We start from the raw sequence: 67,902 nt of genomic DNA, 5'->3' as shown, positions 1-67,902 counted from the left end.
GGAGAAAACGTCGTCAATGTAACGCTTCCATACTCTCGGCTTGATACTGCTTTGGTGAAACAGTTTGTTTCAATTTCTGCCATAAAGAGATTGGCGAAAGCAACCGCCATTCGTGTTCCCATGGCAGTTCCAAAACATTGGAGATAGTTTACTCCGTTGAACTGGAACGAATTTTCATTCAGTATAAGCCCGAGCATTTGTTTTAAGTAGTGGGACGGAATGGGAGGGCTGTTATTGTGGTATTTTTCGTATGCTTGGCATACTACTGTGATTCCCTCTTCTTGTGGGATGTTTGTGTACAAGCTTGTTACATCCATTGATACTAAAATAGTATCATTTGACACTTGCGTTTTCTCTATAAAGTTGATGAAATCAGTCGTATCTTTGAGACACGATTTTTGCTTTTGAGCAATAGGCTGTAATAAATGATCAGTTGGTCCTTCGCAGCCCGATATAATCGGTCTACCCACTGGCAAAGGTTTGTGGATTTTTGTTAAAGTGTAGAAAATCGGTAGTTTGAAAAATTGTAGTTTGTCATCGTAATAAATAATCTTTTCATCATAAGAGACTATTAGTGTCGTTTGTTTCACGATGTGGTCACTTCGAATGTGGATGGCGACGTTCGACTGCGTACTGTCTGTCTGCTTCAGGCCACGAGGTGCATTATGCTGTTGGAATATTCAATAAGGACGGAAGTTGTGTTATGCAGAACACACCCAAGTGCTCTTCCTTCAAAAAACGTGCGAAAGACGTTCCGGCCTAACGAGACAACCGAAAAAATGCTCGAGTGAATTGAAGAGTCACTGATGTGTAGAACAAAAAAAAACCTTATCTTTTAAGATTTTTGAATAAAGCTTTTTATTTATTACTGAATCGTTTTGAATCTAATCTTAACATTTAAATACATTTTCCGTGTTTTTCTTTGGTTTCAATAAACCAAAATGTAACCTCTGGCTTTAATGTGTTTATCTCCATTATCCGGTGCATGAGAAGCCTCGTTTCCACATGTGTTATTGTCATCAACGTGCCCTCCTGTACCAAACCCAATCCTGGAGTTGCAAGAGAGGCAGTTATCCTGATTGTTAGTAGCGATACCGATTCTCGCTTTGGAGTGATGAGGCTTGCCACACAGAACATTAAACCCTTCCTTGTTACAGTCAGACTGCAGGGAAGCCTCTGAGCCAATAAGTGTCTTCCACGAGTCACGACCCAACGAGGTGTTTCGGTATTTTCCGTCAGCGATCAATGAGTAAAGAGAGCTGGCCTTCGTATTGATTACAATGAATCTGATCTGTTCACCGATCTTCATACCGAGACAGATCTTGGAGAAGGACGTGTCCCAGTAAGTAGGCAACTTGGTCTCTTGTGAGTCGAATCCAGTCTCCCCTCCAGCAGTGTTGTATTCAGTTTTATTACTCCAGTAACCAGAATCATAGTGAAAGGTACTCTGGGAGAATAATTTATAATATGATATAAATTTATTACTGGTTTTCTAACTATCCACTGTACTATCCTGCTTGTTTTTAGACAATTTGAGACAATTCCTCCCTCCCAACCCATTTGACATATAGTATCTGTCCACTTAGTCAAAGAGATGTCAGCCGGAGACATTAAAAGAGAGCGGAAGTCGCCCTCGTTGTCAATAAGTCAGTCAACACCTGTGGAAAAATATCTTTCAAGTGGTCGATAATGGCACACAATCGATAAAAATCGATTCTGCATGGTACCTTGTTGCCGTTAATTTTCATGACTGGCGTCCATCCTCCATGTCCGCATCCAAAATCTCCCATGTGACATAGAACTGTAGTTAGCTGTGAGCCCAGATGAAGAGAAACCAATTTACTCACGTTTGATCTGTTAATATACAAGTGGAGTAGTTGCATAAGTATTTGACTCTCTTATGATGCTAATCTTTATCATTTGTACTTATTAAACTTCCTGACTGATGTGTCGCCGAACTCTGTTTTTAAGTTCCAACGTGGCTGTAGCAAACTGGCCAACTCTGCGTCTCCAGTGTCACAGAAGAAAAGATTTTTGAAAAGATCTGTTTAAAAGAGCAAGAAGTGAAAGCCTCTTACTTGTTTGCCTCATATATTTCCTTGCATGATTTTACAGCTGAAAGATAGAGTGTGATGTTAGAGCCGCATGTATTCTATTGTTGAAAAAGTACGGAAGAGGGAGTCAGTGGGATATTTCAAACATATTCGTGAATTACCTTTTTTTTCGCAAAATTCTCCAACGAAACTTTCTTTACAAAGACAGTCAATAGTGTTGGAGCTGAAATTCGGGATGCAGGTTCCTCCGTTTTGACACGGCGATGAAGAACATGGAGACTGAAAGAGAGGAAATGACCGTTGAGACCACCCAGTGAATGCTTGAACAGTACTTGCGATAGCTGTGAATATGCATACCTCGTCGAGAGCGAGTACTTTTGCATGTATTCACTTGTAAATGCCTTGCGTTAGAATTATAACACAATGGTTAAAGTGTTCTTACCCGCACAATGAAAAAATGATGCGAACTCGTGCTTTTGTGGTAGTTCCCAGAATTTCTGTTTTTATCAGAAGACAGTAATTCGCACCAAAGTTTTCCGTCTGTTCCATGAGAGGTGGCTATGTTTAAAGAGAGGCACAAATTATTTCGGAGGCACGCCAAGGCACAATGAAACATGTCGAATATCGCCAACTTTCTGATCTGAGTAACGTTCAGATAATGGAACTCCTCTTCAAGAAAATAACTTTGTTCGGCTGCTCGGTCAGAAGGGCCCCAATCTTGGTCAGCACTTTTTATTCCTGGATCGAGGAGAATAAAATGGATTTTAACCAAATTGCTATTACAATACTTAAACTGAGACAAGAACTCTCTGCATATCTCTCCCTGGTGGATTCCACATCCGAATCGAGACAAACGATTACTATTCTCTTTTGAAATTGTTATTTAACACGATGACAACCACTACCCATGTTATAATATAAAAGTGAAGATATGATCCGCTCAGGTGAGCTGCATGTGATGAAAGAAATTGCCAAAAAGGAGCTTGAGAAAAATTCGGGTTTCGACACCTTTTAAATGTTGACATATTTATATAATTGTGTGAATTCTCAAAGCTCGATTTGAAATTGGGCCAAAAGTTCTTCTGAAACATTTTACTTCCTAATATAAATGTATTTCCACAGCCCCAATAGATATTTGTATGTATAATTTTGTGAAAACTGGAACTCTAAGTTTGAATTAAGTTGGAGACAAATTCTTCTTCAAAGGCGATGATGAAATATCTCGAATCATCTCTATATTAAAAAAAAGGTAACAAAACAACAACAAAAAAACTTAAAGCTCATAATTATTACAACTTAAAGTTAATAAATTGGGTAAGTAGCCATTGTTTGTTTTTACAGGAAACTCTTTGAAGACTTTGAAAGGTTTTAAAAATGTGGTACGACAAAAACTTAGATAAATACAAAAAATCGACAGAACCTTTCTTATTTGACTTACAGCAATTTCAGGCACTTCGATTATGAAAAAAAGGGCTTTTAGTTTGTTTTGACTAAGTAGCAGATTTGTCACTTGTTTCCCTCGGAAAATACGGCTTGAAAGCACTTAGTTGGAACCATGATAATTGCTACAAGGAGTGCATGTGGCTAAAACCGGTTTTGTTTAGTTTCTAAATGTTGAGAGCTTGAGAAAGCGACTGTAAATAAGCTGAAAGGGAGAAGAGTTATTCTGAAATATCGTAGGTTTTGAATTATCGGCGAGGATTTAAAAAATCGGGGGTAAACTTTCAGCCATATTAGAAAAAAGCTTTAGTTTCATTTTCGCAACTTCAGCTGCCCGCACCAGTTCAGTAAAAAAAGGGATAGAAATTCTCGATAAGGTTGTTGAAATACTTTAGTTTATAATGACTGTAAATATATGGAAATCATGTATGTGCACTGCGGTAGAAAAACGAATATAAGTGATCTTCGTAGTTATGAACACTACTGAACTAGTATTTGAAATAAGGCCTAAAGGTTTATTTGGATCCAACAGAATGACCAGCTCCTAGTTGGCTTGTAAGCTCAGTTGGTAGAGCGCTGCACCGGTATCACAGAGGGCATGGGTTTAAATCCCGTGGGGGCCTGATTTTTTTTCAGGCCTTATTTCAACTACTAGTTTAGTAGTTAGTTTTAGCAAGAAAACAATAATATAAAAAATCATTAACTTCTTTGTCTAAGAAACAAGTTTACCCCCAGGACTTATGCCTCAATTTATAAAATATCTGGTATTCTTGGAAAAATTCTGAAGCTAATAACTCAGCAGGTTTAGCCACTATTGCTAAAAAAACTAGAATATTATATAGAGAATAAAGACAGTCTAACCTGAGAAAGATTTGGCAGCAAGAGATGTCAGGAAGAACAAATGGAAAATTACGGACATGATGGCTTCTGCGCGATCGAATGATCCGCGGTCATCTGCTAGGAGTGAGTCTGACACTGTAAAGTGAAGTGAGGTTTTAGTTCTGTTTGTGGCAAAGGATTTTTCCTGAGTGTCATACGTGGGGTAATTAATATGATGTTGGGCTGCTCGTGTCTTGATCCAATGGCTTGGTACACTTGGTAAGTGTCTCTAAACGATATTGTCCTAATTTCGAGGTTTTTTGTTTGTTTCAATAAAAAATCTGTCAGCAAGCAGAGTTAGATAAGTGCGACCTTTAATTTGCAAACTTAAGAAAGATTGCTTCATTAACTTGCTCGTGTGATCCGGGAGATCACAAATGTACATAAAATCGCCCTTAATTTTGGAGTCTCAGAGACAAATTGCATTAGAGCGAATTAACATATTATCCAATTTTTCGCAAGTCAAATATTGGCAATAATTTCGCGTTTTCCAAATTTTGGCCGCGGTCGCATCGAACTGAAATCCCTTGACCAAACGTCCACTGATTGATCCATATGTCAATCCCAAACCCATCTTGCTCTAGAAGATATTGAAAAAAGTCTCGCGCGAATTGCTACACAAGAACGGATCCTTTTTTCCTCCTGACCTTTAATTTATGCGTTGTGGTTAACGCTTGCGTTACTTTTGATGGCTTCCATACTTGCGATGGGAGGAGAATTTCTTGTTGAAGCTATTTGTTCTCCAAATTGCTGCCAGTATAACCGTCCTTAGAGTACAAACACAGACATTTGAGTAAAAGTGGAGTTCAAATTCGTTTCCCTCAAAAGAAAAAGGGTCAGATGAAAGAAGAAAATCCTGCCATCGCACGCCAAATGCAAGCGGACTAAAGTATTTTTTTCCTAAAGAAATTTTTATCCAGAGATATCTTGCATAACATTACAGCTTAGCGGTTAAAAAACAAGATTGTTTGTTTTGCTAAAATTTGGAAACCTATAAGGCAGGACGTCGGGTCCTTTGAAAATTTTGCAACCATGTTATACGGTCGTCAGAAGCCTCAATCGTCTGTGCTGCAGGCTGCATTTAAAAGTCTTGATCAGGGAAAAATTGCCAAAGACGAAATTTCACAAATACACGTTCTATAAAAATTGTGAAAAAAGTTAAGATAAAAATTAATTTCCCTGAGATTTTCCTTGACATCGGTGCCGTTGACAAGTTTTATTTTCTAATGTATCAGCGGACGATTTGAGTCTCCCTGTCTCGCAATATTCAGATATCAACCATTTTTTTTTTACAGGCACATTCAAAAGTGGTATCTGTTCAGCTACCACCGTTGTGGCACGGAAAGGGAATATTATTTTTAATTTACCGCAGAACTTTTAAATTTATAATGGGGAAAACTTTTCTTCATAATAAGGCCCGATAAGAAAGTTTTATGAAAGTTTCGAGTGCAATATGGTGTTGGTTAGCACGAGTAAAATTTTTTAAAGATAACATAATTGCATCAGCCTGTAGGGAGAGTGCAATTTGAGGTCTTTAAAAAAATTTACAAGTGCTTATGTACACCAAATTCCAGTAGAAATCATGTTATTAAATATTAATAATTTACACGTAAAAGCATCACAGAAGGTCAAAACAGATGGAATTTTGACAGTGCGCTCTATTAATAATTTGCACTCGTGTTACAAGTTTGCATTCGTATTACATGAAAAATGTATTAGTTTTTAGCCAACTAGAACCGCGTAATTATCTCATGTATACTAGAAATGGCATAATTACAGTGCGTGTTGTAAAAAGTCAAGTCAGTGTCACTAACCTAACAAGCCCCACCTGAATAGAAACGTACTGCGAGCTCTTATTTCTTGAAATTCCTCAGGAAATCTATATTTATGGGAAGACAGTTACTCACACACACTTCCCAGTTTACAGACCATCAGAAAGTGTCTTTCAAGCATGAATATACGCATTCTTAGTCGTCGAAAACCACGAACGTTCCACTTTTAGACGCAGCGAGATATTAATATTCATCTATTACTAAAATACTTTGTTTAAAAGTCTAGGATGAAAAGGTGAACTTGTTTTCCAAATCAGGCGCTTCTGCAAAGAAGCAAATATGCGTTATATTAAAAGAAATTAGACAAACATTTTTTTTAGTGTTGTCCAAATTTTCAGGGTCACCTGTCTTTCGACGTCGGCTTCAAAACAACATAAAGGTATAGTGATCTCAATATTGGCAACTCTTAAGGCTTCTTAAACTTTGATTTATGTCTCGGGTAATTATCGTTTAAACTGGCCATTTAAGATAATTTAGAACCGCGACACTTTTCTCTCGTTTGAAACTTTTAGGAAATTTGTCACTTTTTTATTTCATGATGTCAGTTGCAAAAGGCCATTCAAGGAAGTTTTAATGAGGATATCAAGAGATAACCGGAGATGAAAAATGGTGTGTAATTGCTTCCTTTCTGCTGACAACTAACCCGTAATTTTATTAAGGGACGGAAGTCGTGTCATGCAGATATCTTTACAAGACATACAAATGGTGAAGATTCATGATAGACATCTACATTATCGAATTTTTCCTCGAAATCGGTGCCGTTGTCAAGTTCTATTTTCAAATGTATCGGCGAACGATTTGAATCTTTGCTGACAAGTGCTCTTCCTTCAAGAAATGTGCGAAAGACGTTCCAGCCTTACGAGACAACCGAAAAAAGGCTCGAGTAAATTGAAGAGTCACTGATGTGTAGAACAAAAAAAACTCATCTTTTAAGATTTTTGAATAAGCCTTTTTATTTATTACTGAATCGTTCTGATTGTAATCTTAACAATTTAATGAACTTTCCGTGCTTTTCCTTTGGTTTCAGTAAACCAAAATGTAACCCATGGCTTTAATGTGTTTATCTCCATTATCCGGTTCACGAGTAGCCTCGTTTCCACAGGTGTTATAGCGATCATATAGTCCTCCTGTACCAAATCCAATCCTGGAGTCGCAAGAGAGGCAGTCATCCTGGTTGTTAGAAGCGATGCCGATTCTTGCTTTGGAGTTATAAGACCCACTACAGATCATATTGAACCCTTCCGTGTTACAGTAAACCTGCAACGAGGCCTCTGAGCCAATAAGCTTCTTCCACGTGTCGCGACCCAATGAGGTGCTTCGGTTTTTCCCGTCAGCGATCAGTGAGTAAAGAGAGTTAGCTGTCATGTTGATTACAATGAACCTGATCTGTCCGCCGATCTTCATGCTGAGACAGATCTTTGAGAAGGATGTGTCCCAGTAAGTAGGCAACTTGGTCTCTTGTGAGTCGAATCCAGTCTTCCCTCCAGCAATGTTGTATTCAATTTTATTACTCCAGTAACCAGAATCGTAGTGAAAGGTACTCTGGGAGAATAGTTTATAATATGATAAAAAGTTATTACTGGTTTTTTATTTTTTTCCTCGTATTATCCTTAAGACAGATTGTGACGATCATAAATTTAGCTGTTTGTCTTCGCTAGGATTTACTTGGCAATGAGGGGAAGCTAATGGTCATGAAATATGTATGACTTGGTGAAATGACGTGTGGCATTATTTCGTCATCAATATTCATGCAGAGTCAATTGGAGCCAATTTAGGTAACGGTCATTATTTATCTCTTGGGCTCTTTTGTGCTATAATAATCCTCTTTCATTGGCAGTCAAATTTATATGGTTCTCCCCTTTATACTCCGTTAGTGACAACTCATCCCCCAAAAATCATACGACCCAATCGTTCACGTCGTCGATGAATACCTCCTAGTGAAAGATCATGTTATTTAATCGATAGAAGATCGATTCCACATGGTACCTTGTTGCCGTTAATCTTCATAACTGGCGTCCATCCTCCATCTCCGCATCCAAAATCTCCCATGTGGCAAAGAACTGTCGTTGGCTGTGAGCCCAGATGAAGAGTAACCAGTTTACTCACGTTTGATCTGTTAATATACAAGAGGAGTAGATACATAAGTAATTGACTCTCTTATGATGCCAATCTTTATCATTTGTACTTATTAAACTTCCTGACTGATACGTCGCCGAACTTCGTTCTTAAGATCCAACGTGGTTTTAACCAGCTGGCCACCTCTGCGTCTCCAGTGTCACAGAAGATAGGATTTTAGAAAAGATCTGTTCAAATGAGCAAAGTAGTGAAAGCCTCTTACTTGTTTGCTTCATACACTTCCTTGCATGATTGTACAGCTGAAATATAGAGCCTGATGTTAGAGCCGGATGTTTTCTATTGTTAAAAAAGTACGGAGAGGATATATCAAACGTATTCACGAGTTACCTTTTTCGCAGAATTCTCCGACGAAACGTTCTTTACAAAGACAATCAAAAGTGTTGGAGCTGAAATTCGGGATGCAGGTTCCTCCGTTTTGACACGGCGATGAAGAACAGGGAGACTAAAAGAGAGGAAATGACTGTTTAGACTAGTGAACACTTGAACAGTACTTGCGATAGCTGTGAATAGGCAAACCTCGTCGAGAGCGAGTACGTTTACATGCTTTCCCTGGTAAATGCCTTGCATTAGAATTTTACCTCAATCATTAAAGTGTTCTTACCCGCAGAATGGAAAAATGATGCGAACTCGTATTTTTGTGGTAGTTCCCAGCATTTCTGTTCTTATCAGAAGACAACAATTCGCACCAAAGTTTTCCGTCTGTTCCATGAGAGGTGGCCATGTTTAAAGAGAGGCACAAATTATTTCTGAGGCACGCCAGGGCGCAATGAAACATGTCGAATATCGTCAACTTTCCGACCTGAGTAACGTCCAGATAATGGAACTCCTCTTTAAGAAAATAGCCTTGTTCAGCTGTTTGGTGAGAAGGGCCCCAATCTTGTTTAGCACTTTTCGTTCCTGGGTTGAGGAGAATAAAATGGATGTTAATAAGATTGCTATTACAATACTTAAACTGAGACAAGAACTCTCTGCATATCTCTCCCTGGTGGAGTAAGGCTTCTTGCAGCATTTGAAATTTGATAAATGTGTTCAATTGTAACGCTATGCCCTTTTCTGTCTCCGAGAACGGAGTCAGAAAAGGCAGCAATCTCCGGTGCAATCGTTTTTTGATTCTCAAATGAATAAAACTCCACATCCGAATCGAGGCAAACGATTACTATTCTCTTTTGAATTGTTATTTAAGACGATGACAGCCACAACCCATGTTATAATATAAAAGTGAAGATATGATCCGCTCAGGTGAGTTGCATGTGATGAAAGAAATTGCCAAAAAGGAGCCTGAGAAAAATCCGGGTTTCGACACCTTTCAAAAGTTGACATATTTATATAATTGTGTGAATTCTCAAAGCTCTCCGCTTGTTCCTCCCTGGTGGAATAAGGCCTCTTGCCGCATTTGACATTTGATAAATGTATTCGATTATAAAGCTATGCCCTTTTCTGACTCCGAGAGTCTGAGCCTAATCTTTGATACAATCGTCATCAAATTCTCAAAAATAAAGAAGAAGATCCACATCCGAATCGACCATGTCGTGAGACAAATAATTATAATTCTCTTTGAAAAGTGTTATTTACCACGATGACTAACCAAAACCTAGTTTACGATATAAAAGTGAATATGTGATCCTCCAAGGTGAGCTGTGATGAAAGAAATTGCCATCATCATCATTCATTCTGTTCTTTAATTTGACCTCTGAACGTTTTGGAAAGAAAGCGTGGATATCAATAATCAACGCTAAAAAATATCTATTCCGCCTTATTAACATAAATGTGAAAAAATAATTCCCAATTTCAATTTCCCATTCATTTTTCCATTCCGCATTCACCAATTCTGCTTTTAGTAACATTTCTTCGACGCCTTTCAAAATATAACGTCCTTCATATATTTGTGTCAGTTCTCAAAATTCGATTTGAAATTGGGTCAAAATTTCTTCTGAAACATCCTACGCCCTTAGATAAATGTATTTTCACAGCCCCAATATATATTTGTTGGTACAATTTTGTGAAAATTGGAACTCTGAGTTTGAATAACGTTGGAGAAAAATTCCTCTTCATAGGCGATGATGAAATATTTGCAGAAAAGGTAACAAAAAAATAAAATAGCTTAAATCCAATAACTGATACAACTTGGAGTTGACAAATTATCATTTATAGCTCATTCAGCCAAACCACATAACGGCCAATAAACCGTTATTTGTTTTAATCAGGTAACTCATCTCCCTTTGAAGACTTTGAAAGGTTTTACCAATGTGCTACGACAAAACTCAGACAAATACAACAAATCGATAGAACCTTTCTTTTTTGGCTTACAGCAATTTCAGACACTTAGTTATGTAAAAACGGGCCTTAAGTTTGTTGTGACTTAATGGCAGACTTGTCACTTGTTCCCTTGTAAAATACGGCTTGAAAGTACTTAGTCGGGACCTTGATAATTGCTACAAGGAGTGCATGCGGCTAAAACCGGTTTTGTTTGGTTTCTAAAAATTCAAAGTTTTAAAAAGCGATCGTAAATTATCTGAAAAAGAGAAAGGTTATTCTGAAATATCGATGGTTTCGAATTATCGGCGAGGATTTGAAAAATCGGGGGTAACATTTGGGCCAGACAACCATTCTTTTGTTTGTTTCGGGTCATTTTCTTGCTTCGCACATTTTTTCATGGCATCTATTTTGGTCAGCTGTTTGAGTTAAAGTTTTGTCATGAGCACTGATCACTTCGGCTCATTTGAACTTTAAAAGCAACACAATTGTGCTGTCTCCATCTCATACTTTATCCACTTATTAAAATATTTTAGGCCATCTCTTCGTTCCTTTATCCTTTCAGCTCCTTTTCTTCTTCCTGCCAGTCTCGGCAAGACGAAGATAATAATCATAAAAAGATTCATTAACTTCTTTGCCTAAGAAACACGTTTACCTCCAGGACTTGTGCCTTGATTTATAGTGTCTGCTTTTCTAAATTCTGAAGCTGATAACTCAACAGGTTTAGCGAAAATTGCTAAAAAAAACTAGAATATCATAGAGGGAATAAAGACAATCTAACCTGAAAAAAATTTGGCTGCAAGAGATGTAAGGAAGAGCAAGTGGAAAATTGTGGACATAATGGCTACTGCGTGCGAGCGAACAATCCGCGGTCATCCGCTGGGAGTGAGTCTGACTCTGTAAAGTGAAGTGAGTTTTTAGTTCTGCTTGTGACATAGGATTTTCCTTATGTCACCTGTCATTCGTGAGGTAATTTATATGATATTGGGCCGCTCGTGTCTTGATCCAATGGCTTGGTACACTCGGTAAATGTCATTAATTGAACGACACTGTCCTAATTTCGAGCTTTTCTTGTTTGTTAAATTAAAACTCTGTCGGCAAGTGGCGTAAAACAAGTGCGACCTCCGAACTGAAAAACTCGAGAAGGATGGTTTTTTTCATCAACTTGCTTATGTGATCCGGCCGGGAGATCACAAATGTAATGAAATCCGCCCTTAGGGTTGGGTCGCATTAGAGTGAATTCAAATATTTGTTAATTTTTCGCTAGCCAAAAATTGGCTAAAATTTTGCAATTTCCAATTTTTGGCATCGGTTGCATCAAACTAGTATTCTCTGACCAAAACTTTATTGATTGACACATGTCAATCACAAACCGATCTCCCTCTGTTAAAAGATAAAGAAAAATCATTGCTCGAATTTCTGTGCAAGATAGATCGTTGTCAAATGATTATCTTTGTGGCTTCCGTGTTTTTGTGGAATTTTGAATGTGAATAAAGGTAGACAGACCGGCACGGGCTCCCCATGTGGCTTTTGTGGTCGCGTTGCACTATTGCCCTTAAATTAAATTTTTGCTCTCACAAGCATGTCTTTAAGGGATTTTCCCGTTTTGTAGCAGATGATCGGAGGTTTTGTAAAAATTGTTTTCAGTAAGGGCTGATTATGTATTAGAGTCCAATGTTCCATCAATGTTTGTTTCAAATTTTTAACTGCCGGGTGATACGTTGTGACAAAAGGCAACAAACATTCGTGACCTTTTGGCTTTTGTGTACGTGAAAGAGCCGATTGTCTAGAGGCGAAGTTGACCTCTGACAGAGACCTCTCTATAATGTTTTCTGGGTACCCTCTTGCTTTGAGGCCTTGTTTAAATTTCAAAAGGCCCTCTTCAAATTTTCCTTTCGAAGAGTTAGTTCTAGGCAATCTTATTGCTTCACCTTTAATGAAACCATATTTTACGATGAGGCGAAATGCGCAAATTGGCAGGTCTCGGTGGGCTTATAATGAGTTTTGATCTCCAAATGGAACCTTTCCTCTTTACACGCTGTAGTATCGAGGAAAGTGATTTAGTTCTCTGATATTTCGGCCATTAATTTGATAGTAGGTCGCAAGTAATTAGCTCGTTTAATAAACCTATCTAACTTTTTCTGTCGCATGAGAATAAAGGTAAAGACAGACCGGTACGGACTCCCCATGTGGCTTTTGTGGTTGCGTCCCATTATCTTCTTCAAATTATCTAGAAAATCTATAGAAAAACTTGAGAAATATTTGGCAAAGCGGACTTGTCCAATCTCTTTGCAATATTCTTTTGATAAATAGATTGGGAATGGTTGTTTTTCTTCGTACCCAAATACATTAACATTAATGTTGTTCTGTTTTCCGATTCTGTTATACTGTTTTACGGATGCTGGAAATTCAATTTCTGAGTAATCCAACTTGTCAGGATACTGATTATCGGTTTTTTTTATTCTTTGGAGGTGTTTTTCTTGAGGCTTTAAATGTCTGAAATGACACCATCTGAAATATTCATTGTCATTATTTTAAAGGTTTGTCAATCCTTTAGCAGAATTCCTCAATTCAGAAGGTAGTTGGCTGGGCGATGATCCTTTCAGAGGGTTGTATTGAAAAATGTTTGAATAATAACTGTCAGTTGATTTTATAGTCCAACCAGAGCCTTCTGATATCCAAGTAACAATCTTATTTTGAATCTCTTGACTTGAAATTAACAAATCCTCATCAATATCTTTGGTGTTGATTACTGTTTTAGTTTTGCTGTTGAAGAATACTGTTTTGATAATTATACTATCTCCAGTATACTTTTCAAATATGACACTCAAAGTCTCAACATATTTTAGATCTTTCATTTTATCCAACTGTTTCATGAGGTTAAATTGAATAGCTTTTCTTTTGTCCACACGTTGCTTTAATGGATCTTAATCAATCTCAAATGATTTGGTGTGTCCTTTCAGTCTCTGTTTGCTCTATTTTGGTTCTTGGTGTTGGAACTGGTCTATCTACAATCTCCCTCTTATTCTTTGGTGTTGGAACTGGTTTGTACCCATCTCTAAACTCAAGTGGTGGAGAGATGATGTTATCTTTATACTCCTGTACCATTTGTTTAACACTCCCTCGCGGTTTCGGGAATGATCTTTTTGTTGTAGAGAATAGTTTGTCATCTGCGGTTATGTCACTATCCCTCACCATTTGTTTAATACTTGGTTTGGGAGTTGATTCTACACTCTGTTTTAGCAGTTTGATAAATTTTGATTTACTGAGCTTTTGAGATCAGCCTTATAATGTTTTTCATTCATTTTCATTATACTATACCTATACATAGATCTTTAAATGTTTCAAATGTTTAGTACGTTTAAATAAGTTGAAATAATCAGTTTGTGGACAATTCAAAATTAAAAAGGTGTTTAATCACCAGTGTTGCGTTGATGCCTCTTGCTTTTTATATGTTTCCATTTGCCAGCCAATGAATAATTATGACTGTTTTTAAAAACATCACAATACCATTATTTGGAACTTCGGTTAGCGTCTTTTCGTTCTTCAAAAAGTGAAAAGTGAAAACGAATGGGCTTATAGAAAACTGTTTCACGGCACATTGAGGGCGGAGACATGGACAGAATGACAGGGTCAAAACTCCTTTGCATAGCAACCCTGAGAGACAGAAAACGATTTGTTTGTTTGTTTGTTTTTTTCAAATCCAATTTTTTTTATTTTTGTAAAATACAAACAGTGGATATTCGAAAAATTTCATTTTCAAGGAAAACTTTGAACCAGAAAAAAAGGCCTTATCCTGGAAAATTTGTCTGGTTTTGTATCTCTATCACAGCACCAGTGAATGGGTAAATGCTAACTGTGTTTTTCAAATTTGAAGATGTATATTTCAATAGGCCATTTTACAGTTGTGTACTTAGTTGCCAAGCCTTTGATTTGGAGTGAGGCTGAAGGTGACCTTGTTGTGATAGAGACCAGTTACTAGTTAGCATGATGACAAAGTAATTTGCATTCGAAAAACAGCAAGGTTTGTATCATGGCAAGATCACCCTTAGCCTTATTCCTGTTCAAAGGCTTGGCAACCAAGCACACAACTGTAAAATGGACTATTAAGAACGATTTGGAAGCGCGTATTATGAAGATTGCTTGATTCTCGAAAAGTCCAATTGACTCTTACTCGGAGAAAAGCTCCCATCATCACTTCCCAAAAGTGGGTAGGTGAACCTTGCTGCCGTGCGGGGACTTTGCACGTTTGTTCTTAAATATGGATTTTGCTACAATTAAACGAGGTCTAGATTGTTGTCTTAAAATAAAATGGCATTGCAGAATATTAAAAAACAGAAAAAAAAATGTGAACTTTTGCTTCAAAACCAGTGTTCCTGCGAGGAAACAGGAAATATCAATCAAAACAGTGTTGCATATTCACTGTATGATTCTTCAAATTCTGCGCTACAGCATTTTGAACCATACCACTGGCTATGTCCAGGAGATGATATCTTGTGTGTATTTTCATTACAACACCGATGGCTGCTATCAGTGCTCTCTGAGCTCCAAGACATAATTTAATTGCGGACGATTTAAAAGCTTGTAATTAAACGAATGTTTAATTTGCGTATAGGCAAATGAAATCTTACCTCTTGGAGAAGACATCCCATCATTATATCCCAAAAGAGACAACGGTACTCTGAATAACATGACGAAACAACGGCATATGAAACGATGAAACATTACGGTGCTCTCCGGATCTGATGTGGTTTGACTCAGCTGTCACTTGCCTGGGTGGAAGAACTGTGCTACTGTGGTAAGCTTTGTTCTTCTCTCCCTTTTTTGGATATCAATGCAGTTTATTGAGATCTTGTTTATCTTTTACATCGATTGAAATGCTCATTTTATTCCTGCGGACCTCGGCAGAATATCAACGTTTTCGGAATTTCAGAAAGCGAGGTGTTCGGTTCTTATTATTGCCCAACAGGAAAACGCTTATTACTGCCATTTACCAGGCGTTCTTTATGTGCAGTTATGATCTATTCCTTTCAACCAATATACTCAGCATCACGCCTCAAAATTTAAATTTTTGCCGTGTTTAAATTAAATTTGTGAATGAAGTGCTCTTGCACTTGTCATTCTACTTATTTGAAAAAACAAAAACTTTCTTTCCGTCCTAAAATGTGATCCCGAGCTAAGAAAACAAACCGACTGTACGTTCAAGTCTTTTTTCGTGAATTTTTAACATCAAAATTATCGGCAAGATCCAGAAATTAGAATTTGTCTTTCTCCTTCATATCAATTAAATTTGTTTGGCTCTTAAGGTTCAGAAATATGGAAAGATTCATTCTGAGCTGAGAAAAAGCGCTTTGAGTTGAGTTCCTAATAGACTAATAGAAAGTAATTGATTGTATTCTCTTGTCGAAAGGTGAAACCGCCTTTTTTTTTATAGAAGGAATTTGATATCTGAATTGAAAACTGTGATAACTTTTTAAAATTTGTTTTATGTCTCTGGCAGTTACCGTTTAAACTGGCTGCACCGTGTCATTTAGAGTTGAGACAAATGAATCACATCGTCAACCTCAAGGGAAACTGTCACTTTTTCACTTTCAGTTACAAAAAACCACTCAAGGAAGATTTAAATTAAGATATCAAAAGGTTACCGGATATGAAAAATTGTTTGCAATTGCTCCTTGCTGAAAGCTAAGCTTGTATATTTCATAAAATTCTTCTTTCAATAAAGAACTTTTAGCCTTAAGCGTAGAAATCGTTCAGCTCCAAGGTTTAATGCGTATGTTCATGATTTTTTTTCCTTTTTTTGAAACCTTTGCTTTTATTACACAATTCTACAAAACATTACTTACAATGCAAGACTCATTACGCTACTCTACTTACTGAACAATACTTATGATACTTACAATGTAGGTTACTCATGCTAGCAATACTGAATATGGTTACTTACAAAAAATATAATTACTTGCAATACGGGCTACGTACACTACTAATAATACAATACTCTACTTACACTACTTGTTGAACATACAGTTGCTTACAATACATTAAACGGTATATTGACTTTGAGGCGGCAGGAGTACTTCTCAATAAAACATATAATTAAGACAGATTTTAAGATTTTATTTAATGAGTAGCTTACTGACAAAATCCTGAAAGGAGATAGCCAGGCTATTTAACTTGGCTGAATAAATACAATGGCGCATAAATAAGGCAGTGTAGTTGAATTTCCATATTACTGTTGTGTCGTGGAAGCTTGCAGTAATACCGAACAAGGTCTCCTCTGTGGTAGGAGAGATTTGATATGCATTCACTTGGTCGAACCAGTTCAAGACCTTTTGGGTAGACAATCTGGTAAACATACATTCGATAAAAGAGTGCTCAATTGAATCCCTATCTCCGCAATATACATATTCATCGTCCGCCCTAATACCAAATTTGAATAGTTCTTTCTCAGTTACTATCGTTTTGTCGACTAATTTAAATTTAAATTCTTTTAATTTAGTTTATCTATAAATCTTTTCAGTGATTTAAAGATCTTGGTCCATACTTCTTTCTTTAAAGAGAGTTTTTCGCTCCAGGGTTTGATCCTCGATGTAAATCTTGACGTTAAGCAGATTTTAGAAGTCCTTTGACTTAGCCTGGAACAAATCAATTTGGGTCGTTGAGGGAAAAGATATCATTTCGGGTAAAGAATGATTTGTTGATGGTGTCGGAGTCTTTGGCTATAGACCATAAGCGTTTAGGAATAGCGCGAACTACTTAATAATACCGTAAGAAATTAGATTTACATGAATATTTATCACGGAACTCGTGGAATGTTAAAACATTGCCACTTTCATTCCATAGATCGTTAATCGATAGAATATCTTTTTTAAACCATTCATTAAGGAAGATGGGTTTCCCGTCCACCAATATGTCTTTGTTATTAAACAATATTAACTCCTGCTTTTGATCGTACACGTAAAGAGTTTTTAATTCGTTGAAGAATTCTAGTATCTTCTTATAGAAGAGCTCGAGATCATTAAAGTAACTCGTGTCGTAGTTGCACCTTAGTAGAAAGTTTAACCCTCCCTTACTTCTGATATAATGTTTTGGAATAATACACCAATTATTATTGTCCGAAATCCGCAACAGTCTCGGGATCCGGGCGAGTTTTAGGGCTTTTAACATAATATCAAAATCGGTCATGCGTATGCCACCGTTGTCTAAATCTTGGTAAAAGCCTGATCTTTTTGTTTGATCTTTTTCGTTTTTCCAGAGGAATTTAAAAGATTTTGTTCTTAAAATTTCCACAATTCCCTTGGGAACATCCAGATTAGAGGCCGAATAGATAAGTTTCGAGAGACCCAAGGTTTTAATTAACGTGGCTCTTCCAAATATCGTCAAACCCCTGAACTCCACATATCCAGCTTAGTTTGCAACTTTTGGATCTTTCTGTCTAAATTGAGCTCGTTATTCTCCTTAATATTGTACGAAAAATATATCCCCAATATCTTAACAGGGCTGTGGAACCATTACTTTTCCATCTCCCCAACCAAAGCGCCTTCGTTTTCTTTACATATAGGGACAGACCAGCAATTCTTCCGAAATCCCCAACAATTTTCTCATTGAATAGAGTAGTATCATCAGTGAATTGGGACAGCTTGATTTCCTCACCGAAGATTTTGATACCTCTCACGTTGGAATCCTGACGTATCTTTTTTGAGAGTACCTCCGCAGAAAGAATCAAAAAATAAGGGGAGAGAGGGCAACCTTGTCGAACTCCTTTTGATAGTTGAAACCAGCTGGTCATAAAACCATTGTTTTGTACTGCATTTTCTGTGTTCGTGTAGAATATCTTAATCCAGTGCTTTATGTCATTAGCAAAATTAAAATAGTTCAGCGTCTTCATCATAAAGGGCCATTCAATCGAGTCAAAAGCTTTTCGGAAGTCTAGTGACGTCAGAATGCCAGGCAAGTTTTGTATACTCGTATATTCCATAACGTCACTTATAAGTCGGATATTTTCCCTTATGTGTCTCCCTTTTACAAAGCCAGTTTGGTCAGAGTGGATCAGGTTTGGTAGGGTCGGTTCAATGCGTTTGGCTACTGCTTTTGATGCTACTTTAAGATCAATATTAAGCAGTGTAATTGGTCTCCAGTTTGAGAGATCTAAGAGTGACCCTTCTTCTTTCGGTACCAAAGTAATTATTCCCTTTCGTTGTGAAATGGAGAGTTCACCTCTCTCGTGCGCTTCGTTGAAACTCACTAATGAATCGTTTCCTAAAAGTTCAAAAAAATAGGTTTAAAATTCAACGGTAAATTCGTCCTCCCCTGGTGCTTTATTATTCTTAAAGGTTTCTAGTATCTTTTTGCTTTCTTCGTACGTAAGCGGACCCTCAAAGGTTTCTTGCAGGTCCTCTGAAAGCTAAGGAGATTGAACACTGTCAGTAAATGTGTCATAAGCAGTTTCAGAGAAGGTTAAATCCGAGGTATATAGGTTTCTATAATAGTTTTCAATTTTGCTCTGGAATCACTGTCTCGTTGCACGTAATAAAATCATCTTGTAAAATTAACGTTCGCTAATAGTTTTTTTGTTGTAATTACTTTTTCAAGATTGAAAAAAAACTTTGTTGGACGCTCACCATTTTCTATCCAGCGGCATTTTGCTCTAAACATCGTCTGTTTTCCTTTTTCTTCGTAAATTGATTTAAGTTCCGTTTTCAGTCCGTCATACTCCCGTAGTACTCCAGTGATGCAAGGGGAAGAAAAATTATCGCAGAAAATAGCATCAAGTTTGTCTATTCTACGTCTTAATTCCTGTGCTCGGTTGCTGATACATTTTACTTTTGAAAAAGGAAGTAGTCACTGATCTGATTTCCATTTTCATTAACTCCCAAAGGAGCCTTTTATCCGTCATATGGCTCTAGTAACTGCACGCTCGAGCGTATGTATCCTGAACCGTACTCACATACTGCATATGATTCAATAGGGTGTTGTTTAATTTCCAGAGTCCTGGTCCCCGAGGAAGTTTGTTGGGCCAAGAAAGCGAAATATAAATTGCGTCGTGGTCAGGCGTTATCGCATGGTAAATTTCCGAATTTTTTACATCTCTAGAGAGATTTTTTGCGATTAAGAAAAAGTCAATTCTAGATTTAAGTTTGAGGGATTTTGATTCGTACGTGAATTAGCCTAGCTTTGGATGGCGCATTCTTTGAATATCCACTGAGTCAAACATTTCCATCGTGGTCAGAAGGAGATTACGGTAACAAGACGGTTTCCACGGTGCACCTCCGATCTTATCTTTTTTTGATCTAGTACAATTCCGGTCTCCCCCGACAATTAGTGAGGTGAGCTCTCTTTTATCGATTATGCAATTGTTGAGCTCTTGCATGAATTGGAGTTGATTGACGTGATTATTAGGTGCGTAGATATTGGACAGTGATAGTTTCTTTCCATTAAGAGTGATTGTAATAAGCACTATTCTGCCTGAGTCATTTGCATAAGAATAATCAACTTTTGGATGTACAAAGGGATTAATTAAAATACACAGACCCTTACTATGCGTGGTGCCATGTGAGAAAAATAGCTCGCCATCCCATTCTTTCTCCAAATATTTTTATCAGCTCGTTCTAAATATGTTCCTTTAAAAAATAAATGTTTGCTTTTTGATCTTTTAGGTGTGAAAGATACACCTTCTCTTGATTTGATCTCTGATTCCCCGAACGTTAAGACGTCAAATTTGGACAAACTACCCGTATACATATTACTCGATAGAAAAGAGAAAAGCGAATTAAACTACGAAAAAAAAAAGTTACAAAAACTCACTAAAGTATAAACAATCCAAACAACACACACAAACAAATACATGCAACAACACAAGATAGAACAACTAAACCTTTTTGCAAGTAGGATAAAGAGATAAGTCACAGATCCAGACAGACTAAGTCCGTCCCCTCTCCCAAAATACTTCTTAGCAGGCTACAGATTCTCGAGGTCCTCCAATTTGATGACTTTGACGGGTCTCCCGTCTGGCGAAATCTTCACGAAAACTGTACCGTCCATCGACCACGCGCTCAATAGTTCGCTGTCTCTACGTTTCTCGTTAGCTCTAGACATGATGCGTCGACGGTAGGAAGTTAAGTTTTCGTTGATGATCAGGTTCGCTAATCTAAAAATAAATTGTTCATTAAAACGACTGTGATCACACGCGCTTGTATCATACGGGGCGTGCCTCAGATCACGTAAAATGCCTTAAGAAACAAAGCAAAACAAATGAAACAAAAACAATTCAGACTAAAGAAAATCCACCAATCCATCATTCCATCAACAATTAATCATTCAATTCATGAATGAACAAATAAGTAATAATTTATCATTTATTGTAATGACACATTCTGGTCGAATTAGAAGTTGTGAGTGTTTTCTCTCAACCCACATGTAAATGAAGGTCTCGGAATCGAACCCAGGCCACATTTTTGGTAAATGCTTTTCTCAAAACCCTGCTATCCCTTTCACTTACATAAATCATTAAAAAATCTGTCTGGTTAGGCTAGAGTATGCAATGAACCCCTTTGATGCGTCTTTAATTCTTATTTTCGCCTAAGCATGGGGTGTTACGAAACTGTTGATCAGCAGACCGCGGAACCTCCGGAATTCCAAAGCAGTCATGCATGTCAAGGACTTGACTGCGATTTGCAAATGAACGAAAAGAAAAACGAAGCCGAAATTTCAACTCGGTAATAAATAAACAATAGCTTATAGTAGTGGCACATTCTTGTTAAGGTCTTTTACTCTAATGCAGGTCAAATTAGAAATTGTGAATGCTTTTTCTCAACTCATGTGTGACGGAAGGTCTCAGAATCGAACGCAGGCCACAGCCTTGGGAAATTCTCCTCTCAAAACCGAGCTACATGCCTATGTAAGTCATCTGAAAATCGAGTTGATTGTAGCAATGAGCGTGTAATGAATCGTTTAATGCGTCTTGAATGCACATTTTCGGCTCAGCGTGTTTGTCCAAAATTAGCCGTGAATTCCCCCTCACTAAATATATGGACATGAAGTTGGTTCGTTAGATTCGATAGCAGATTATTAAAAATAATGCGATCGCAAGGAGAAGCTATACCAGGTCCTACAGTGCATGCAAAATAAGATCTCTTTTGGAGCGAAAAGGGATCCGTAAGTCATTGAAATGGTTAATCTGTAACATGTTTTATGTTACAGATTAACCAAAGTCTTTCAAAGACTATCAGTTGAAAGGAATCTGTCTGAGCTGCGTGACATCAAAGTTAAATCAAGTTTTAAAAAAATCAAACAAACAAACAACACAAAACAGATAAACAAAGAAAAAACAAAAACAATGCAAAACTGAAAACACGGCCCTCTTTCAGATATGGATGAGGAAATCTACTACAATCTTTATTGATAGTTTAACATTTAATTTTATACTTAACAGAAGGATACTCACGCCTTCTTGGAGAAAAAGGCGAGCAACTGCAGAATACCCGGCCACTCATTTACATGTCATTGAATAAGAATAGCATCTGTTGTGTTATGCCTCGATCTTCAAAGCCTTCCGACACATGTAAGTGAGGCGGACCAAAGTGGCCAGATATTCTGCAGTTTAGCCGAAAAAGGTGAACCATTAATTCTTCACCAGGCTATTTTGATTTAGTGTGTTTAAGTGGAGATAGCAGAGGGCTAAATCGGTTGAGATAAAAATAGTAATACCAAAATGGATAATGGAGTAAGGGGCTGGTGGGTAGAGTCAAAGAGATGGTGGGCTAATCGCAACCTGAAGAAATAGAGTGTTATCCACAATGTATCGCCTAGTTTTAAGTTCCTCATGAGAAATGAATCGTGGAAAACCTCGACCTTTGTTTTCTTCAGCCAAAGGTCGTGAAAAGCTTCCAACATTGCAAAATTGTGTATCGAGACTTTTAGAAACGTTTAACCGTTGTTCTGGATCCTCCTGTTGATCAATCAACGTGAACTTCACCATCTTATTGAAAGGCCAGGGTAATATGGCGTCATATTCCCCTTTTATCACCCTAATACATACTGACAGGTGAGTGTCTTTACCGGATGAAAAGCCATTAGGATTAATGATTACTTTTAGCTTGTAACCATAACTTTCTGTTCCAGTTTTGGTGTGGAATGGATCACTATGTAATGTCTCTTTTTCGCAAATTTTCGCTCGTCTCAGAATCTCACTGAAACCGCGAATCTTCCATACAAATGTTGTTGTGTCTACCTTTTCTGCGATTTTCTTAAGTTTTTTGTTTGTTAGATGCAGAAGACCTAACGCTCTATCCAACTCATTCTTTGTTTTATTTAACTCAGTTTCTGTGTTTCTTTGCGCATCTTCCGTTTTGATTAACTTAATTTCTGCAGTTTCCAACCTCACTTTTGTGATATTTAAGTCCACTTCTGTTTCTTGCAACCGAGCATTAACTAAATCAAGATGACCTCTTACGGCGGAGTCAAGATGAGATTCCACTGCTCGTCTTTGAACCTACAAAAAGATAAATCCTTTATTAAACAAGTCTTGGCAAAATTCTTTTAATGTACTTGGTCAATAGTAGATTGAGAATACATTTTCCTCAGTACATTGCTCGGATGCCTTACTTTCGGCGACTTGGCTCCTACACTGAGAACATCATTTGGCTCCGCAAATTGATCTTGCTCATCTGAATACATTTGATATATGTATTTTACATTAAGTTTAGAAAACCGAGTCAAGAAGAGTTTCTTAAGTCTCTGAAGTCTTAGAAACATCAGAGCTGCACATGAAGTGCTGTCTCCTTTTCGGTTTCCAATTTTGCTATCTAAAAAGTAACTGCCAGCATGGCATACACACATACAAAAATAATGAGGAAGTGAGAGGTTTTCCTTTTTTCACGGAAACCAGATATTTAGTCACTGACTCTACTTTTTAACGTAAGACTCTCACATTTTCGTAACGAAATTGCTGTTTTGCTGCATTAAATGGATGCAAGAGTGACATGAAAGAGATTTTATGTACTCTTCTATCGACTGATGGATTATGATATTCTTCTTAGTTATTTCATTTGTCTCGGGAAATAAAACACGAAATGCATTCCTCTTGGCCTCTACTATTGTTGTACTCAGTCTTACCTTTGTTTCACAGCCCATCCGTAAATATGGACAGGAAATTACAGTCAGCGGACATTCGCTTTCATTGTGAGTAGAAACCTGAATCACATAAAAATAATTAATAAACATACTAACGAAAGCGATTAAAAAAATGACATTTCTTATGCGTTAATGAAAACCGTTGCTTTTTTGTATTATTTTATGAATGTTTTAGTATCCACACTTGTTACCGCGTATTCAACATTTTTGGAAAAAGAAGGGATACCGTATTCTTAAACACAATCTGTAATGTTAGTTTTATAAGTGTGGTTATTTCATAGAAAAGATTGCACATGCATAAAGCAGTAAAGGAGGGAATCATTAGGAAAGGGGTTAGCCACTTTATTTCAGTTGTGATAGAGCCATGGATGATTACGATGCCCTATTTAAGGATTATATAAACGATGGGAGGGTTAAATATTATGAATGAGAATTTGTATTCAAACATAATATGCATGCGAAATGAGAAGCCTCACCGTTTCTCTAGGAACTGAACGACCACAGCTGTTTGGACAAGTTATTGGGAACCTGTTGCACTTTTTGATATGATCCTAAAAAGAAAAAGTTCCGAGAATTTCACTAAGGAATATGGAAGTATTATTTCATTTAAGCTTTGGTGTTTATATTTACAGGGGAGCCTTTATTATGGTTAAGTCCCACTTAAATTTTATTTTTGTATTTACAAAGTTTCATTCAATCTGAAGGAATATGCTGGAAGCAAAGGGTAATCTAAAGCACTTTTCTTACGGAAACTAAATCATTTGTTAGCAATTTTCAAACCTAAATTTGTCAGAAACATAATTTTGGTTTGAAATTTCCTTGATTAAAGGTTTATTGTTTTTGAGACTTTTCGCCGTTTGATTCATCTTACCTGCATTTGGCATTCTGGGTGGGGCTCGCTACAGTATTCACAGAAAAGGATTCTCCCTGGACACTCAGAAAGTTGGTGTTGTTCAAGATGTTTTCTTTGCACTTTTGCTCCGCAGGAAAAATTGTTGCACACCAAGAGCACGAAAGAACATGATTTTAAGTGAACCTATCAAAAGAATTAAAAAAAAGAAAGGCGGCTTCCATAATCTACTCCATACATTTACACTACAGCGCATGGATAATGGATACATAACTGCACATTTCTGAAACACAAAGCTCCCACAGGCAAGCCAGTGGCGATTTCTGGGGATTTTCCTGGAAATGTTTGGATTTTCAATCCTTCAAGCTTTCTTAACTGGATTTCTAAGTTATCACCTTCTGCCAATCACCTCGGATGAAGCCTTGAGAGTGAAAGAAAAATTTAATGTCAGTCGATTTTGAAGCTGTAAAGGATAGGAAGTCGAGCAGGTCCTTGGTTTCAATCTGAACAAATGTTCTGAAAAGGTGCTGCTAACCTGTATCGATCTGGGCTCTCCATGTCTAATTAACCACATGTACCAAAGAGACTGCTGTAGAAAAGCACTATGTTTAGAAGGGTATTTAGAAATAATAAGTGGAATTTGTATTAGTCAAGCTACCTCCTTGTTCCTCAGTTCCCCAGTCCATCCACAGCCTTCACTTGGACATTTGATGACCAATGAAAGAATCTTCCTTTCTGTAGCTTTGTCGGGAAAAACATCCTGCAACATATATTACGACTGCGATTTTGTACAAGACTTCTAACTTTGTGGAGTGTAAAACACGACCCGTCCAGTGATCGATGATGATGACGATCTCTATTTAACTGTCTAGTTGCTTGGAAGTTCTGCCAGGATCATCACTAATAATAAAAGCTGGCATGCGTATTGCATTAAGTATACTCACAATTATGACAGTGAGAATATAAAAGTCTGTCCTGATAAGAGGATCTCAGCCAGACATGATACCGTGAAAATGCAAGACGGTCATTTTTATGAACTTCAAAAGTAGATTATTTACCCGGTTTTGGTCCAGACTCTGCCTGTCTGCCGGACAAATTATAGACTGGCCTTCGCTTCCATGCCTGTCGGTGGTCGGAAAATAAAAAAAAAAATTTCAGATAATTAAAAATCCTAGATCCTTACTTCGTGTAGCTGCAGCGAATGTTCTGCTGATAAACCAATATTTACTTTAGGTTTACGAGTTATATTTTCTTCCTTACTCCTAGCTATCCATTACTGATTTAAAGGAAATACATAAACGATTTCAAAACCGAAACTGATAAAATGGCATTGATATCTGGGGTTATATTTTCAACGGGGCTTCCAACCTCAATCTCTTCTGCAAATATTCTTAGCACCTTTAACTGTACTCTTACTTTGAATGTTATATTGTAAATGGTACTTTTTCCCTCTTAAACCCAATTAATTTGAAAGTAATAGAGAAATAAATTCAAAACTATACTTAAAAACAACATAAAAAACATCGATGGTTAAAAGAACAACAAACTTTTGACCAAAAACAGCAACGACAAAGCAAAACAAAGCAAAAATAAATAAAATAGATTCAAAGAAAATTATCTTCATGAACGAGAATAGTAAGAAATGATTTTTAACAACAGAGATGCAAAATCATATTAACTCTTTAACTCCCATAAGTGACCAAGACAGAATTTCTCCTTACAGTACTAATAAAATATAAAGCAGACAAGTGACGAGAATAAAAAGAAATATCACTTAGAAGATCATTAGTTGATCCAATACCAAATTCTCAAAACTAACATCGCAAGAACTATATGGCAGACAGTACGGAGAATTACTGATGAGATCTTGGGAGTTAAAGGGTTAAAGAATAAGTCTCACCTTTAAAAAAAAAAAAAATCTTATGGAATATAAACGTGAAAAGAAAGATACTGGATCATTTGTACCCAGATCCCATCCAAAACTTCCGTTTGTCACGATTTTTCTGGGGTGAAACATGATGAGGTCAAACTTATTTCCCAAGGTATTTAATATGTCTATCAATGTTTTTGTTTGATGCAATGCAAATTAATTTCAGAGTATTCTATGGTGTGGCGCGATATGATGCCAGGGAATAAATTGTGGTCTCGACTGTGGAACTGCACAGAATTTGCTTTTTTAGCAACTCCACTGCTTTGTTTAAACCTGAACTTCATCTTATAAGATATCATTGGATGTTATGCGTAAGATCAGGCAAATGAAAATACTTTCAACAACTCAGTCAAAAGACAAATTTATAAGCTCGGTGTCTTTGAGCAATAGTTGTCGTTATAACCACTGGCTCAATACACTTATAGTCACGGAAGAGTCATTCGATCTATGAATAACAAAACCGACGTGTTGTAAGCAGTTGCTAGCATTCGACCTGAATGATTTCAAAATATAAGACGACAGCGCCGTACATTGCGCAATTAGTTCATATGATTTCCGCTTTCGATTGTAAGGGTTATAACTCTTTGGACAGAGAGTATTTCCTTAAGTAGTGCGGAAAATATCTCGCGTCACGCACTCGAGAAAGTTAGAGGCATATTTCACAATGGGCTAAATAGGATTATATAAATTCAGCGCCACGTCAGAAATACCAGGCTTATTCTATTTTGCGAAACGAAACGAAACGTAACGAAAGCAGGCAAGATGTAACGAAACTAAAGGAATAATGCAGTGATATTTTCTTATAAGGTAAAGGTAGCTTTCACAAGGATTTTGGAGTAATCGTCAATTGATATGAAGGATTTTTATTCATTTCGCAAAGAAGTAATTTCGGTGACAACGTGACCTCTTTCATGTCACAAAAATACATTTAAATAATACAAATTAGTATATCACCAAAGATTTTGGCCTCCTCTTATTTCTTATTTCGCCAATAAGTAATTTTAAGTGAGATACATTTTTGCCATATGGACTATTAGTCGATTTTGCAAAATAGTAACTCTTTGACGCCATACGTTGCGTAGTTAGTCCATTTGATTTCCGCTTTCGTAAGAGTTATAACTCTTTGGACAGAGAGTATTTCCTCAAATAGTGCGAAAAATGTACCGTGTCACGCACTCGAGAAAGTTAGAGGAATATTTTACAATTTAATGTTTCAATTAGAACTATAAATTCAGCGCCAATAAGAAATACCAGTATTAGCTTTAATCATTAAAGAGACCTTTACTGTTTGAACTTCTAATATCGACTATATCAGCGATAAATTTCCTCTTGCTGGGTGGAATAAAAGTTTTCTACAGGTAATAATAACTGACTTGTGGCTCAAGAAATTCCTCTGATAAATTTAGAATGATCAAATGAAATTAGCACGAGATTACAAGGATCCATTATCAAAAGGATTTTGTTTCACACAAACTTGTACCTTCTGATGTATTCCTCAAGGCAATCTTTGCAAAATCTGTGGCCACATCTCGTTTGAATTGGCTCTTTAAGGGGTAAATGACATATCAAACATTGCAAATCTTCATCAACGGCCTCCACAAAGTCCTCGTCATAGCCTTCTGGGTGGTGTTCATCTGTTGTGGATTCCGCCATGATGAAAACTTTCGGTATGCAAATCAGACAATGAGCTTTCAAAATGCACGTCGATTTGACCTTTGATACAAATTGTTGATGTAACGAATCATATAGGATCTCCTGACTACTGAACTCACGCAAAATCTGCTTTTTTTATGCAATCGTTGTAACGTGCTCCTCTTGATTTTTGGTGTCTAGTGCTTTAGCACGAAGACACCTATGGAAGAGTGCAAAAAATTTCGAAAAATACTTCATATACCACAAATTACGAGGTCATACTAGTAAGGCCACATTAAAGTATACATTTTGTGATGGTCGACATGAAAGGGGAAAGAAAATGTTAACCAAAAAATGTGTAAACAAATCGATTTATAATCGCGGGGAGTCGGAAACGAAAAAACTACGACGAATCCCATTCAAGAAAAAAACAGAGCGAGGAATAGTCGAGACCAATGGAATTTGGAAACGCGAAGAAAACAACAAGTCGATGAAAAGGTAATGTTTTCTTTCGACGTTGTGCGTAGTCAAACCCACGCGTGGATGGTGAAGTAGGTAAGTGAAGCGGTCTTTTGTGGAGTCTTTATAATGAATTTCCTCAAAGTTTGTTTCTCATTATGCCACAGTTTTCGAAGCACGGTTCAATGTGAACGAGTGAAAGGCTTCAGAAAATAAAGAGAGATTGGTTAGCGTGCATTACAGTGACATTTGTAAATCTGAATTGAGGCAGTCAGATAGAAGAGCGGCTATGTGTGTTGAAAACATATTCTTTAAAACAAAGAAACTGCAAATGAAAATACTATTAGGAAATTCCCAAGTTGCTCTTAGAAAGTGCAAAGGGAATAGCAGAACTTTAAATGCAGCACAACTTAAACAAGAAGGAGCATTAGAGAAATTGATTCATCATGATGATGGATTTCAGTTTCTTAGAGCATTAAGAGGTTCCCCACCATAATTTGAAAAAGCAAAGAAAGACTTGTTTGCCATGATAAGACAATTAGGACCAGCCTTGTTATTTTGTAGTTTCTCTTCAGCAGAAACTCAGTGGATCCATTTGCTCAGAATACTTGGAGAGTTGGTTGACCACAAACAGTACACTGATACTCATCTGGAAAATATGAACTGGGATGAAAAATGTAGGTTAATTCAAAGTGACCCAGTATCATTTGCCAGACATTTTGATTATCAGATCAGTCAATTTCTCACTAACTTCCTCTTGAATAAGTGCCAACCTCTAGGAAGGATATCTGACTGGTTCTATAGAGTAGAATTTCAACAACGAGGTTCACCTCATATCCATATGCTTATATGGTTAGAAAGTGCACCAGTGTTTGGAATTGATGATGATGCAACTGTTACAATGTTCATTGATCAGATTGTAAGTTGTAAATGGCCAATTGATGACCCACAACTGCAGAAACTAGTGAACAGACAAATTCACAGACATTCTCACACATGTCGAAAGAAGTCAAAGAGTGAATGTCGATTTAATTACCCGCAACCTCCTATGAGAGCAACTGAAATCATGTATCCTTTAGGTTCAGATATATCACAACACGAAATTAAAAAACATAAAGAAACTTGGAAAACTATTAAAAAGCAACTAAATGATTTAAAGGATGGTGAATCAATTACTTTTGAGGAGCTGCTTCTTAAACTAAGTATTACTGAAAATAACTATCGATTAGCTATCAGGACAGCTTTGAATTCTCCAACTATATTTTTAAAAAGAGAACCAAGTGAGTTAAGAATTAATAGTTACAACCCAACTTGCCTTAAAGCATGGAGAGCAAACATGGATATTCAATTTGTTCTTGACATCTATGCGTGTGCTATGTATATAGTATCATATATTTCTAAAGCACAAAAAGGAATGAGTAAACTTTTGTGACAAGCATGTGCAGAAGTGAGGAAAGAAAATTCTAACATCAAGCAACAAGTCAGGGATATTGGAAACAAATTTTTAAATAGTGTTGAAATTAGTGCACAAGAAGCTGTCTACATTGTTCTCCAGCTCCCTATGAAGAAGTCATCACAACGAGTGGTATTCATAAATACTGCACCTCCCGATGAAAGAGTGCAGCTCCTTAAGCAACTTAATGAAATGAAAGAAATGGAAGATGATTGTGAAGAAGTGTATACAACTGGTCTGTTGCAAAGATATGTAAAACGTCCTTCAGCCTTGAACACCTAACATTAGCAGATTGGGTAGCATGGTATGACTTGTCTCAAAAGCCTTATGTAAAGAAATCTTTTCAAAATGACACAGATAAACTTCCTTTAGAAACAGGCATTGATGAAAATGATGATACCCTTCCTGATGAAAGTAGGAGCAATAAGGAAACAAATAGAAAAAGATCATCAGCTAGAATTATTAGAAGTGTTTGGTTTAACAAAGAAAAAGACCCAGAGAAATACTACCATTAATTATGCTCTTCACATCATGAAGAAATGAGGAAACTGACTTAATATCCAATTGTTCTTCTTATAAGGCCCGATTTTTACTTATGAAAGATGCCATAATGACCAAATGAAACAATATGCTGTTTACAGCGATGAAATTGATAAAATTCAGGAGCACATAAATGATAATATTCTGAGTGATGATCAGTTTGATTCAATAGCACCATTTACTCAAAATATAGAATACCAAGATGAGTATGAAGGTGTTCATGACCTACATCCTGACTTCAATGAGAACTATGACCTATCAGAAGATGTTGGAATTCCTTCTGTGACAACAAGTACTGAACCACTAATATTAAATGAGCTGCTAGACAATGATTATAGACAATTAGTACAAACACTAAATAAAAAGCAAAAAGAGTTTTTTTATCATGTCTTGCATCTTATTAAAACATCAGACAAACCATTTTACTATTTTCTCTCTGGAGGAGCTGGAGTGGGTAATTCCCATCTTGTCAAAGCATTATATCAGGCAGCATTAAAATATTATAACTCCAGACATGGAGAAGATTTCCAAGAAGTCAAAATATTGTTGCTTGCCCCTACTGGAAAAGCTGCTTTTTCTATCAGAGGTAACACAATACATAGTACCTTGCAAATACCAGCATGCCAATCACTTTAGAATGACAAACCACTAGACTCTAGTAGACTTAAAACTTTGAGATGCAAACTTCATGCACTTAAACTAATATTTCTAGATGAGATATCTATGGTAGGAAATACCATGTTTAATGTACAAATAAACAATAGATTAAAAGATATTAAAGGCAGCAAAGAGGCATTTGGGGGTGTTAGTGTTATTGCACAGGGTGATTTATTCCAGCTAGAACCAGTTATGGATAGATATGTGTTTAAAGACATGAAGGACTCAGAGTATGGAGCTCTTGCTCCCAACCTCTGGAAAGAACTTTTTACCATGTTTGAATTACAAGAAATCACGAGGCAGAGAGAAAGTAAACAATTCGCTGAAATTCTTAACAGATTAAGAGAAGGTAATCACACTACAGATGACATTGCCAAACTTAAAGAGAGATGCATTTCAGAAAATTGTAGAGACTACCCAACTGATATTCCCCATTTTTTTATACAGAATTCTAAAGTAGATGAGTGGAACAATAGAGTCCATATGGCAGCTACTGGTGATAAATACACCATTAGAGCTTTAGACAGTGTTATAGGTGCAAACTCTCCAGAACTCAGAAGTAAGATATTAAACCAAATACCCCTAGATCCTAGAAAAACCAAGCAGTTAGCCTCAAACCTTCAACTTGCTGAGGGTGAGAGAACAGAGATAGCATTAAATGTAAGAACTGATGATGGTATCACAAAAGGGGCAAGTAATATTATCAAAAAGATTACATTATATGACAAAAGTAGACCATCTGGTATAATTTGGGTACAGTTTGACCATGTTGATGTTGGAGAAAAAAGTAGATATGATAACAAGCAATTGTATTTGCAAGGAATTGAAGCTACATGGACTCCTATCAAACCTATCATTGCACAATTTGCAGTAGGAAGAAACAGAACAGCCCAAGTTGTAAGAAAGCAGTTTCCATTAAGACCTGCAGCAGCCAAAACCATACATAGATCACAGGGTGACACAGAAACTAGAATAGCTGTTAACTTTAACACCAAAAGAGCAATACCTCATGTGCATTGTGTAGGACTCAGCAGAGTAACAACAGTTGATGGACTTTACATAACTGACCTTTCTGAAAGTAAAAATTATAGCTGTTAATCATGATGTTAAAGTTCACATGCAGCAGTTACGCACAGGTCACCATACCAAACTTTCTAATACTCCGATCTATGAATTAGACCCAAATACTTTTAAAATTTGCTTCCTTAATTCAAGATCTCTGCATAAACATATTGAAGACATACGTAGTGACCTAAACTATTCAAATATGGATATCAATATATTCTCAGAAACAAGACTGTACCATTTAGATAGCAATGCCAGCTATGCCATAAGTGGGTATACTATATTTCGAAATGACAGTGAATCTGCAATACTCACTACAAGACCCTTTAGTGGAACAGCTGTATACACTAAAATCCCCTTTAAGCCTGGATATCCACTGGCCAAAAACACCAATGGAGTAGAAATAACCATTATCAAAGTTGTTGCCATTCCCCATGTTAATATCATAGGTGTGTACAGGTCACCGAAAGTGTCAGTCCAACAAATGTGTCTAGCATTGACCCAAATTCTCAATAGTTGCTGTTCTGATTTTAATGTTTTTCTTGGGGATTTTAATGTCAATTACTTAATTCAAAAAGAGAAAGTTCCCCTCAATAACTTGTTTATAAGAGAGAAAAATTACAGACAATTGGTATCATCCTATACTACTGATAATAGAACAACTATTGACCATATATATACCAATTTGCCTGAATCACAAGTGACTGTACACATTCTGGAAACATATTTCACTGATCATAAAGCAATATGTGCATTGATTAAAACTTGATGTTGTTAAAAATTGAATACACATGTAACTACATGTAAGATGTTTGAGAATGCCATAAAGTACCAATAGAATTCAATGTAGGAAGATTAATTCAGAAATTCACTTGACATCCATCATCATAATTTATGCATGTATTGATAAGATGTTCCAATTTTTCAGATCACAAGCCAGTGTTTTTGCATAAATTGAAGGATAGAAACTTGAAAACAGGCACACATGTGAAGTCAGTTAGTTAACTGTCAAGTAACTGATCTAAAAATACTAATTTTCCTCAATGAAATTCCTCAATAAGATAACCTAAAACTATAATGCAATTCTGAGGGTTGTTTTGCTTTTTGGCAACCTTCTTACACTTTTTTCCATCAAAGAATAAACATAGGGATAGAGGTAAGCTTGCAATTTTTTTCCAATTTTATTTGGTTTCCCCTTTCTCTCAATAGTAGCAAACAATTTCCTAGCCAGTTTATATAATAACAACTAAATATACTTATTTCTCTGTTTAAATCTAAGTACCTTCTCCTCATTTTAAGTCTTTGTGTCAATACCAGTAATTTCATGTATTATCCCATTTTTCCCTTACAGCCTGTTCCTGAAAAATGGAGGATGAACTTACTGGCCATCTTCATAACATTTCTCCTCTAAAGAAAGGTTCTAAAACCACATGGTTTGATATGCAAATTCTTTGTTCGCAATTCATGGTTCGTGCAGAGGTCCCTAATAAGTTGTTACACATTCTGTTCCTCCAAAAGTTACTTGTAGAAGGGAGAAGACAATTAGAATGCACAGTAGAAACAAGGATTAATTAAATGCAGTAGGTAATCAAAATTACAAATTAGAATCAAGTAATCGGTGTGAAATCATGTTGAATTATACGGATGAAAAGGGGGAAGTTGCGATTGAAGGTTACGAGATTATAATTAAAGATTGTTGCTGAATTTGTGTGGTCCCAACTGAAAAAAAAAAGTACAGCAGTACATAAACTAAGAAAGTACCCTGGGAAATGCAACACATACCTAACTAACAATGAGACGATTATAAAGAGAACTGAGTGTGAGAAATAAACCAATGTAGTCAATACAGACCGAGAGGGAAATATCGTAAATGTAAAATAAAGAAAGACTTACTTTTGTCTAGCTCCTAACGATAGCAGATGAACATTGAAAGTAACAGCAGCAACTAATGGCGATAAAAGATGAGATACAATATCTGATACATGTGCTCAAAAGAAAGTGATTGAAATGGCAAACTTATTAATTAATAATCATTAACTAATGAGGGATTAATTGTTAAAAAGAAGCCAGAACAGAAGACAAGAGAAAAGTACACGAACTACGCGCTTCGAAACTAACACTCACGTGAATACAAACCCTATAATATTTTCTCTGGACCAAAAGCTATTGATAAAATTCAAGGAAAATAAGCAAGAAATATATCTTTATTCCAAAAAGTCTTAGATAGACCGTTCAAAAACGAAAAAACCAAGGAATTTCTTGAACTTACAAGACCTGGGCGATATATGCACCATCGTTGTTTACATAAGTTCATGGCCATAGCGTTGTGTTAAAGATTCTGGAAGTTGAATAATTTAAAGACAAAATCTTCGATTTAATAATACCTTAAAAACATATGAACACTTAAAAAAATAAAATTATCAGTCCAAAAAATAGTCAAATATCGCAGAGTCTCACTTGAAGTTAGGAAGTTCTGTTTTCATTTTCGGGCCTTTCCCTACGCTTTTGAGAATTGCATTTTTTGTTACCCCAAAACTAATTCCGTCGCTTTTACGCTTAAATTTAAATTATTCCAAGAATATGTAGTTTCCATTTAAGCTCCAAAACGTCTGCTATGATTGGGATAGATCGAAAGAGGTAACAACTGTATGCCACAAAAAAAAGAAGTACATGTAAGCAACTAGCTCGCACTAGACACATGTATGCCTTTGCATACCTATTTTTTTATCAGTTCCTGGTTTCAGGTTTGCACATAACTTAGCTGAGCAGAATATTATCTCTTTTAACTTTTTTCGAAAAAGTTAACATAGCTTAGTGAGATGACAGCTCACAAAGGAGGACATAAGTGTCTATGCTTTTATCGATCGGTCGATGTGGACTAAAAAGGATTTCTTATGCTTCTCATTAATCTAAACGTTTAATTAGGCGACATTAAAATATCTCGTGGGTTAATATTCTTCCTTGCAGTGTCATGAACTCTTTTTTATGCGTGATATTTGAAAGGTGTTATTGGTGGATCGGAAGCGGGAGTAACCGAACTGAAAGCTGGACGCGTTGAAATTGCCATGTTGATTTCCGCCAATCAGAAGTTTGCTACTCAGGTCGTTATGAACACTACTTAAGAAGTAGTGAAAATAAAGCCTTGAAAAGTTAGGCTGGTATCGGATTTGAACCTATGACCTCTGCGATACCGGTGCAGTGCTCTACCAACTGAGCTAACGAGCCAATTAGGACTGATCATTTTTTCAGTCCCAGCCTATCGTAAGACATGTCAGTCGTTGATGTTCAGAAATTATATTGCTTACATTACAGTTTCTCTTGTTCCTGTGTTTAGTCAGTCTTGTACTAGTTGAGGCTAACCTTTTCCCAAAACTGACTAGTAAACGGCACGAAAACACGGCAAAATTTTCCATCAGCACATGTCTAAAATCAAATCGGCATCTGAGCCTTTGAAGGCATTAATTCATTATCTGATGAATCCCAATATGGTGAGTCTAAACTTTCTTGAACCTTTTCTGGTGGATTTCAGGTCGCATATTTGGGTGTTGTTTTTTCGCTTTCAGTCTAACGACCTTAGATACGAGAGTCTCAATGGGGTCGAAGGATTCCCTCAAACAAAAGGAAATTAAAAAAACCATAGACAAGACATGACAAGAAAATCAATCCATATCAGAGAACTTCTCGTATCCAGATTATAACCGTGCGGGGAATGGGCCAAACCCAAGATTGATTAATAAAAACGAGAATCATTATATTTGATTGTAATACCATATGTCTGTTAAGAGGACCCACATTATACGGTCCTCAGAGCCCATTTTCATTGGTGCTGTAAAGCACGACTATAGATTTCTTATCGTAAAAAAGCTTGTGGCTTTTCATCGTATTTAATCACACTTTCATCAAAAGAGAAAAATAATTGTTTATCTCACGATGTGGTCACTTCGGATGTGGATCGCTACTCTTTCATTGCTTACTGCTTGTCTACTTTAAGCGATGAGGTCTGGATTGGGTACGCGTAACCTTTATGCTGTTGTGCATTACGATGCACAACAGCAACGAAGATTCTGTCATGCAGATAACATAACTAGACATACAGATAGTGAAAATCTCATGACAGAATTTTACATTAGCGAGTTTTCCTTCAAAATCGGTGCCGTTGTCAAGTTTTGCTTTCAAACGTATCGGAGAACGGTTTGAGTCTTCCTCAACAATTGCTTTTGCCAAAGTAAACGTGCGAACGACGTTCCGGCCCAACGAGACAATCGAAAAAAGGCTCGAATAAGAGTCATTGATGTATACAACGGAAAAAAAAAACACATGTTTTAAGTTCGCCTAACCAGTGCAACGGACACAGGGTGTTGTGCACTGGAGTTCGGGGAGGTCCGGAGTGTCAACCACAGTGTAGGAATCGACAACACAAGTTGATTCAACAACGTTTAATTTTATCGTTTGACTATCGTACACATGCGGTGAAAACTGAGAAAAGGAAATTGTAATGTACAAGATCAAAAAATGGGCTGAGACTAGTTACAAAACAAGCGAGGTCGAAAAGAAAAGGAAACTAAATACAACAGGCTGGAACTTGCGTCTGATCCTGTCTTTACAGGCTTAGAGAAACTGCAACGTTACGTAATTGGAACAATCTTGTGTAAAAAGAAGCTCTGATCTATCTCCGTCGATCTCCTAACTCCAACTGACTCGACACTTAAGGGGCGTGCCACTATAAGGGTATAGTTCACGCATACAATTGCAAACCGGTTTATCAGGAATGCTAGCTAAGTAGGTAATTAAAAGTGTGAAGAATAGTACACTAGGAAAATTGGGGCGTAAACTTGACAAAGAAACAAAACAGAACTTTTTCCCTACTTTAAATCAAAACAAAACGATTACGTAATCAAAGTCTTCTTCGAATGTTCGTTACATTTAAGATTTTCGAAATAGGCTTTTTTATTTATCACTGAATATTTCTGAATCCAATTGTAACTTTTGAATAAACTTTCCGCGTTTTTCTCTTGGTTTCAATACACCAAAATGTAACCCATGGCCTTAATGTGTTTATCTCCATTATCCGGTGAAATCGAAGCCTCGTTTCCACATGTGTTAGAGTCATCATATTGCCCTCCTGTACCAAACCCAATCCTGGAGTCGCAGGAGTCGCATTTATTCTGGTTGTTAGTAGCGATGCCGATTCTCGCTTTGGAGTAATGAGACTCGCCACACATAACATTAAATCCTTCCTTGTTACAGTCAAACTGTAACGAAGCCTCTGAGCCAATGAGTGTCTTCCACGAGTCACGACCCAACGAGGTGTTTCGGTACCTTCCGTCAGCGATCAATGTGTAAAGAGAGGTGGCCTTCATATTGATTACAATGAAGCTGATCTGTTCACCGATCTTCATACCGAGACAGATCTTTGAGAAGGATGTGTCCCAGTAAGTAGGCAACTTGGTCTCTTGTCAGTCGAATCCAGTCTCCCCTCCAGCAGTGTTGTATTCAGTTTTATCACTCCAGTAACCAGAATCATAGTGAAAGGTACTCTGGGAGAATAATTTATAAGATGATATAAATTCATTACTGCTTTTTTAATTATCCACCATATCCTCCTGATCGTTTTTAGAAAGTTTGAGACGATCCCTCCCCCCAACCCATTTGACATAAAGTATCTACCCCTTAGTCAAGGAGATGTCAGCCAGAGACATGAACAGAGAACGGAAGTCGCTCTCGTTGTCAATAAGTCAGTCAGCACCTGTGGAGAAATATCTCTCAAGTGGTCGATCATGGCACGCAATCGATAAAAACTCGATTCCGCATGGTACCTTGTTGCCGTTAATCTTCATGACTGGCGTCCATCCTCCATGTCCACATCCAAAATCTCCCATGTGGCAGAGAACTGTCGTTGGCTGTGAGCCCAGATGAAGGGAAACCAGTTTACTCGTATTTGATCTGTTAAAGTTGAGTTCGAGAGGGTAAGGAAGTAATTATTTATCTTCATTAAACAAATTTATAACATTAATATTTTCGCGGTAAACTCTATGAAATATTATTTGCTGGTCCAAAGGGATTCCAACCACCTGGTCACATCTGTGTCTTCAGCGTCATAGGTGAGGAAATTACAAGATAAATCGGTTTAAAAGAGCAAGCAGTTATGGTAACTTACTTGGATGCATCATATACCTCCTTGCATGATTTTACGGCTGGAAGATAAAAAGATGATCTGAGAAATACATTATATCGCTAGGAACGGAAAAGAAGTGAAAAGTGTGGTTTTTAAGCAAAAGCCTCGAAGTGAATGTGTTCGAGCTCATGTTAGGGTTTGTATTCGAAATGGACTTCGAGTTGGTGTCTCAAGTTATGTCTCTAGTAAATAGTTTACTCAATTCAATTTAAACGCAGGTTGATGGTTCAATGCCGAACAGCAAAACTTTTTTAAGAGTCTGAGATGTGGGAAGGGTCTTCATCAGCTCCAAAGTAAAAGCTCTGCTTTCTTTTTGGAATTTATACATGAGCATCTGATTGGTATTTGAAGTGAGCTTGGTTGTAATAATTTGTAAATAATCATTCTGTGGCTGTGGGGTTGTCAGATGCACCCGTGGACCCCTTCCCTGAGCAATGCCTCTGAAATTTGGAGGTTGTTTACTTATTCTGAGTAAAAATATATATATGTTATTTGCCGGCTGGGAGGTCCGTATGGTGAAAAACTGTGACCGAGGTCTTGAAAATACTGCTCGAGGCCGTAGGCCGAGGGCAGCATTTTCAAGACCGAGGTCACAGTTTTTCACCATACGGACCGACTCTTAGCCGGTAAATAACATATTTATTGTTTTTAAACTTGACGAAATTCTTTCCGAAAGAACCCGGATGATTTATGGCCGTTAATACGGCAAGATCTTCCATAAACTGAACAATTTTTGAGTGAGTAAATGGTAGTTGAAATAGAGGTGATGCAAATTTAAGAGAGATGCCTCAGCGAAACATTTTCATTTCCGTAACGATAAAGGTGATTTAAAAGGCTTCCAAACAAACTTTGAAACATTATTTTTACAAGTATCTGTCACAATCTGACACCTGTCAATTAGAGAGCGCGCAAGAAAAAAAAAAGCGTAGGAACATTTGAAAACCAACAGAACTAGTTTGGCAAGGACTGTCACGACAATGTTTTCTTCAAAATTAGTCAATGATCTAACGGAAAGTATTATTCACTCTCATCGACCATTCATTCATGTACGAAGATTTACCTCTGTTCATTAAGTAAACGGCGAGGAAAGTAATTGTGAGTAAATTCAATTTTTTTATTTTGAAGTGGTGAGAGTTTGCTCGTTTGTTTGCTGTAATGGCGTGTTTAACTCTGGTCTTTCCTTCACAAAAACTAAATTCGAACGGCACACTCCAACGAGACACAATGGAATTTAATACGGCTTTTTCTCAAAAAATTCCTTCGATTTCTGTTGTGCAATTTACGGTACAAATGTCCAAATTGAACGGAACTGGAAAGACTCACCGGGAGCGTATATTTGTTGTAGAACTTAAATTAAAACTTCGCTCGCTCTTTCACTATGAACAAATTGCTCGAGAAAATTCAGATATTAAATGAATGAAAGTTCCATCGTTCAGTTTAACTGTAACCAAATACCTCACGTTTCAACTTTCTGGGTACTTTTTGTGAACGATTAAAATTAATTGCAGACGGTTTTTAGGCCGCTTGTCAACCAACGTAATGACACTATTGCTTATACAAATTCATTCTGAAACCAATATTTTTCTGTCAACCAAAGGGATTGGATAGAGAGAAAAGAGAGGATTCATAAGTTATTTATCGGCTTGAGGTATTGACCGACGTGTTTGCTTAAAAATACTGCCCAGCCGGAAAACGAGGTATATTTATGAAAAATGACAACGAAAGTTGGGATGTACTCGGCGACTCACGAAAGCGTTACCGTGGCCCGTGGGCAGAGGTAGGAAAATACTGACCGGGTAAAGAACCAATCAGATTGCAAGATTCGTTACCGTGCCCTCTTAAAAAACAATAAAAAATGGTATGGCACAATTAAAAAACACGCCTTCGGATGAGGCGTTATTCGAATATCACCGTACCCATAGCATGAGAGCTTTCAAACTATTGTTCAATTAATAACAACACGGTAGGTGACGGCTAATTGCTCGTTATGACATTACGTACCCTTGTATTAGTTCTGTGAATGCCGCCACGATTAAAGTTAGACATCAAGGACATTTAAAACATATTTTTCTTTTAAGTATTCTTCTTTATACCCGAAAAGAAAGATTCAAACAGCGTTAAGATTTTTTTAGTTTATCCCATTACTTTTCTCCTCCAAAAAAAAAAAGGGAAAAAAATGAGGGTTCCATAGGTTAATCAGGTACCAGAGGTTCCAAAGGCTCCGCGGTCTGCTGATCCACAGCTTAGTAACACCCCTCAGCATATTTGTTTTAAAATTAGGCATGTTATAACAGCCGTTAAGTCAACGACAATTAATATACGGACATGTAGTTGGTTTATTATATTTGACTGCATATGAGTAAAAATGTGTGTCTTTCCAAAGCAGCCATGCGTTTCAAGGACTTGACAGCGATTTGCAACCGAACGAAAAGAAAAACGAAGCTGGAATTTGAATCTTTTGGAAAGCTCGAGTAATAAATAAACAATAGTTTATACTAGTGGCACATTCTTGTTAAGCTTCTTTACTCTAATTCAGGTCAAATTAGAAATTGTGAGCGTTTTCTCTTAGCCTATATGTGACGGAAGATCTCGGAATCGAACTCAGGCCACAGCTTTGGGGAGCTCCCCTCTCAAAACCGAGCTACATGCCCATGTAAGTCATCTAAAAATTGAACTGATTGTAGCAATGAGCATTTATAACAAAGCGCACGTGCTTGCCCTATATAAGTCCTATTGAGCCACTATGAACAAAATCTTTATTTACGCACACCCGTGCCTAAATAAGATGACGTGAGCATTTTTGTTATCTAGCTTCAGAGTTTCCGTCCTGTTAAGCTGCAGCGCAGTTTTCCTTCTCTTTGAAATATGGACGAAACCAGCGAAGAACTGCCCAATTTTTCTATCGGCATTGACCTTTTAGGTCCTGATTCAACATGCAACAAAAATAAAGCGAAAAAATCTCGCAAGTTGCATGTTTCGCAAACTTGTCTTTATAACTTCGGGTCTTTGACTTTTAAAACGTTTTTTAGTGACACTTGAGTTCATTTGGCTTTGATTTTCTCCATTTTCCCCGTAAATTTTGAGCTTTTCGTTCACAGTTATCAGTTAACTGACCTCCAATACTAGTTTTAGAAACATCCCTGCGACCCCTTTCAGAATATAACATATTTTATATAATTGTGTCAGTTCTTAAAATTAGATCTGAAATTGGGCCAAGATTTCTTCTGAAACATCTTACTTCCTAACGTGAATGTATGTTCACTGGCCCAATATATATTTATATGTATAATTTTGTGAAAACTGAAACTCTGAGTTTGAATTCAGTTGGAGACAAATCCACCTTCGTAGGCGATGATGAAATATCTTGAATCATCTCTACTTGCAAAAAATGTAACAAACTTAAAGCCAATAATTGATACGATTTCGAGTTGACAAATTACCATTTATAGCTCATTCAGCCGAACTGCAGAACGGCCAATAAACCTTTATTTATTTATTTATTTATTTTTTTGTATTTTATTAATTTTTATTAATTCAAAGTTTTATTTATTTTTACCAGGAAACTTATATCCCTTTGAAGACTTTGAAAGGTTTTACCAATGTGCTACGACAAAAATTCAGACGAAACCTTCGGCAGAATTTTAAATTTATCATTGGGAAAACTTTTCTTCATAATAAGGCCCGATGAGAAAGTTTGTGAAAGTTTCGAGTGAAATATGGTGTTGATAAGCACGATTAAAATTTTTCAAAGACAACAGAATCACATAACCCCGTAGGGCTCGTGCAATTTGGAGTCTTTAAAAAATTTTTAAGTGCTTAACTACACCAAATTTCGCGAGAAATTATGTTATTACTTATTAATAATTTACACGAAAAAGCATCAAAGAAAGTCAGAACACGAAATTTTGACAGCGCGCGCTGTTTGTAATTTTCACTCGTGTTGAAAGTTTGCACTCGTGTTACATAAAAAATGTAATCGTTTTCAGCCAATCAGAAGCGTGTAATTCTTTGATGTATACCATAAATGGCAAAATGGCATGATCTATACTATAACATAATGTATACTACAAATGGCATGATCACCGAAGTCGTCGAATGTCACGAATTTTCCAATCTCAGGCGCAGTGAGATAAAAATATTCCTCTATCAATATAAGACTGTTTGTAAGTGTGGGATAAAAAGGTGAACTTGTGTTACGACATTGGCATTTCTGCAAAGAAGCAAATAGGTGCCATTTTGAAAGATAAATTTTTTTAGTGTTATCCAAATCTTCAGGGTCGCTTCTCTTTCGACGCTAGCTTCAAAACGATATTGCAGACTCCTCTGTGTGTTTCTTCAGCTGTTGTTTCGTATCAGCGAGTATTTCTGCAGCCATTTTAGACATTCTATTTTTCTCGCATGAAACAATAGGAGTTAGTATTAAGTATATATTCCCCACGAGTGCCTGATTTTTGTATCTAGGTGAAAAAGCCTGCTATCTATGAGTCAAGAGACTCAGAGGAAAAGGGAAAAAGAATGGGCTTATGGAAAACTGTTTCGCGGAATATTAAGGACGCAGACATGGACAGAATAACAGGATCGAAAAATCCCTCTGCATAGCAACCCTAAGAGACAGAAAACGATTTGTTTGTTTGTTTTTTCGAAATTGTGATAAAGATTAAAATCCGAACAATAGATTTTCCAAAAACTTTCAATTCAAGGAAAATTTTAAACCAAAAAAAGGCTTTATCCTGGGAAATTTGTCTGGTTTTGTATCTCTATCAGAGCACTAGTGAATGGGTGAACGCTACCGGCGTTTTTCAAATTTGAAGATGTAAGAACGATTTGAAAGCGCGCATTATGAAGATTGCTTAATTCTCGGAAAGTCTAATTGACTCTTCTCTGGAGAAGAGCTCCCGTCATCACTTCCCAAAAGAGACACAACACTACTCGGAATAAAATAACCAAACATCGGCCGATGAAAGAATGAAACATTGCGGTGCTGCTTGGATCTAATGCTATTTCACTGGGTTACCAGTTTGCGTGGGTAGGTGAACCTTGCTGCTGTGCTCGTCTGTCCTTAAATGCGGATGTTAATACAATTAAAGGTGGTCTGGATTGTTGTCTTAATACTTCCTGGAAGCCATATTTTTCCACGGACATCAGCCTAATATCAATGGTGTTTGGATTTCCAAAGAGCATATTGCTCGCTTCTCATTCTCAATTAACCATAAAAACGCTTTCTACTCTCATTTACCAGGCATCATGTATGTAAGATGAAGATGCAGGGTTGCTTTCTTTTTAAAGATCCCGCGCGGCAGTGTTTAAATCAAACATGTAGTTGAATTTCTCTTGCATTTGTTATCAGTCTACGGTTAATTTGTTTCCGCCCTTTTATATTCCCTACATTTCATGGCCGCAAAAGTATTGGAGAGGGAGAATCTTTGCCAAGAAATAGGAGTTTTACTATTTCCTCTCGATTAGATGTGTTTTTTCGGCTGTTGAGGTTTAGATTTCAGGGGAAAAATTTTGTTAAGCCGGATGAAAATCGCGTTGAGTGTAAACTTGTCATTTTAAAAATTGTCAGCCTACATGAAACTTTTTATAAAGTAAAGTGATATCAGAATTGGAACCTCTCAACGCTTCTTAAACTTTGATTTATGTCTCAGAAAATTACCGAAAACATCTCGAATAAAATTGCAGTCTTTGATGTATATGCCACTAATTAAAAAACACACATCTTTTAAGATTTTGGAAAACGCTTTTATTTACTAAATTTTCCGAAGTCTGAATCACTCTGAATCTAATCTTTACGTCTGAATGAACTTTCCGTGTGTTTCTTTGGTTTCAATGAACCAAAATGTAACCTATGGCTTTAATGTGTTTATCTCCATTATCCGGTGAACGAGCAGCCTCGTTTCCACACGTGTTATTGTCATCAAATTGCCCTCCTGTACCAAAGCCAATCCTGGAGTCGCAGGAGTCGCATTTATTCTGGTTGTTAGTAGCGATGCCGATTCTCGCTTTGGAGTAATGAGACTCGCCACACATAACATTAAATCCTTCCTTGTTACAGTCAAACTGTAACGAAGCCTCTGAGCCAATGAGTGTCTTCCACGAGTCACGACCCAACGAGGTGTTTCGGTACCTTCCGTCAGCGATCAATGTGTAAAGAGAGGTGGCCTTCATATTGATTACAATGAAGCTGATCTGTTCACCGATCTTCATACCGAGACAGATCTTTGAGAAGGATGTGTCCCAGTAAGTAGGCAACTTGGTCTCTTTTGAGTCGAATCCAGTCTCTCCTCCAGCAGTGTTGTATTCAGTTTTATCACTCCAGTAACCAGAATCATAGTGAAAGGTACTCTGGGAGAATAATTTATAAGATGATTTAAATTAATTACTGGTTTTTTAATTATCCACCATATCATCGTGATCGTTTTTAGAAAGTTTGAGACGATCCCTCCCCCAACCCACTTGACATATAATATCTTTCCCCTCAGTCAAGGAGATGTCAGCCGGAGACATGAACAGAGAGCGGAAGTCGCCCTCGTTGTCAATAAGTCAGTCAGCACCTGTGGAGAAATATCTCTCAAGTGGTCGATCATGGCACACAATCGATAAAAAATCGATTCTGCATGGTACCTTGTTGCCGTTAATCTTCATGACTGGCGTCCATCCTCCATGTCCACATCCAAAATCTCCCATGTGACAAAGAACTTTAATTGGCTGTGAGCCCAGATGAAGGGAAACCAGTTTACTCGTATTTGATCTGTTAAAGTTGAGTTCGAGAAGGTAAGGAAGTAATTATTTATCTTTATTAAACAAATTTATAACATTAATATTTTCGCGGTAAACTCTATGAAATATTATTTGCTGGTCCAAAGGGATTCCAACCACCTGGTCACATCTGTGTCTTCAGCGTCTTAGGTGAGGAAATTACAAGATAAATCGGTTTAAAAGAGCAAGCAGTTATTGTCACTTACTTGGATGCATCATATACCTCCTTGCATGATTTTACAGCTGGAAGATAAAAAGATGATCTGAGAAATACATTATATCGCTAGAAACGGAAAAGAAGTGAAAAGTGTGGTTTTTAAGCAAAAGCCTCGAAGTGAATGTGTTCGAGCTCATGTTAGGGTTTGTATTCGAAATGGACTTTGAGTTGGTGTCTCAAGTTATGTCTCTAGTAAATAGTTTAGTCAATTCAATTTAAACGCAGGTTAATGGTTTAATAACGCACAGTAAAACCTTTTTAGAGTCTGAGATGTGGGAAGGGTCTTCATCAGCTCCAAAGTGAAAGCTCTGCTTTCTTTTTGGAATTTATACATGAGCATCTGATTGATATTTGAAGTGAGCTTGGTTGTAATAATTTGCAAATAATCATTCTGTGGCGGTGGGGGTTGTCACATGCACCCGTGGACCCCTTCCCTGAGCAATGCCTCTGAACTTTGGAGGTGTGGACTTATTCTGAGTAAAAATAAAGAATGGTATTGCACAATTAAAAAACATAAAAGAAGAAGAAAACGTTGTCAATGTCAGTGGAATCACAGCAAATTAAGAAAGCGTACAAACCTTTCTCACAATATTCTCCGAAAAAGCCATTTTTACATACACATTCAAACGAGTGATCTCTGTGGCTTGTCACACAGCTACCACCGTTATGGCATGGGGAGGAAAAACATGGAGACTACCAAAAGAAGATGAACAAAACTTTTACACACCACTCTCATCAATTGAATAGATACGAGTCACTTCTTCGCCTTTACGGCCAGAAATATTAAGTGACAAAGAACTTAAATTCATAGAAATTGAACTACACTGTATTTTATTGTGTGTTGGAAAGAGCCCTACCATAATGGAAATGTGATGCGAAGTGCTATTTTCTCTGAATTCCTCAGGAAATCTATGCTTATGAGAAGACAGCAACTCACACCAAATCTTTGCATCGCGTTTCTTTGCCACCGCCAAGTTTATTGACCAGCATGAAGGATTCCTCATGCATGAAAAGATGCATTCGAAGTCGTCGAATGCCGCGAATGTTCCAACCTTAGGCGCAGTGAGATAAAAGTATTCGTCTATTGATAAAAGACTTTGTTTGAAAGTCTTGGATGAAAAGGTGAACTTTTGCTTCAAAACCGGTGTTCCTGCAAGGAAATAGGAAATATCAATGAAAACAATATTGCAGACTCACTGTATGATGCTTAAAATTCCGCGCCACAATATTTTATACTATACCACTGGCTATGTCCACTCAGGAGATGATATCTTGTGTGTATTTTCATAACAGCAGCGATGGCTGCTATCGGTGCTCTCTGAACCCCAAGACATATTTTAATTTCAGACGATTTAAAAGCATGTAATTAAAGGAATATTTGATTTGCTTATAGGCAAAAGAAATCTTACCTCCTGGAGGAGATGTCCCATCATCATGTCCCAAAAGAGACAACGGTACTCCGAATAACATGACAAAATAACTGCATATAAAACGATGAAACATTACGGTGCTCTCTGAATCTGATGTGGTTTAACTCAGTTATGAGTTATGTGGGTGGAAGAACCGTACTGCTGTGGTAGACTTTGTTCTTCTGCCCTTTTTTGGGGGGTATCAATGCAGTTTATCGAGATCTTGTTAATCTTTTACACACGCTGAAATGCTCATTTAATTCCTGCGGACCTCCGCAAAATATCAACGTTTTCGGAATTTTAGGAAGCGAGGTGTTCGGTTCTTGTTGTTGCCTAACAGGAAAACGTTTTTTACTGACATTTACCAAGCGTGCTGCATGTGCAATTATGACATTTCTCCTTTTAACCTATATACTCGGCATCACGCCGGTAATATAGCCTCAAATTTAATTTTTTGCAGTGTTTAAATTAAACTTGTGAATGAAGTGCTCTTGTGCTTGTCATTCTACTTATTTGAAATAACAACAACTTTCTTTCCGTCCTTAAATGCAATCCTGAGCTTAGAAAACAAGCCGACCGAACGTTTGTTTTTTTCTTCGCGAATTTTTAGCGTCCAAAAAATTATCGACAAGATAAGGAAGTTAGAATTTGACTTTTTCCCTTATATCAAATGAAATTTGTTTGGCTCTTGAGGTTCAGAAATCTGGTAAGAAAACGTTATCCCGAGCTGAGAAAATCGCTTTGAGTTGAGTTCCTAATAGACTTATCAAAGGTAAAAGATTATAATCTCATGTCAAAACGTGAAACAGTTTCTTTTTTTTTTTTTTTTTTTTTTAGGATAGAAGGAATTTCATATCAGTATTGAAAACTATAATAGCCTTTTAAAATTTGATTTATGTCTCTAGTAGTTACCGTTTAAACTGGCTGCACCGTGTCATTCAGAGTTGAGACAAATGAGTCACATTGTCACCTTTTCACTTATGATGTCAGTTACAAAAGGCCAGTCAAGAAAGATTTTAAATTAAGATATGAAAAGGTTACCGGAGATGAAAAATTGTTTGCAATTGCTCTCTTACTGCTGAAAGCTAAGCTTGTATATTTCATTAAATTCTTATTTTAATAAGGAACTTTTAGCCATAAGCTTAGAAATCGTTCAGCTCCAAGGTTTAACGCGTATATTCAATATACTTCCTTCAGGTTCGCTGATCTAAAAACAAATTGTTCATAGAAACGACTTTGATCACACACGCGTGTATCATACGGAGCGTGCTTCAGATCACGTAAAATGCCCCAAGAGACAAAACAAACCAAATGAAACGTAAACATTTCAGATGAAAGAAAATCCACCAATCCATCATTCCATCAACAATTAATCATTCAATTCATGAATGAATAAATAAGCCATAGTTTATTATTTATTGCAATGGCACATTCAAGTCGAATTAGAAACCAGGCCACATTTTTGGGAAATGCTTTTCTCAAAACCGTGCTTTTACCTATAAAAATCATTTAAAAAATCTATCTGGTTAGGGTAGAGTATGCAATGAACCCCCTTGATACGTCTTTAATTCTTATTTTCGCTGAAGCATGGGGTGTTACGAAACTGTTGATCACTAGACCGCGGAACCTCCAGAGCCAGTGGAACCTGTGGAACCTGTGGAACCTCCGGAACCACCCGAACCTGCGGAACCATTAATTTTTGGAAAAAAAAATTGTAATGAATTAAAATATAACCTAAAAATACCTTGACGCTGTTCGAAATTTCGTTTTCGGGTATAAAGAAGATAACGTTAAAAGAGAAATATGTTTTTTCTCTACCTTGGCATTCAACCACAGGAAGCCCAAGTTCTTACAGTGAGCTTCTGCGAATACGCCAATATGTTCACGTTGTGCGATGGGTGAAATACATGGGTTTGCATGGCAATACTGAAACAGTCACGCTCTAGACCTTTAAAAGTTCTGGTCTAGTTTTGAATAAGAACAAATTTACCTTGCTCAAATGGTTGTTCCTTTGCATCGTTTAAATTTTTGGGATGATCTAGGACAATTTAACTCGGCTTTAGTTGATCTGCTTTGCCCTCTACATAATCCTCTCTGAGATACATCTGTGAGTGACACCAACCAAACGAATCCACTGCAAGAAAAACGTCGTAAATTCACTTCAGACTCCATGATCTCACCGAAATTCTACAAGTATCACGGGCGATGATGTTAATTTACGCTCGTGTTCCCCATTCTGGGGTTACCTACAGTTAACAGATTCCAGCCTTAAGCCCAGTTCAAACGATCATGATAGTTGATAGTAGTTTCAACTATCGCGCGCGTTTGAACACAAACTATTGTATGCGTTATCATCGACTATCATCAACCATCATCAGCTATCATGTATTTTGGACATCTTCAAATTTGACGTGATAGTTGATAATAGTTTTTGGTTTTTTGAACGAGCAGAATATAAGGAATGATAGGTTTTTTCGGTCACCAGCTTTGCCACAAACGGGCTCAAATCGAAATGGTAAATGGTCAAATGACTAAAATGGCTGTAAAAATTTCGCAAAATGGTTCGTATTTCATTCTGATCATCTTCTGGTAGGCTTCAGTGTCTTCAACTCGTATTCTCTTGACTAAAATTTCAAATTCCACCCGGAAATTGCTGACCCCAGCGTGCGCCATATTTTTTTACAATTACGCGGTTCCGCGGTCTGCTGATCCACAGCTAAGTAACATCCCTCAGCATATTTGTTTTAGAATCATGAACGTGTTATATATCAGCCGTTAAGTCAACGCTAAAGAATATACGGACATGTATATGGTTCATTACATTTGACTGCAGATGAGTAAAATTTGAGTCTTTCTAAAGCATTCTCCCAGATATTGCGATTGGTAAGAAGTAGTGTTTTTCGCCAAAAAAATCTTGGCTTGTTTAGATAATGACTTTCATTAAGTTTGTCGAAACGTCAGACACTGTTTTTACTATTACTATTTTTTTTTCATTTTTCATTTCATACACTTTTTTCGAATACCGTTGTCAAGAACAGCATTTGTTTTATTACAATTTAGGGCAATGGAACCTACTGCTAAGTTATGAAAACCACTCATTGTAACGCGAATTCTACCCAAAGATAGATGTTTAGAAGTGTCGAAGATCCTTTGTAAGGTAGACCACCTAGATTTACTAGTAACCTTGCGGTGGTCTGGCAGCGTGCATCACCAGTGATAAAAATTCCAATTTCTCAATTTCGCTATTTTGAAAACAATTTTTTCTTTATGGATTTCAGAGAAACCCATCGTTAGTTGTAAAGTAATTTAGTAGGATGCAAGGAGTAGCTCTATTGGGTAGTACAGCTCATTCCGAAATTAAGAAACTGCGATGCTGCGTCGGTGGGAGAGTAAAACAGGGTAATTTAGTATTATCAACTGAGTTGATAACGAAAATTGGCCACCGTAAAGAGTTTCAAAGCTGACGTTTCGAGCGTTAGCCCTTCGTCAGAGCCATTGATTCCGAAATTAGATCTATTTGCGACCGAAAGTAACCTACATGTCATTGAAATGTATAATCTGCAACATGAAAGGCGATCAGTTGGATGAAATCTGCCTGCGTGATTCCAAAGTTAATAAAAGTAAAATAGTAATATTAATAATAATGAAAATAGATACGCAAAAAAAAAAAGCAAAAACTAAAAACATACCACTCGTTTTTCCAATGTGTAGGCAAATGATAGAGAATCGAACGTTTTCGTCAGCGTCTTGTATTTCGTTATTTATTCATCATACATAGAAACAAGGTCAGTGACTCCCCTTCATAAAATGTTTGTCTCTCCTTACAATAATGTACCAGATTTCAGCGGAAATTCATACAAGCTTATCTTAATTCATCATTTCATTTCACGCACAGAAATGTGCTGCGCCCTCTAGGAAAAAAAAGTTAATCTCCTTTGCTTGTCTCAGAGCTTCATTGTAACCGTCAATCTTCCAAATAAGAGTTGTTGTGTGCAATAATTCCATGGCTTCCTTTAGCTTCGATTCTGTGTTGTTCAGCTTGACTTCTCTATACCCATACTTCACTTCTGTTTCACGCAACTTGACGCTAACTAAGTTAAGATGGACTCTTGTGGCAGATTCTAGATGAGATTCTGCTGCTTGTCGTTGAATCTACAAGAATAGAAGAATCCCTTATTACATAGCCTCTTCAATACAGTACTCGGATTTCTTGTCATCAAATGTTAATTCCAGGGAGTCATTAAGTGAGTTCGGTCAAATACTGAGAGAATTTATTGATTTTTATTCTCAAACAGATGAAAGCGGATAGAAGGACTGTCTCGTTCAGCTGTGAACATTTGAAATATGGATTTCTACATGAAGTTTTGAAAACCGGAAGAACAAGAATTTCTATTTTTTGCATTAATTTCAAGTGGTTCCGTTCCCGAAGTCTTTGAAGCCCAAAATCACATCAATTTTCCATTGGCAGCCTTTATGCAGCAACTTTCAACACGACAAGTGTCTATGCTTTTATCGATCGGTCGATGTGGACTAAAAAGGATTTCCTAATGCTTCCCATTAATCTAAACATTTCATTAGGCGGAATAAAATATCTTGTGGCGTAATATTCTTCCTCGCAGTGTCATGAACTCTTTTTTATTCGTGATATTTGAAAGGTGTTAGTGGTGGATCGGAGGCGGGAGTAACCGAACCGAAAGCTGGACGCGTTGAAATTGCCATGTTGATTTCCGCTAATCAGAAGTTTGCTACTCAAGTCGTTATGAACACCACTTAAGCAGTAGTGAAAATAAAGCCTTAAAAAGTTAGGCTGGTATCGGATTTAAACCTATGACCTCTGCGATACCGGTGCAGTGCTCTACCAACTGAGCTAACGAGCCAACTAGGACTGACCATTTTTTCAGTCCCAGCCTATCGTATGACATGTCAGTCGTTGATGTTCAGAAATTATATTGTTTACATTACAGTTTCTCGTGTTCCTGTGTTCAGTCAGTCTTGTACCAGTTGAGGCTAACCTTTTCAAAAAACTGACTGGTGAACGGCACGAAAGCAAGGCAAAATGTCGAAAATCAAATCGGCATCTGAGCCTTCGGAGGCATTTACAGTACTGCTGCGTGCGAACTGAGCGGGAAAAATCTGCACACCGAATGACTTTGTCTACTGACCATTTATTTTTGGGTGTTTTTCGATAAAGCTACAGAGAGGAAAATTCTTCCCTTACAATTAGATGTCCAGGTGATGGGTGTGAGTGGATTGGGGAACTGAGAATTAAAGAGGTAAAAGTTTTCATCGATTCATCTCCGTATGACAAACCGAATTTGTTCAAGCAACGCACTTCCCTCAAGTTTGCTTCTTTTTTCAACAGATCCATTTTACTTAATGTCTTTTCAAAGTCATCCCTTACACCAACGAAAATTGTTGCATGAAAGTACAGAGAAGAGAGCTCAACCAGCACGTGACCGTTACCTGCCAGTGGAGAATTCTTAAATGCGACTACTGTTGTGAGCTGCACCTAGAGTGTCGCACGCAGGTAGTTGTTACCTAAGTGGGAGACAAGGTTCCCATAGTTAGTATCCAAATGAAGTAATATGCATTGTTTTATCCGTTTTTTATTAAAATGTTTTGATATTTGTCCATTTTTATGAGTTACCTATTCAGGAACACATCGAAAAGCGCAGCAAGTTTCCAGTAACTTGTCCCAACAACTGCGGTCGTTCAGTTCTCAGAGAAATGGTAAGGACACAATTTCATCTAAAAGCAATTTGGATTTATTTGAATACGGCGCTAATAGCAGGTTTTTAAAATCAAAATTAGATCATAGGGAGAACACATGCTATATATCAAATGAATGATAACGCGATCGCTTTTAACTTGTACATTTTAAAATTAGTGCAGAACTTGTGCACTCATCATTCCAGAATAGTTGGTACCCAGGAGTAAACCAAAATGTCGTCACGTCACGTCACTCAATCTTTGAAAAAAACTGAAACTTTGGTCGTTAAAAAGGTACACGAGGCAAATCTTATTTTGCCTTTTTAGGACCTAAAACGAATTTCGCTTTTTAAGAAATCAGCTTTGGAGCTCTGCTTGTGAGATCTGTCGAATATAAATTTTGCCTGTCAGTCAACCTTTATTGAAATTGTTTGAAAGTGAGTTGAAAATGCAAGCAAATAGTGATGAACGGCCGAGCTTTTTAACGCCATATTACTGATGCCGGAATTTATATTTCGAGGATAGAATAGACCTTGACCTTTTGGATGATAAGGAATGAAATTTACAATCCATATACGGACTTATCCCTCAGTTTTCCGTTAAATCACAGGTTCCAAATCATATCGTAGACGATTGTCATCTGTCAGTAATCCCTTACCCTTATTGTGAGATGGGATGCGAAATGCAGGTATGTAGACACTTACGTACAGGCCAATGTCTTTTAAAAGTTTTGATATTTTAATAATGTAGGATTGCAACCGTTTTGCAATTAAGTGTTTGTTTAATTAGCTTATATATTATTCAATGAGGAAGGAAGAGCCAACATTTTATTTCCATGGTTAGGGATGAAACATCTATAGCAATTTTTATCATTTGTTTTTGTTGTAGGTTCGGTGACGAGAAGTAGACTCGCATCTTCATTCTTCCGTGAAAAGTTACGTGACAGCATATAAGTTAAAAGAAACGAATGTCAAACTCAATAGCGCGAAGGAGATTACAAATATCCTGATGAAAAACCTTAACTTCCTTCAGAGACGCTATAAAGAATCATCACCTTTCACTGTAATTTGATTGCAATACCATTTGGTTGTTAAGAGGATCCACAGTATACGGTCCTCATAGCCTATATTCATCGGTGCTTTAAAGCATGACTGTAAGTTTCCTATCGTAAAAAAGGTTGTGGTTTGTCATCGTTGTTAATTACACTTTCATCAAAAGAGAAATGTAATCGTTTGTCTCACGATGTGGTCACTTCGGATGTGGATCGCCACGTTTTCACCGCATACTGCTTATCTTCTTTAGGCGATGGGGTTTGAATTGAGCACGCGTAACCTTTATGCTGCAGCTGTTGTGCATTGTGTTGTTGGAAAATTCAGTTAGGACGAAGATTGTGTCATGCAGATAACTTTATTAGATATACAGATAGTGAAAATCTCATGACATAATTCTACATTATCGAGTTTTCCCTCGAAATCGGTGCTGTTGTCAAGTTTTACTTTCAAATGTATCGGCGAACGATTTGAGTCTTACCTAACAATTACTTTTGCCAAAGCAAATGTGCAAGCAACATTGCTGCCTAACGAGACAATCGAAAAAAGGCTCAAATAAAATTGAAAAGTCATTGATGTATACAACGAAAAAAAAAAAACATCTTTTAAGATTTTTGAAAAAGCCTTTTTTATTAATAACTAAATCTCTCTGAATCTAATCTTAACATTTAAATAAACTGTCCACGTTTTTCTTAGCTTTCAATGAACCAAAATGTAACCAATGGCTTTAATGTGTTTATCTCCATTATCCGGTGTCTGCGAAGCCTCGTTTCCACATGTGTTAGAGTCATCATATTGCCCTCCTGTACCAAACCCAATCCTGGAGTCGCAAGAGCGGCAATGATTCTGGTTGTTAGTAGCGATGCCGATTCTTGCTTTGGAAAAAACAGACCTCTCACAGATAACATTGAACCCTTCTGTGTTACAGTTATGCTGCAACGAGGCCTCAGAGCCAATAAGCTTCTTCCACGTGTCACGACCCAATGAGGTACTTCGGTATTTCCCCTCAGCGATCAATGAGTAAAGAGAGCTGGCATTCATGTTGATTACAATGAACCTGATCTGCTCACCGATCTTCATACCGAGACATATCTTTGAGAAGGATGTGTTCCAATAAGTAGGTAACTTGGTCTCTTGTGAGTCGAATCCAGTCTCCCCTCCAGCGGTGTTGTATTCAGTTTTATTACTCCAGTAACCAGAATCATAGTGAAAGGTATTCTGGGAGAATAGTTTATTATATGATATAAATTCATAACTGGTTTACCACCGTATTATCCTGCTCGTTTTAGGACAGTTTGAGACAATTATAATATTTCTATTCCCAAGTTAGCTTTTTGTTCCGCACCAGAATCTACTTTAAAATTGCTTTCAGTTAGCAAGAAGAGGCAATGAAAGGAAGCTGGTGATCATGAAATATGTATGACTTGGTGAAGTAACGTGTAACATTATTTCGTTATCAATAGTCATACAGTGTCAATCGGAGCCAATTTAGGGAGCGGTCATTTTTCATCACCAGGGAGGGACTAGAGGAGTTTTATCGTGTCACTATGATATATTTGATTCCCCTCTCATTGGCGGTCAAATTTATGTGGTTCCCCCTTTTTTCTCTGTTAGTGACAATTGATCCCCGCTTGTTCCCCTCGAAAACTATGTGATTCCCAAAATCCTACGACCCACTCATCTCTCCTCCCCCCCCCCCCCCAACCAATTTGAAAAATAGTGTCTGTCCACTTAGTCAAGGAGATGTCAGCCGGAGACACGAACAGAGAGCGGAAGTCGCCCTGGTTGTCAATAAGCCAGTCAGCACCTGCGAAAAAAAATATCTCTCAAGCGGTCGATCATGACACGCAATAGAAAATCAATTCCGCATCATACCTTGTTGCCGTTAATCTTCATTACTGGCGTCCATCCTCCATATCCGCATCCAAATTCTCCCATGTGACAAAGAACTGTCGTTGGCTGTGAGCCCAGATGAAGGGAAACCAATTTACTCGTATTTGATCTGTTAAAGCGGAGTTTGAGAAGATAAGGAAGTCATTACCCCTCTTCATCGAACAAATTTATAACTTTAATAATTTCGAGGTAAACTCTATGAAATATTATTTGCGGATCCCAAGTAATTCTAACCGCCTAGTCACATCTGCGTCTCCAGCGTCATAGGTGAGGAAATTATGGGATAAATCGGTTTGAAAGGGCAAGCAGTCATTGCCACTTACTTGGATGCATTATATGCCTCCTTGCATGATTTTACAGCTAGAAGATAAAAAGATGACCTTAGAAATACATTAAATCGTTAGGAACGGAAAGGAAGTGAAAAGTGTGATTATGTGATAGCAGCCTCGAAATAAATGTGTTCGCTTAATGGAGAGGCTCTTGTAAAAGTGGCAAGAATTTATTTGGAAAATTGTGCTCCTCTTAGAAGTATCCTCGATGCGCGATTACATGTCACGTCGGAGGAAATCGCAAACTATCGAATCTGGATTCGATCTCGTTTAGAGTCTGAGTTCTGTTTTCCAATTTGGAATTCCTACACTAGCATCTGATTGATATTTGAAGTGAGCTTAGTTGCATTAGTTGTGTATATAATCATTCTGTAGGACTGGGGATTGTCATATGCACCCGTGGACCCCTCCCATGAGCAATGTCTCTGTACGTTGGAGGTGTGAGCTTATTCTGAATAAAATATGAAATGGTGTTACAAAATTAAAAAACAGAAAAAAAAAGGAAAACGTTGTCAATACCAATGGAATCATAATAAATTAAGAAAGCGTACAAACCTTTCTCGCAATATTCTCCAACAAATCCATTTTTACATACACATTCAAACGAGTAACCTATGTGGCTTGTCACACAGCTACCACCGTTATGGCATGGAGAGGAAAAACATGGAGACTACCAAGAGAAGAAGGACAAAACTTTTACAAACCACACTTATTGATTGAATAGAGACGAGGCACTTCACCTTTACGGCCAGAAATGTTTCGTGACGAAGAATTTAACTTCATAGAAATTAAACTACTCTGTATTACGATAGTCAGTGTTTTGGAAAAAGTCAAGTCAATTTAGATAACAAAACAAGCCCCACCATAATGGAAATGTGATGTGAAGTCCTATTTTCTCTGAATTCCTCAGGAAGTCTATGCTTATGAGAAGACAGCAGCTCACACCAAATCTTTGCATGGCGTTTCCTTGCCACTGCCAAGTTTACTGACGAGCATGAAGGATTCCTTAGGCATAAAAAGATGCATTCGTAGTCGTCGAATGCCAACGATGTTCCAATCTTAGGTGCAGTGAGATAAAAATATCCATCTATTGTTAAAAGACTTTGTTTGAAAGTCTTGGATGAAACGATGAACTTTTGCTCCAAAACCGGTAATCCTGCAAGGAAATAGCAATTGTAGACGTCTTTTCAAGTTTGGCAAAAATCTTACAGGGTCGCGCCGCTTTCGTAGCTGGCTCCAAAATAGTGTTGCAGACTCATTGTGTCATTCTTCAAATCCTAAACATTTTGAACTATACCATTGGTTATTTCCACAAGATGATATCTTATCTATCAGATGATATCTTATCTATTTATCTATCTATCCTATCCTGTCTATAACAGCACCGATAGCTGCTATCAGTGCGCTCTGAATCCTAAGACATATTTCAATTGCGGACGAATTAAAAGCGTGTGGTTAAAGAAATGTTTAACTTGCGTATAGGCAAACGAAATCTTACCTCCTGGAGAAGACATCCCATAATTACATCCCGAAGGAAAAAACGGTACTCCGAATAACATGACGAAACAACGGCATATAAAACGATGAAACATTACGGTGCTCTCTGAATCTGATGTGGTATGACTCATCAGTTACCAGTCGCGTGGGTGGGAGAACCGTGCTGCTGCAGTAAACTTTTTTCTTCTGTCCATCTTTTTGTTTATCAATACAATTTATCGAGATCTTGTTTATCTTTTACACTAATTGAAAGGCCCATTTAATTTCTGCGGAACTCAGCAGAATATCAAAGTTTTTGGAATTTCAGAAAGCAGTGTGTTCGGTCATTATTATTGCCTAACGGAAAAACGCTTTTTATCGTCATTTACTAGGCGTGCGGCGTGTGCAGTTAAGACCTTTCTCCTTTTAACTGATATACTCGGCATCACGCCAGTAATGTAGCCTCAAAATTTAATTTTTTGCTGTGTTTGAATTAAACTTGTGAATGAAGTGCTCTAGACTGATCTGAAATAATTTCTTTCCGTCCTAAATTGCAATCCCGACCAAACGTTCAAGTCTTTTTGGCAAATTTCTGAGAGCAAAAATATTAGCGACAAGATCAAGAAATTGGAATTTGACTTTTTCCTCCATATCAGAGTTTGGAGTTTTGGAAAGAAAATGTTCTCCCGTTATCCTGTTTTCCTGAACCGGAGAAAAATCGCTTTGAATCGAAACTTTCCAGTTTTGGTGATAAAGAAATTGAAAGCAAGAGATTTTAATTTCTTGTTGAAAGACAGAACGATTTTTTTTTGAAAGGTAGAAGCAATCAAATATCGAAATCGTTAACTTAATAGCCTTTTAAAATTTGATTTATTTCTCCGGTAATAACCGTTTAGAGTGGCATCACCATGTAATTTAGAGTTGAGACAAATGAGGCACATTGTCAGCCTTGAGGAAAGCTCTCACTTTTTCATTGAATGATGTCAGTCACCAAATCCCAATCAAGGAAGATTTTAATAAAGATATCAAAAGATAACCGGAGATGAAAAAAATCGTCTGCGATCACTTCCTCACTGCTGATAGCTAACTTTTAATATATTTCATTAACGTCTCCTTTGAATAGGGAGCTTTCAGTTTCAAGAGCGAAAAAAGATTTAAAACGCTTATATTCATCACACTGCCTTCAATTTCCTTAATTTTGAAAGAAATTTTTATCGAGGCGAATTTGAACGCCCGTGCATAATACAGTGCGTGCCTCACATAAAATGCTTCAAGAAACGAAGCAAAAGGAAAAAAAAACAAAGAAAACACTTCAGATGAAATGGAATAAATCAATCAATCTATCAATCAATGCATGAATTAATAATTAAACACCAGTTTTTAGCACTGGCCAGTTCACGTAAGGGTTCTTTGCTCCGATTCCAAGTCGAATCAGAATTTTAATAGGAGTGTTTGTTTTCAACACAAAACACACACAACCTGTCTCGTTATCGGACCCAGGCCAAGGCGTTTGTAAGTGTACCTCTCAAAACCATGCTGTCTCCGTTCCCCATTTGAAAGTAGAAATGATTAAGTGAAAGCATTCTAATGGTTCGATGTTCTGGATTTTACTGCCGGGCTAACCAAACAGAGAAAGAGAAAAAAGGCTCGATTATTCGTAACAGAGAGTTTAAAAGCTTAAAGCAAGTTACTGAGAGAAAAACCCGACTACCTCGACAACAAGGCAAAGGTAAGCAGCCGAACCAGTGAGGCATGACGCAAATAAAAAGAACGAAAAAGAGTCATCTTTTTGCTTGTATATTATTTATTAACTTTTTTTATGACTATGTCAATATTTTTCAATTGTTTACGCCTAGAGGCTAACTTTTTCGGCCCTCGAACGGCCATCGATTAACCCCATGGAGGCCCTCTATAAAACCAGTCAAGAAATTTGCGAAGGTCATATTTAAAAGATAAGTCTACTTTCAGACATGGTTTGATGCTACTCTGGTTTGCAGATTAATGATTGTAACCGAAGAAGTTACAATTCATAGACCCAATGTTTCGACACTCCTATCTAGTGCCTTCATCAGGGTGATCTAAACGCTACAACAAGAGGTCCTTTTATATGATCACTAATTAGCGGTCTTTTTTCTGATGAGGTGTAAATAAGTCTACTTTTTTCGCCAAATAAGGACTTCACGAAACGAGCCCGAACTCAGTTAGACGGCTTGCTTATTTCAACCTGTAGAAACAAAGTGTCATCCACAATGTAACGTCTGGTAAAAAGTGCTTGATGAGATATGAAATTCACAATACCCCTCCCTCTGTTTTCGTCTGTGACAGGCCTTGCAAAGTTTGAGATATTTTGTTCGAAGAGCTCCGCAGTCTCGTTTCTCCGTTGGTCGAGATCTGCCTGTTGATCGATCAATGTAAACTTCACTTTCTTAGTGAAAGGCCAGGGTAGTATTGCGTCATATTCACCTTTCATTACAATAATGAACACTGATAGTTGGTTAGTTCGCTGGTCATTTGGGGAGATTCGAACTTTTAGCTTGTAGCCGTAACGTCCGGTTCCATTTTTCGTGTAGAACGGATCGCTATTTATAGTCTGATTCCGTCCTGCCATTGCTTGTCTAAAAATCTCACCGAAACCATCAATCTTCCAGACGAATGTTGTTGTGTCCAGCTCTTCTTTTGTTCTCTCTAGTTGTAATCTTGTAGCCTGAAGCTGACTCCTTGTTTCTGCTAACTCAACTATTGACTTCTGAAACCTTACGCATGCTAAATTCAAATGAAGGTTCATAGCAGTGTTAAGATGAGATTCCATGGCTTGTCTAGAAACCTAAAATAAAACGTTTTTTTCACGGTCATCATTTATACCAAAGCGTCTTAGTCAAGATTTTCAGCAGTTCCCTTTTGAAGTGTCAGAATCGATAAATGAAAGAAATATTTTTTTGTCTCCGAAATGACGACCTCACAAAGTTCGATTAGATTACCTACTGATCATCAACTAAGGAACCAAGGCTCTTGGCGATCTTGCACTAGATGCAACTGTCACAGACACACCAGGTTATTTTGAAACGAGGTTTAAAATGAAAATCAACTTCACATTAATGTAAGACAGATGAAAGCGTGGTGAGAAACCCCTTTCTACTTCTAGATTCGAAATGAATGAAATGAATTGTGAAAGTGCAGCTCTTAAGAGAGAGGAATGCTTAGCAAATCATGTAGGGTGATGAACTTCCTCAAGGCACGACCCTACATGTTTTCACATGTTCCGTAAATCCTCCTCGGATCCTTATTTCACAGGAGAAGACTTGTGGGTACGGGCGTGGTGGGGACTTCCTTGTTAGAAGGAGTGATATATGGAAAGATATATGCTTGATTATTTTGGAGCATCTACACACCTTGAGTGTTACACAAAGTGAGAAATCCAACCAGAAAAATCTTCTTATATCGACCGTCGACGAAATGGTATAAAAAGGCACAAGATCTTAAGATCTCTCTTTCTCCAACTTCTCAAGCGAGAGAGACCACGGAAAAGCTTTTTTTTCAATCCTTTCTAACTGATCTCCACTATCATTTACTTACCGTAGCTTCACAGCCCATGCCTGCATACGGACAGGAGACTACGGTTAGCGGACATTCGTCTCTGACGTGAGTAAGAACCTAAATCACATCAAATCGGTGTATTAGAACAAAACAAAAGAAGTAGAAATGCTGAATTCCTTAGCAGGAATGAGTATTCCGTGTTTCTTAATGTTATATGAGTTAGTATCCATGCTTCAAAATGTCACTGCGTGGCCACTTCGTAAAAAAAAAAAAAAAAAAAAAAGATGTGGCTGCTTTATCATGAAAATACACTGCCTGCTGGAAAACATTCTACCAATTTTTTTTATAGGAATGATCATACAAGCATGAAAGCGAAAAAACGAGTAAAACCAATCTATCCATCTAGGCCTTGATTGGCCGTTTGAAGAACGAAAGAGCCTAGTTACGCATACAAACAGTTGTTCATTTTTAAACAGTATGCCTTACCATTTCCCTGGTGATCAAAAGACCACAGTAGTTATGACATGCTACTCGGGACATAGGGCACTCCCTAAGATGATCCTGAAAAATAAAAAAATCTCATGTAAGGAACTGGAAATTATGATTATGCTTACTCTTTAGAGTTATGTTTTTAATTAACATACTCCAAATAACAGGTTTTTGCTTTTTTGCAATCTCGTACCCAGATCTTACCTTGCAACCACTTGGCCGTGGAAGGTCTGGGTACAAGGTTAGCCTTTTTGAGTATACTTTCTAATTTTCAGGCGTACATGGTACATGAAGCTTTAGTTTTATCATGGAAAAAAAGTATCGATCTGCATCTAAAATGCCTTAGTCCACTAGGTGCATATTAAAGAGCTACAGCCTTACCTTGTGTATTAAATGAGAAAGGATTAAATGATAGAAGTGTCCTTAGGCATTGATCTAAATGAGTATTAGTTTTTACTTCCCTATTCTTAAGTTCTCCAATCCATTCACAGCCCTCACTTGGACATCTGATTGCCATAGAGAGGATCTTCCTTCTGTTGCTGTATCAGGAAATACGTCCTAAGACGTAAACACGATAGCCCTGGTTTTACGTTAATGCTCAGCGAATGAGCCAGGTTCTTTAAAAGTTTCATGTAAAATTAAAGAAAAGGTGAGCCTATAATAAATTGAATTAGTGAATGATATTTCTCTTAATTCTAAAAGAGGGTACGAAGACGAGTGTCTGAATTATTTAAGGTATTTGAAAGCATATCAAACAATAGATACAATAAATTCAGACTTAGTAAACAAGATTTCTTTGATATTTTCCAACCTTCATAAGAATTTTATGAGCACTCAGCTAAGCAAATCACTTATTAAGTTTCCTTTCTTCTGAATAAGTTATATAATTGGAGACTGTTCTTGAATTTGTTGTCTGAGAGAAAGTTCAACTATCAAGAATAATGCAATGGATTATTAAGGATCTTCCATGTATTTAGGTTTTGCATATACTGCAAATCTTTTCACATCCCGCCTCAACCAATACGCCAAATGTTATATTTTCAGGGAAATTCCTCCCTTTTGATCTTTCTTGATTAATTTGGTCAATAACAATAACAATAAAAAACACCACTAGCAATGATGCCATCAACAGCTGGAAAATCAACTTTGATAGCAACACAGATTTACTGAGCGGGAATGTAATTTGAATCAACACAAGTTACGAGCTATATTAGAGTAGTTATTGTTTTCTTGCAGTTTAGTGGCCGAGAATTTAAGGCCAGTTACAACCGTACATAGTTACGAAGTCTCGCCAATATTGCGACATTCATAAGGAAAACGTGGTGCGAAGAAAAGATTTGAACTTTGAACAGTACTATTTCAGAACAGACGATATTTGATGAGCTGTCGACTTAGCAATTTAGAAATCGAGAACTATATTAGAATAGTTATTGTTTTCTTGCAGTTTAGTGGCCGAGCAGTTAAGGCCAATTAGAACCGTACATAGCTACGAAGTGTCGCCAATATTGCGACATTCATGAACAAGACGTGGTGATGAGAAAAGATTTGAACTTTAAGGAGTGCTATTTCAGAACAGACGATATTTGATCAGCTGTCAACTTAGCGATTTCGAAATCGAGAACCATCACGCTTGCAGTGCGTGATTGCAGGAATGAATTCCGCCGTCTCTAAGAGACCCTTTTGCTTTCAGGACTTGTTACTTTGGAACATGATCACTGCGATGAACATTGGGAGACATTTATAGTGCTGCGTTGTCTAGGAAGTCAAGTTCAACGTATGAACTAATTCAGACTAGTCGAGTACAGTGTTAGAAATTAAAATTGCACATCCAGTGGAAAACCATTGTGGCCATAATCATTGCAAGTAATGTTTATGGCAAATGACTAATTTCCTCTTACCTCGACTTTTCTCTAGGTAAAATTCACTTCTGGAGAGTTTGCGGCAGAAATTTCATAGGTACAGGATATTCAGATTATGCGTACTGAAGAATAACTGTGAAAACTGTTTATCGTAATCTCGTACCTTCAATACGCTCGTCAATACATTCTTTGCAGCATCTGTGGTCACACCTCGTTTGAAACGGCTCCCTAAGCGGTAAATGACATATTGTGTATTGGCAATCTTGATCAACTGCTTTTAAAAAGTCATCTTCATAGCCAAATGTAGGGTTTTGGTTTATTTGCTATGGATTTCGCTATGTTAAGCTCCTGACGATGTGTTGAGTTGAAATGTATGTAAATTTGACCTTTTAATCCAAATTTGAACGTCACGGAGTCAGTTATGTTTTCGTGACCAAGATTCAGTTTTTGCTCTATGGCTACTGTTTAGATCCCTTTAAACATAGAATCCTGTTTAATCAGCTCTTCAGTGTGTTTCTTAACTAAAATCCCAACTTTTGGTGTCGCAGCTCAGTTGATAGAAGCGCCCAACCAGCTACTGGGAGGCTACCTGGGTTCGAACTCGTCAAAGACTGAATTTTTTCGGGCTCCTTTTCTACGATTATATATATTGCAGGTCAAATTCTTCTATTGAATTTCACTCGCAGTTCAAAATATGATTCATTTCATTAAAATATTGAAATTCTACAGCAAAGCTGTTGAGCTCTCACCAATTTTCTGGTGTGGGTGGATATCATCTGCCACCGAATGGGTGCGCACTTGAATGTTGGTGACCTTCTTGGATTACATTTGTTATTGAAAGGTGTCACTCCTATCAGTCAGTTTTACTGTGCCATGGGATACATTATCAATGAAAGGCTTTGTCTCGGTGTACTTTTAAAATATGCCACTTGCGACTTACTTGGTTTTTGTTTTAGCAAAAAGACAAACCGCAACTGGCTTTGAAACCCTATCTGCATTGCTAAAGTTCCGGTCAGATTGCCTACGCTTACGTTAATTCCGGTTTTTGGTGTCACTCAATATCAACGCTTTAAACTGTAACTCCAATCAAAAGTCAAGTCTGCTGATCCCGCAGTATCTTCTACCGACGATGTATATTTCAATATTCAGCCTTCCTGTGAATCTGTCCTCATGTGTGGTCAGTAACGCTTATTTATCTGCCTCCTCTGTCTCAAGTACGGAACGAGATAACTACGGTTACGATGTTTTTAATAAGTTACTTAGTTTGCATATTTTGAGTTTGAGTGACAAGACAAGGCGTTCACTTTCAATTCGTCTTTCAAAATGGCGGAAGCTCTAGGAAATGAGTACCCTTCAGGTTATGACGAGAACTTTGTGGATACAGTCGAGGACGATTGTCTTTGTTTAATTTGCCAGTTGCCGCTTAGGGAACCACTCCAAACGAAATGCGGTCACAGATTTTGTAAGGGATGCCTCGAGGAATGTTTCAGAAGGTGCGTCTTTCTTGTTTGAATTTTGTTCGCCGGATTATGAAGGTATGTTTGTTCTAATAGCCGATGTAAAGACCAACTTGGCACGGCTTGTTTTTTACATTTAGAGCATTAGCATGTAGAGTTTCCCCCTGATTGTTTTTGGCTGCATTTTGAGGTAACCACACTCTTGCTATTAACAGTGTGATCGACTGTTTGGGTTATCGGTCCCGTCAACACTTTAGTATTTTCGAGAAATGCGAAAATCATAGAGCATGAAAATTGTTCTAAGATGTTCTTACATGAACCTTTAAAATTACTATCTTAGAACTTTCCCTCTGCCTATGTGAACACAATTGCCTCTTAAGAGGATGTCAGCATCCATCGAAAAAATTTGAAATATTGTGGCAAGGCGCCCAAAATTCGTTTTCTCTCCTACTTTCATATTTTGTAGCCCAATATGTTCTAATAATTGTGGTGCGGTTTTTTTGTGAAAATATATTTTAGTTTTTGAGAAATGATTTTTTTCGTTCGATCGCTCAAATATGCAAATTTTCACTCTGAATATTACCCGAGTTGTGTGACCTCGTGTATCGAATTTACTCTACCTCCCGTATTTCTGTCGGCATAATCCTTTGTTTTACAATCTAAACTTAATCCTCTGTCATTATTGAAGCTGGCAAAGAAAGATTTATTTTTTGGTGAATATTTTTGTCCGACATACTTTTTCTGTGTCGAAAAGTAGCATCAAAACAAAGACAGTTTTAACAATGACCGATATGACAGAATCTACTGAGCTTCTAACTTTTAAAAGAAAAAAGGTTGGTTATAAAGTTACTGTAAAAATTTCCTTGTGTATTTGTGTTATTCTATCGTGAGACGAACTCAAAGTCCGGCAAAATTTACTTGCGAGCGACTATGAAATATACATGGTGTGCTTCAGTTGTCGCCACCGTTTACTGGCATAACTTTACTATGCGTAACTTTACTACAGTTTGTAAAGAAATCTAACATGACACTCTTACCTTGTTTATTTATGATTTTATTAGCTGTTTCGATGATCAAGTTATGCTCTACCACATTTTAGCCAGATTTAATTTGCAGTTTGTAAATCTTCTCCAAATTATTATATTAGTTGCATGACAAGCGCGACACATAGAAATTCAAAGATGAATCAGCCTCTGAATTACCAAGAGATGGGTTTTTTTTCCTTCTTTTCATATCTATAAAAAACTCCAAGAATTACTGTATTCAGAAAACTAAAATGTTCAGATCCATCAATGATTCCTTTCCCGGCGGAAGTCAAAGAATGTTTACAAAAGTCAATTCGATTGACAATCTACATACTGATTTAGCTAATTGATCTGTTGTATAAGCGTCTCGTCTTACATGCTAACAAGGAGATTTGCTGTACATTTAAATCGTTCGCTGGTGGGACTTTTGGGTATAGTTATCGAGAAGACCGACGTTGCATATCATATCGTTGCATGTCGTTCCCCTGCGTAATTGTAAAATAGACATTTCAAGTTACTTGCGGAGATCCAGAAACTGAAGTTGATCTTATTTTGTCGCGAGCCGGCATCTTCAAGACGCCATAAGATATCGATGATTTTACAATTTGCCCCTCTCATAGATCAAATCTCGGTACCGGTGTTGGGTGGATTCGTGGTTCCATTAGTAGATGTAGAGTGCCTAATGAAGTGTGCGGCCATGGTAAAGGTAGGGTTAAGTCGATTCCAAAAGCCTACTGGGGAATTGGCAAGCGTGTACCACAGATAGTGGCTACTTACCAGCTTGTGCAAAATTACGCGTCCCGTCAGACTTAGGCCTCGATTGGGAATTGGTCAATAGGCTACCAAAAATCCAGACAGATGCGGAGTTTGCTATACTAATGTCTGAGCGCTTTGTAGACTTCCCGCCGTCTGGCGGGACGCGTAATTAAGCACACAGTAGTAGAGGGCCCTTTCGCACTAGCTACAAGACGCTGACAGAACTTTTTTCTCTTCACCGAAAATCATATTAAAATTTGTCCTTGCTAAATTTCAAGTGTGCTGCACGTATCAGCACCCCCGGGGAACCTCTATACATATAGGAGAGCGAGGATGCGCGCTGGGAATTTCGAAAACGACCCCTATAAAATTATAAAAGTTACCTGAGTCTTGTCCGTGTGGGAGTGGCAATAACTGATATCTACCCCTAAAAAGTAAGTTTGAGATATCGTAAAAGGTACCAGATCACCGATTTTGACCCCTGAAAGGTACGACAAGCATCCTCACCCATTTCCGATCGCCTCCTCCACCAATCCTGTCAGCACCTAAACACAAAAGATGTGATTTGCCAACTATGAGCTGTCAGTCTCACCTCGTAAAATTTCCGTGAACTGGTTATTTACTTATAAAAAACTTTTAGGCACTGATCTGTCAGATTTTTATGCTGACAAAATCTGTCCTGCTTCGAGGCAGCACGGCTGTACTTTATTTTGTTTTGTTCGTCTTGACATAATTTGGTAGGGATTAAAATAACTGTACGTCTGCATTTGTTAAACAGACTATTCAAGTGCATCCAGAACTCGATGTGTGCACTTCTAATGCATAAGTATTCTATTGTAACATAGCCAAAGATCTTGCGATGTCTACTGTTCATGCCTTTTATTTCTTTTCAAAGAGGCATCAGAATTATTTTCATGTCAGAAATTAAATTTATCAAGGAGACTTAAAAGACATCATTCATATGACCCTCTCTCTCTGAACAACTGATGGAACCTCAGAAACAAATTTCATCATTTTAAAGGTGGATCAAAACTTTATTTCAAATATTAAATCAATTTTTCCAAAAGATCCTAACCACTGTGCACAAAAATATTCATTTATTTCATTAATTTTCTGGAGCATTTTTTAAATACTCTGGGCCAGGCCATTCAAAGGTGGCTTAACTTAACCCAGGGTTAGTGTGAAATTTGATTTCAAATATGAAAATTTAAAAAGAAATCCATTTTCTTTTTTTTTTTTTGTCTACAATTTGATGATTAGATGGTCTAAAAGGAATAGGGAAAATTATCCCAAAAAAGACTCCTGAATAAAGAAATAAAGAAGCTGAATCAAAATTTAACCCTGGGTTAGTGTTAATCGGCCTCTGAACAACTAGGCTCTGCCGGAAAATTAAAAATAACACTTAAAGGAAAAAAAACGATTTTTATTTTCTCAAAGAAAAAAAAAAGCATATTC

At 37.3% G+C, this 67,902-nt stretch overlaps 7 protein-coding genes, 2 long non-coding RNA genes and 4 pseudogenes across 12 annotated transcripts in view; 4 read left to right on the top strand and 9 right to left on the bottom strand.

Moving 5' to 3' along the window:
- The window catches only part of LOC136282680 (uncharacterized), a 985-nt pseudogene extending 653 nt beyond the window's left edge, over positions 1-332 (bottom strand).
- A 596-nt stretch (positions 333-928) lies between these two features.
- On the bottom strand, positions 929-4,476 carry LOC131775751 (uncharacterized). The gene is made up of 6 exons (XM_066170283.1): positions 4,356-4,476; positions 2,497-2,792; positions 2,216-2,333; positions 2,079-2,115; positions 1,728-1,854; positions 929-1,447 (listed from the first exon to the last, which is right to left on the bottom strand). The coding sequence occupies exons 1-6, from the start codon at positions 4,411-4,413 to the stop codon at positions 929-931; spliced, it is 1,155 nt and encodes a 384-aa protein (XP_066026380.1). The 5' UTR covers positions 4,414-4,476.
- Positions 4,477-7,228: 2,752 nt separating this feature from the next.
- LOC131775752 (uncharacterized) lies at positions 7,229-20,689 on the bottom strand. The gene is made up of 7 exons (XM_066170282.1): positions 20,629-20,689; positions 18,164-18,853; positions 8,943-9,238; positions 8,669-8,783; positions 8,544-8,580; positions 8,192-8,318; positions 7,229-7,747 (listed from the first exon to the last, which is right to left on the bottom strand). The coding sequence occupies exons 1-7, from the start codon at positions 20,687-20,689 to the stop codon at positions 7,229-7,231; spliced, it is 1,845 nt and encodes a 614-aa protein (XP_066026379.1).
- Positions 20,690-21,963: 1,274 nt separating this feature from the next.
- LOC131775753 (TNF receptor-associated factor 4-like) lies at positions 21,964-28,533 on the bottom strand. 2 transcript variants are annotated; one of them, XM_066169680.1, is made up of 9 exons: positions 28,278-28,533; positions 27,986-28,166; positions 25,634-25,697; positions 25,234-25,335; positions 25,111-25,164; positions 24,597-24,761; positions 24,202-24,276; positions 23,708-23,785; positions 21,964-23,084 (listed from the first exon to the last, which is right to left on the bottom strand). In XM_066169680.1, the coding sequence occupies exons 2-9, from the start codon at positions 28,156-28,158 to the stop codon at positions 22,338-22,340; spliced, it is 1,458 nt and encodes a 485-aa protein (XP_066025777.1). In that variant the 5' UTR covers positions 28,159-28,166; positions 28,278-28,533; the 3' UTR covers positions 21,964-22,337. The 2 variants fall into 2 exon arrangements, with proteins under 2 accessions (XP_066025777.1, XP_066025778.1); XM_066169681.1 differs by lacking the exon at positions 25,111-25,164 and having other exon boundaries at positions 27,986-28,533.
- Positions 28,534-28,593: 60 nt separating this feature from the next.
- On the top strand, positions 28,594-34,661 carry LOC136282277 (uncharacterized). Of its 3 annotated transcripts, none has more exons than XR_010718179.1 (3): positions 28,594-28,692; positions 29,172-29,273; positions 33,663-34,661. It is a non-coding gene; the product is annotated as an uncharacterized lncRNA (long non-coding RNA). The 3 variants fall into 3 exon arrangements; XR_010718177.1 differs by having other exon boundaries at positions 28,614-28,692; positions 29,175-29,273; XR_010718178.1 differs by having other exon boundaries at positions 28,618-28,692; positions 29,161-29,273.
- LOC136282194 (ATP-dependent DNA helicase pif1-like) lies at positions 29,807-33,316 on the top strand (annotated as a pseudogene).
- A 2,029-nt stretch (positions 34,662-36,690) lies between the features above and the next one.
- LOC131775754 (uncharacterized skeletal organic matrix protein 5-like) lies at positions 36,691-38,286 on the bottom strand (annotated as a pseudogene).
- A 5,878-nt stretch (positions 38,287-44,164) lies between these two features.
- LOC131786704 (uncharacterized skeletal organic matrix protein 5-like) lies at positions 44,165-46,591 on the bottom strand. The gene is made up of 5 exons (XM_059103774.2): positions 46,320-46,591; positions 46,041-46,155; positions 45,452-45,488; positions 45,111-45,237; positions 44,165-44,831 (listed from the first exon to the last, which is right to left on the bottom strand). Exons 1-5 carry the CDS (start codon positions 46,464-46,466, stop codon positions 44,313-44,315), a joined length of 945 nt encoding a protein of 314 aa, XP_058959757.2. The 5' UTR covers positions 46,467-46,591; the 3' UTR covers positions 44,165-44,312.
- Positions 46,592-52,465: 5,874 nt separating this feature from the next.
- Positions 52,466-53,693, top strand: LOC136282655 (uncharacterized). The gene is made up of 3 exons (XR_010718325.1): positions 52,466-52,601; positions 53,191-53,268; positions 53,469-53,693. It is a non-coding gene; the product is annotated as an uncharacterized lncRNA (long non-coding RNA).
- Positions 53,694-54,036: 343 nt separating this feature from the next.
- LOC131786702 (uncharacterized) lies at positions 54,037-57,668 on the bottom strand. Its single transcript, XM_059103773.2, has 6 exons — positions 57,350-57,668; positions 56,715-57,007; positions 56,407-56,521; positions 55,846-55,882; positions 55,505-55,631; positions 54,037-54,847 (listed from the first exon to the last, which is right to left on the bottom strand). Exons 1-6 carry the CDS (start codon positions 57,477-57,479, stop codon positions 54,329-54,331), a joined length of 1,221 nt encoding a protein of 406 aa, XP_058959756.2. The 5' UTR covers positions 57,480-57,668; the 3' UTR covers positions 54,037-54,328.
- A 1,456-nt stretch (positions 57,669-59,124) lies between these two features.
- LOC131786703 (TNF receptor-associated factor 4-like) lies at positions 59,125-64,322 on the bottom strand. The gene is made up of 5 exons (XM_066169580.1): positions 64,150-64,322; positions 63,373-63,437; positions 61,348-61,422; positions 60,901-60,978; positions 59,125-60,151 (listed from the first exon to the last, which is right to left on the bottom strand). The coding sequence occupies exons 1-5, from the start codon at positions 64,205-64,207 to the stop codon at positions 59,525-59,527; spliced, it is 903 nt and encodes a 300-aa protein (XP_066025677.1). The 5' UTR covers positions 64,208-64,322; the 3' UTR covers positions 59,125-59,524.
- A 188-nt stretch (positions 64,323-64,510) lies between these two features.
- Positions 64,511-67,902, top strand: part of LOC131798102 (TNF receptor-associated factor 4-like) — an 8,386-nt gene continuing 4,994 nt past the window's right edge. Inside the window, exon 1 of the mRNA XM_066169579.1 lies at positions 64,511-64,702. Within this exon, the coding sequence (XP_066025676.1) occupies positions 64,533-64,702 (170 nt within the window). The 5' untranslated portion in view covers positions 64,511-64,532. The remainder of the gene's footprint in view (positions 64,703-67,902) is intronic.
- LOC136282241 (uncharacterized) overlaps positions 66,507-67,902 on the bottom strand; it is a 3,111-nt pseudogene continuing 1,715 nt past the window's right edge.

The sequence above is a fragment of the Pocillopora verrucosa genome, chromosome 7 (assembly GCF_036669915.1).
Source record: "Pocillopora verrucosa isolate sample1 chromosome 7, ASM3666991v2, whole genome shotgun sequence".
NCBI classification, from domain to species: domain Eukaryota; kingdom Metazoa; phylum Cnidaria; class Anthozoa; order Scleractinia; family Pocilloporidae; genus Pocillopora; species Pocillopora verrucosa.
The sequence above is the reverse complement of the archived record's forward strand: the minus strand, read 5'-3'. Positions and strand labels throughout refer to the sequence as shown.

Excerpts from the sequence above, each read along its gene's own strand:
- LOC131775751 (XM_066170283.1), bottom strand. The coding sequence starts at position 4,413 with ATGTCCGTAATTTTCCATTTGTTCTTCCTGACATCTCTTGCTGCCAAA. Across the intron at positions 2,334-2,496 it reads ATCATTTTTTCATTGTGCGG|TCTCCATGTTCTTCATCGCC; the intron begins GTAAGAACACTT and ends CCTCTCTTTCAG. Across the intron at positions 2,116-2,215 it reads AGAATTTTGCGAAAAAAAAG|CTGTAAAATCATGCAAGGAA; the intron begins GTAATTCACGAA and ends TCTATCTTTCAG.
- LOC131775752 (XM_066170282.1), bottom strand. The coding sequence starts at position 20,689 with ATGTCTAGAGCTAACGAGAAACGTAGAGACAGCGAACTATTGAGCGCG. Across the intron at positions 9,239-18,163 it reads GGATTTCGGAAGAATTGCTG|GAACGAAAAGTGCTAAACAA; the intron begins GTCTGTCCCTAT and ends TCCTCAACCCAG. Across the intron at positions 7,748-8,191 it reads TGAAGATTAACGGCAACAAG|AGTACCTTTCACTACGATTC; the intron begins GTACCATGTGGA and ends CTATTCTCCCAG.
- LOC131775753 (XM_066169680.1), bottom strand. The coding sequence starts at position 28,158 with ATGGCGGAATCCACAACAGATGAACACCACCCAGAAGGCTATGACGAG. Across the intron at positions 25,698-27,985 it reads CTTGAGGAATACATCAGAAG|GCATGGAAGCGAAGGCCAGT; the intron begins GTACAAGTTTGT and ends GACCACCGACAG. Across the intron at positions 25,336-25,633 it reads AGAGTCTGGACCAAAACCGG|GATGTTTTTCCCGACAAAGC; the intron begins GTAAATAATCTA and ends TATATGTTGCAG.
- LOC131786704 (XM_059103774.2), bottom strand. The coding sequence starts at position 46,466 with ATGAGGAATCCTTCATGCTGGTCAATAAACTTGGCGGTGGCAAAGAAA. Across the intron at positions 46,156-46,319 it reads CGCATCACATTTCCATTATG|TCTCCATGTTTTTCCTCCCC; the intron begins GTAGGGCTCTTT and ends TTCTTTTGGTAG. Across the intron at positions 45,489-46,040 it reads CGGAGAATATTGTGAGAAAG|CTGTAAAATCATGCAAGGAG; the intron begins GTTTGTACGCTT and ends TTTATCTTCCAG.
- LOC131786702 (XM_059103773.2), bottom strand. The coding sequence starts at position 57,479 with ATGAGTCATACCACATCAGATTCAGAGAGCACCGTAATGTTTCATCGT. Across the intron at positions 55,632-55,845 it reads GAGGCATATAATGCATCCAA|ATCAAATACGAGTAAATTGG; the intron begins GTAAGTGGCAAT and ends CCGCTTTAACAG. Across the intron at positions 54,848-55,504 it reads TGAAGATTAACGGCAACAAG|AATACCTTTCACTATGATTC; the intron begins GTATGATGCGGA and ends CTATTCTCCCAG.
- LOC131786703 (XM_066169580.1), bottom strand. The coding sequence starts at position 64,207 with ATGCAGATAGGGTTTCAAAGCCAGTTGCGGTTTGTCTTTTTGCTAAAA. Across the intron at positions 60,979-61,347 it reads TTTTGATCACCAGGGAAATG|GTTCTTACTCACGTCAGAGA; the intron begins GTAAGGCATACT and ends GATGTGATTTAG. Across the intron at positions 60,152-60,900 it reads GCATGGGCTGTGAAGCTACG|GTTTCTAGACAAGCCATGGA; the intron begins GTAAGTAAATGA and ends GTTTTATTTTAG.